We start from the raw sequence: 72089 nt of genomic DNA on the forward strand, positions 1-72089 counted from the left end.
GTTTAGGGAAAGTCTCAGTTAAGCATACCTCTTTTCAGTAAGACATCTTAGAGCCTTAATGATACTTAAGCATTCCAAGATGAGGCAATGCACATCGCAATTCCAAACAAGCCTGCACCTACATCTTTACTTCCAGATCATCCAGCATCTTCAAATGAACTTCAGTGAGTTATGCTTATTGGTGTAGAGCAGAGTTGCCCAACTGATTTGACTTACCTCCCCCTTATCAGAAAAAAAGATAATCCCTCAGCACCACACCCACCCTACTGGAAATCTAGTTCCTCTGAGAAAATAAACAGGAAGTGTACCTACTTTGATATGTATGATAGCACATAGTTAGGATAATTGCATGATTTCTAGAACCAAGTAGGCTTAACCTACTATTTCAATGATTAATATCCTAATGCCATGGTTTTATTTGACTATTTGAGTGCAGTCAATTATTCTTGCTCGTTATAAGACAGGTGAGAAGCCATTTCTAGCCATTGGACTTTAAAAAGTTTGCCAAAAGTACTTACTAACTGCTCTTGCAGAATTGATTCAGATCTCATTCTGAATTTTCAGTAAGTCACTTGACCTCATGATTTCCATCCACCTGCACATTGGAGATGTACCAGTTCCCTGAAACAGATTGTAATATGTACATTTAATCTAATTTATTTGGGATCTAGGGCTATACTCCTGATGGTGCTAGGGGAACGATATATGGTTCTATTAATTGAAATGGAGTTGGCTACATTGCAAGGTAAACACTGACCCTCTTACACTTGCATTTTAAACCTGATCCAAGCTGCTTTCTTCTGAGAAGATCCTTAGTCCTCCAAAATAAATTGAGAGGCTATCTGTATTTAAAAGCATTTAATTGTTCATGTCTATGAAATGTCAATGACTCTAATCATTGTCCCATGTTGGAGTACAAGAAGCTTAGGTTTATCTGGTTACACCCATTAATCTGGTTACACCCATCACAGTGCTCCTGAAGCACTTCCACTTCCATTGTGTTTATCAGTAAACAGTCTTCCCTATGCTCTCCTTCCCACCCAGTTAATCAACTTTCCCCTTAATCAGACTTTGTTAATTTGTAAGATCAGTTTCCCAGAAATCTATGATTTTATATGTATGAGTGAAATATTGCCTTTCTCCTCTCCTTATGCCTTATGAACAGTTTACTTTAAAGTAATATCCTTTTTGTATAGATACAGGAAGACCGTTAACATTATGCTTTGTAACTTAGGATTCGATTGGCTTTGAATATTATTCACTCCCGGGCATCTGCTTTCTCGACTTAAGCCTCAGTTGCCCTTAGTTCCCAACACCCCAAAAGCAGGGTCCCGACGAGGGACTGAATGGACCCAGGGCAAGCGGTGAGCTACCCTGGCAGCGAAATGGGCCAGGCCAAAGTGCCACGATTCTTAACTATAAGTTAAGAGTTTGATCATAGACAAATGCTGTCATGATCCAAAGGTAACGACAAGACTAGGATCCTGCTAGGGGTAGGAAAGACTATCTGGCCTGAGCACTGTAGTCTGAGATCGAGATGGCCCTAGGAGAGCAATTCTATAAGTTTAAGATATTTCTTACTCTATCCATTCAAAATGATCTATATTATATTCTTATATGCTTGTCGGACAAGGAAAGGAGAGGCACGCCCATGGGATTATGCTCTAGGGTGGGTCCTCCTGCTGAGGAAGGATCTGTCCTAGGAGCGGTCTTCATGAGGTTAAGATTTCTACCCCTATTGATTTCTACCCCTATTGATTGTGACCGCACCTATGTGTAATTGTTTCCCCAATTCTTCATGAGAAAGGATTTAACTGTACTGTAGGAGTGGGCTAGGGGCAGAAGGAAGAAGAGAGTTCAGAGAGGATCAGGAGGAAGAGGAGGATGAAGGGGGATGGAGAAGGAGAGTGGGGGAGCAGAGAGACAGAAGGAGAAGAGAGCAGAGACAAGAGCAGAGACAGAAGCAGAGACAGACAAGAGAGACTGGTGTAGATGGAGAGAGGAATGAAATAAACTGCTACTAATACCAACCAGCCTGGCCCTCATTCCTTCCTCTGCCTGATCATCGCCATTGACCTCTCCGGGGTGGGAGAAGGGTGAGACTACCGGACGCGGGCGGCGGGAGAGATAGAGCCACCGCCGTTGTGTGTGCTGTGCCCCCTTTGTGTGAGATTACACAGTCCCACATAGACATACCACAGTATTTACAATTAAATGCCAAGTAGCTGTGTCGGATTCGGTCTGTGTGCCTGCCCAGATTGCTCTAGTTCCCATGTCTTGGGTTATACTCAGTGAACAGCCCTATCACCAGAGGCAGTGACTCAGGGACCCTTACTGAATATCTTACTGGATTCAAGTTCTCTTCTTGGGGTAGGACTGAAACTTGAGAACTTGAAGATAGGGACTGGATCTATCCCTGAAGGGCAAAGGAACAGAGTCTGAAGAAGGAAGGTATGGGGAATTGATATCCGGCAAGAAGGCAACTGCAGACAAGAGGCAGTAGTCAAAAGAGAACCAATAGGAGAACACTGCTCCTGTGCATCTTAGAAGATCATACCGAGAAACTGTTGTTCCTCCCAACTTCCCTGCAGCCCTCAAGTAGTCTGCTGACATTTTTCTCAGAGACTATAAAATCCAGCTCCCGGAACCGCGCGGCCGCATTTGCGGCCATGCGACATCTTATGAGGACATCTTTTTATGACATCTTATTATCTCATTCCTACTTTGGACAAACTTGCAGGCTATCGAATGTAGCCTGCCCACAGGGCAGAGTCTGGCAAACTCCCCGTGGCGTACCAAATATGCCTAATACCAGTAACAATGATGGGTCTCATTCTCCTAAAGAGCCTTGAATATAATTTCAGGGCTAGGATGAAAGAGATGTTACTGGGGCCTGCTCGAGACAATTGACGAATAACAGGATGATGAATGAATGAATGAAATGAGGTCTACTCAGAAATCACTACCTTTACTTACCTTTCTGTTCCCTTGCTTCTTTTTCCATGGCCTCGAATTGTGTCCCTCAATGAAGTGTTGCATTTAAGCTGTAAGCTCCATTCTAGGGAACCCCTGAAGATATTTCCATCAATGTTCGAGTCTTCCCTATATTTAATACAATATATTCAAACACATAGCTCATGGATTTTGAAACTTCCTCTACAGAATCTTCTCATGCAATCATTCTCATTCCCATTGCCCATTCCATGAAAATAAATTTTGATAGGATACTTGTTTAAAATTCTTCACTTATTTATTTACCTATTTATTTATTTACTTTCTGGGTCATACCCAGCCAATCTCACAAGTTAGTCCTGGCTCAGCACTCAGGAATTATTCCAGGCACTGCTGGAGGGACCATATGGGAAGCCTGGGGTCAGGGTCGAACCTGGTCATGTGCAAGGCTAATGCCCTACTCACTATATTGTCACTCCAGCCCCTAATTCTTTGCTTGCTTTTAGTTTTTAAATTTTTTTTGGATTTTTGCCACTTAGTGTTTTAAAAAGTAAAATGTACTACCATTTGCACAGCTCTGCCTTTAGTTTATCTCCCACCCTGCCCTTCTTTTCTTTGTTTACTCTTAGGAGTCCCAAAGTAAATCTTTTCCAAAGTCTCTTCTCCAGAGGAGAGATGTAAGAGTTCATTAAGAAAATAATTATGCGCTGCAGAAGAAGGCTGTCAGGTTTCATCACTGTTGAAGCATGATTAGCTCATGATCTCACCCTAATCCTGTTCAAGGAATAAAATGCATTCAGATAGAGTGAAAACAGGATGGGTATGTTATACTTAGAGGCTGTAGGTTGCAGATTTGCCAAGGAATGTGAACAGATTCACATATTTATAAACTTTAACAAAGCAGTTGAAAAATAAAAGAATAATTCTTATCCTTCTATAGTAAGACCAAATATAACTAATTTTTAATGGAGGCTTGATTCTTTTGTTATATATAATTAGAACTTTTTGAAATCCTCATCTATCTATTATTAACTGCCATATAGAGACCTCTTATTGGCAGCTAGAAGTTCCTCTTTTCACAGAGGAGCATATAAGGATCAGAAAGAACAAGAGAAGCTCTGTGTCTTATAACAGCAAAGGCTATTTTTTGGTTGTTTTTATTAGTGGTGGGTTTGTTTGAAGACCAAGCCAAGCAGTGTTTAGGATAACTCCTGGCTCTGTGCTTGAGGATCACTCCTGGTGGTACTTGGGGGTCAGGCAGTTCCAGGAAATGAGTCTAGTCCTCTTGTGTACAAGGATGTTCTCCATCCTGTTGAGTTCTTTCAAACCCTACAATCAAAACTTCTTTCCTGTTCTCCCTCCACGTCTATCAGGATAGATGAGGAACTTCGCTTCAAAGTCATTCTCACTTTGGAAATAGCTCTCTCGACCATTTGCAGAGAACCTTGGCAAGTAAAAGAAGAGGTTGTGGATAATGCTGGAACTCATAACATTTCAGCTGACAGTGGTGCAGTTACTTTCATCCCCATTTTAGTGAGAAAAGCAAATCACTACTTCACAGCTCATTTCCAATGAGTAGGGGAAAATAGTTCTACCAAGAAAGAAAATTAAAATATTTGCTTTCAGCCCTAATGTCTGTATTCTTTTGCATTATTACCAAAGGTGGAAATTCACAGTGAAAAAGAAAGTTAGTAGGACTTTTTTTTCTATAAAGAAAGAAAATCAGAATATTTGCTTTCAGCCCTAATGTCTGTGAACTTCTGCATCGTCACCAAAGGAGGGAATTCACTGTGGAAATGGAAGGTTTTTAGAACATTTTGTTCCAAGAGCAGCTTGTGCTATCTGAGGTCATGGTATATATCCAGGTGCTTTCAGATATTAGAGGGTGGTGCTACCTCACAGGCACAATTACACACGCATACACACACTCCTCTTCAGACTGCCCAGGATAAACATTTATGTAAACACTCATTACAAGAGGAAGGAGAGTTAAATACCCTTTTCTTAGCTGAGCAGTGTGGAAAGGAGAGAAGTCGAAGCTTGCCCTCTGTGTAGGGGACAGAGTGGTATTCAGGAGCAAGGCCCCACTGGCTGCTGCTGTGCCACTGGCTTCCTTATCTTGTGACACTCATTCCCAGAAGTAGAGTGAAGTCCCTAGTGGTATATAGTCAGACTTCATTGCATCCAGATGCATCAGTTTGCTCTGCTGACTATCACAAACGGAATCCTAGGTCTTTTGCAGACAGCAGCTTGTCAACCTGGGAGTTGGCTTGTTTTTTTATAGTACTTTCTTAGCAAGAAGCCATTTTCCAAAGAATTTCTGACAGTAGTTCCTATACACCAGAGTTGAAATACACATAGCCAAAGACCTTTTAAAGAGCTTTCATGTCTTTCTACTAGAGACTTTTAAAAGACCACATCTTTGGAAGCCTTTTCTGTGCCTTTTGAGGGCTAAGTAGTGAATTCCACAGGGAAGGAACAGAAGAATTTTATTTAAGAGAATGAAGAAAGAAGGACAGAAAGCAAGAAAGAGAGAGAAGGAAGGAAGAAGAAAAGTAAAGAAAAGGAAAGGAATAAGGAGAGGAGAGAAAAAGAAAGAGAAAAAAGAAAAAGAGAGGAGAAAAGATGAAAAAGAACGAGAGAAAACGAAAGACAGAACAGATCATAAATAGTTTTTAGGTATAAGAACCTAGAAGCTTTGATATTTTTATCACTCTATAAAAATATTTTTGCTTCTTCTTCAACCCCATTAAATGGGGCAAAGGAGAAAAGCACATTTCTCATTTTCTCCTCTGAGATTGTTCCCCTTTATGATGCTGCCCATGGACCCAGAGGTTAGTGCATTAGCATCATCAAGGCCCCCAAAGGTCTTGCCTGTCTGCTCAACCACCTCTTAGATCCTCTCTGGCTGCTTGGAAAGCAGCAGCATTTAATGAGACAAGTCCCCCTTGGAGACTCCTCTTCCCTCTAGGAATTCAGTAAGTGCTTTATATAAAACAGTAATAGGATGGTTCAGCCAGACTTTCTGACTCACACACACTAACTGGTGTTCCCTTTGGGAAGAAGGAGCAGGTAGCCGAGTGATAAGACCATTAGGACTGACTGCTAGGAGCTGGTAGTCCCTGAAGCCACTTTTCTTACCTGTGGTAAGCATAAAAGGAAGTCAGGGAACAGCTGATTAGAACAGACTTCCTAGTGGGATATAAAGATGTCCATGGATGGACTGGAGAATAATGGACAGAAAGTGATTGAGTACCTCGATTATTGCTCAACAAAGGCTGGAAGAATTGAGCCCCACAACCTCAAAGGATTTGCCAAGGAGTGATGAGTAAGAAATCAGATTGTAGTGCCCACATAGGAGAATTGCCTGCTCCGGTTACTAGAAGAAACCTGGGGGATCCTTTGGGAGGCGTTGCTAAGGCCTCCCAGAACTCTAGTCACCACTGGATGGAAGAGGAAGACATTGTCATAATATAAGCATTATCACAATGCTTATATTATTCAGGAAAGTGTGGAACATTTCTTTCTTTTATACAGATTTCTTCACCTTTATCCTCTAAATCCATAGACTTTTGTCTCTTTTTCTGAATTCAGGCTTGGATATATATCTGGACCTCTGCTGTGTTGGTTTTTTCTTTGACTCAGATGTTTAGAATGCTGTTAGGATTCATAATTGGAGTTGGTGAAATTAGTTAGTAATAAGTAGGGCCAAGAAGAGATAAGTGATGTGAATGAGGCTTAGAATCAAAGTTAGTGGAGCTTGTTTTGAGTGACAACAGTGGAGTTTTGCTGCAGTTCTTTTTAAAAGATATGTTTAATGATATCTTCCTACCACTTGTATAAATTCAAATCCCTGTTTGGCCAGTGGGGTGATTTTAAGATATAGATTCAACCTTCTGATGTTTCATTTCAAAATGGAGATGAATTCTTTTTTTTTTGAGTGTGGTTGTGGTTGGTGTTAATGACTTGTTTCTTTCAACTGGCAGAGTGTGGGGGCTACTTCTGGCCAGATGCTTGGAATCAACCTGGGCCTTCTTCATGCAAAGCATATATATTAGCCCTTTTTGAGCTTTCTCCCATCCTTAATGACTTCTCAACCAATAAAATAAAGCACACAGTGTTTGACTGTCAACTGGATAATAAAAGGCCCTGTGACTTCTTTGGCTCTCAGGTAGAGCACTCAGTCTGGGAAAAGTCAACTATAAAGTGTTTAGGCAGCATAAGTAAGAAATAAGTTCTCCAGCCAATTGCCATGTAACCATGCCATCTTGGAAAGAATTCAAGTCTTTGTTGTCTATAGCACTATTGAAAACTTGTACTACAGCCTCACAAAAGATCACCTACCAACTTAGGGTTGGAATGGTAGGGTATTTGCATTGCATGCGGCTGACCTGAGTTTGATCTCTGGTACTTCATACGATTACCTGGGCCTGCCAAGAGTTATCTCTGAGCACTTGGGTTTCAAAGGAAAGGTGGAAGTGTGTAGGCACTTGTGGGACTCAAGCTTTAGGTGGCCGAGAACCATTCCCCTGGCTGGCCCATGGCGATGAATGAAGGAAGGACCAGGGGAATGGATAAACAGGAAGTGGGCCCCAGGCTGGTTGGTAGTCAGTTTATGTCTCTCTCCTTCCCAGCATAGTCCGATCTCTCTCCGTATAGCACAATTGTAGTCATAGTTTTGGTCCTAGTTCCAGTCGTCATAATTCCATCATCCTAGTCTCCTCATCAACCTCAAAGTCCTCTTAGTATTCATCATAGTCATTGTCTTGTCCCCTCTTGCCCCTTATAACATAGTTATATATAAATCACAAAGGGTTGGGGTATACATAGATGAGAATGAACATTATCGTAAAAACAAACAGAGGTAAAGCCACTCCTTCAGAGGAAGTTCTAGGGGATTAACTCAAGGACAAAATCTCATCTGAGGGTTCAGCACTCCAGATTACTAGGAGATATGCTCAAGGGCAGAATTCCATCTAGGGTGTCTTGCTTTATCCTTTCCTCAGCTAGTAACGCATTTAAAAAATAATAGTAAATTTACTTTTTATAATATTTCTAGTCATTTTTTTCTGAACACTGTAAGAGATATATTAAATTTAAAGGTTGGCTTTTCCTGGGAACATCTCACTCTATATCCCAGACTACAGTCCTCAGGCCAGGTTAGTCTTTACTAACCCCAGCAGGGTCCTTATTCAGTTACTTCTTTTTGAATCATCACAGAATTTGTTCCATGACCATGCTCTTAACTTAGTATACTTATGATACTTAGCTTGTCCCCTTTTGATGCCAGGGTAGCTTACAGCTTCCCTGGGTCCATCATTTCCCTTCTTCCACACCCTGCTTTTGGAGTGCTAGGAACTAAGGGCAACTGAGGCTTAAATCAAGTAAGTATGGATGCCCAGGAGTAAATATTATTTTGGAGTCAATGAATACCCATGTTACAATAGCATACCATGAACTGTCTTCCTCTGTCTATACAAAATGGACATTGCTAAGCCATGCAAATGACATAAAGGAAAGAGAAAAGCAATATAGAATTATTAGTGCTTGATGGAATTGGGTGTGCCTCAGGGGCAGTGTTGTGAGAGTAACTCAGTAAACCTAAGCTCTCTGTGGGCACAGCAAGGACAACCCAATGTATGGCAAAACAAAACAAAACAACCCAAAAACAACAAAAAGAAGAAATAGGCTCACAATTCCTAAGAGAGATAGTACAATAGGTCAAGTGCTAGGCTTGCATGTGTTCTACCCAGATTTGAACCCGGAAACTCCATGTGGTCCCCTGAGTCCCACCGAACAAACAAACAAAAAAGATCACCATCTCATTCTGCCACTCCCAAATTCCTGAACCACAAACATTGTGAGATAGTGTTTATTATTTTAAGCCTCTAAATTTTGGTGTGATTGTTATGTAGCAATAGGTAAATAACACGGCTGGGAATGTAGTCACTATGATACAGATAGTGGTCTAAGTAAACAGCTGACAAGTATAAAATATCCAGCAACAGTACCTGTAAGGCTATTAATTCATTAGCACCTCAAAATCTGAAGTGAATCCAAAACTTTTTCTTCAGGAATTAGCCTTAGTAAAATTGATTTTTTTCCTTAGATTTTTGGGCCATACTGGGCCTATGCAGTGTCATTCCTAACTGTGCTCAAGGGCCATTACTGGAAGTGCTTGGGGGAATAGATCCAATGTTGGAGATCAAAATAGGGTCAGCTACATGCTAAGCAAGTATCTTACCCTCTGTACTATCTTTTCAGTACTAAATGTTTTATTTTTAAGCATCTCAAGATTTGTCCTTGTACCTTTTCTCAAAGAGCTGGAGTTGTAGCACAGCGGGTAAGGCATTTGCCTTGCATGCAGCCAGCCTGGGTTTGATTTCTCCTCCCCTCTCAGAGAGCCCAGCAAGCTACTGAGAGTATCCTGGCCCAACGGCAAAGCCTGGCAAGCTATCTGTGACATATTCGATATGCTAAAAACAGTAACAAGTCTCACAATGGAGACGTTACTTGTGCCCACTCAAGCAAATTGATGAACAACAGGAGGACAGTGCTACAGTGCTACTTTTCCTAGAACTAAATGGAAAGATCTTTAAATTGAAGCTAATACCATGTTCATTTGTTCACGTGAATATTATTTTGAAGTTATTTAGAAGATAAATTTTCCTGTTCTGAGCTTTGTTGTTGTTTAGTTTTGTGACCACACCAAAGTGGTGCTTCAATGTTTATTCCTGGCTCTGCACTCAAGGATTATTTCTGGAGAACTCGGGTTGACCATGTGCAAAGCAAGAGCCTTACTGCTGAAGTATCACTTGGGGCCTACCTGTTCTGAATTTAGAGATATTTGGATTGGCAAAGCTGTAGTAGAAAGGAAAGAGGTATGGAAGAGAAAAACAAGGAAAGAAATGAATAAAACTGAAATCTGTCGTTTATATTAGCTTGTCTGTGAAGAATCCTCAAAAAAAAAAAAAACGAAATTTCATATTCTAGCTGTTAGAGAATAGGTGTCCTCCCGCAGTTAAAGTTTTTATAAATTTTGTCCCTAAGATTTTTATACCTACTTTGATTTATTAGTCATTCTCAGCATTATATCTTGTAGACCTGCCAGAAGAACACAGTGGAATGAAACATCTGGCAAATTTTCCCAGATCCTATTATGAAATATCTTCAATTTTCAATTCAGCAAAAAAGTAAACAAGTCATTGTCTCCCCCCCCCCCCCCCCCCAAAGAGATTCAGCTTGCTGTCAGATGCAAGGGCCTCAGGCAATGAATGTTCCTGGGTCTTTCCTCGGGCTGATGCACTCTTTTGTAGTCTGAGGTAGCTGAAAGGGTCAAGAAACTCTTGGATTCTTCACTGAAATGAATCTACTTGCTCAGTGAGGTGGATAGTTAGTTGTTAATTCCAAGTGGTGTGCTTGGATGCTGTTAAGGGGTCATTTATGAGTTGACATTAAATCAGAAAAGGATAATTGCTTCATATGTGCAGCAAATGTGTAATTTCATTTCAGTTCCAATTTTCAACACATACACACATGCACAGACACATGCATACATGCACACACACTAGTTGGCTTAGATCAAACCATGTCAATATCACGGCCACCTACAACTGCTTGAAGTATTATATAACCAATTTCATTTCAAAGGGAAGAATTTCAGCAGATCTAAAGCAATGCCAAATAGCTGGGAAAGAGACTATCGGGATGGTGAGCATTTCCAGGGACTATTTTTTGCTCAGTAAGACATATTTATAGATATAACATATAGAGATATTAAACAGACACACTCAGCTGACAGACATGGGGACTGAACTTAAGGACTTGAACTAAGCATACACTAGCTTTCAAGTATGCTGACCTCTGCCAAGAGATTCTAAATGACTTAGAACCAGATAAACACACACATATGGAGAAACTGAGGTTAAGTGTGGGAAAGAAGTTTGATTAGGTTTTCCTGTAAGTGATATCAGTGTGGTACAAACAATTCAAATCTAGGGGGTCAGGGGACCAAGGTCAAAGGAAAACAACTCTTAAATTCAAATGATGCTAAATTCATGGCAGTAACTTTGTGGCAGACTCTGTCATAACCCATGACATGTTACTTTTATTTTTCTTTTTTGGGTCATACCCAGCAATGCACAGGGGTTTCTCCTGGCTTTTGCACTCAGGAATTACTCCTGGCAGTGCTCAGGGGACCATATGAAATGCTGGGAATTGAACCAGGGTCGGCCATGTGCAAGGTAAATGCTCCACCCGCTGTACTATCCTTCCAGCCCCCATGACAGGTTACTTGCCAGTGTCTGATCTGTTTGCAGCATCTCAGGAAATCTAGAAAGTTAAACATCTTCCTTCACAAAGGATGAGTTCTGTCACATCTTTAGAGAGACTGAATTCAAATAGAGCTATGACCGAGTCTTTTTAATCCAAATTCAGCTGAGTAATGATCCAGAGCTGAGTAGATAATAAGCTTTCAATAAACAACTGTGAAATGATGAAATAGGCGCCCTCTCCTCTCTGGAAAGAAAGATGGCGGCCACATGGGAGCCTTGTGGACAGCAGGTATGAGCCGGGGGTGTGGGGGCGACTAAAACCTCATGGGAAGGGGGGCGTTCCAGTCCGTCCTTCACGCCCTACCAAGGTCACCAGTTGCCCCCCGCGAGCGGCTCTCCAGCACGGCCACAGCCCCAGAAGCACAAGGACTTAATGCAGAACCCGGCAGCTTGGAGCAGAAAAGTGAATGGACTATGCGTTAATCCAGGCCATCATGTCTGTCCAGAGGGGAAAGGGTGTTGCCCCAGTCGCCTTCTCCTCTCTGGAAAGAAAGATGGCGGCCGCATGGGAGCCTTGTGGACAGCAGGTAGAGCCGGGGGAGTGGGGGTGACTAAAACCTCATGGGAAGGGGGGCGTTTCGGTCCACCCTTCACGCCCTACCGAGGCCACCAGTTGCCCCCCACTAGCGGCTCTCCAGCACGGCCACGACTCCAGAGCACAGAAACCAATTTCTTAACTATCTGACTTTCAGTAGAAATACTTCCAGGGTCAATAAGTAAAATAGCAGAAATCCAAAACCAACATTTAATTCTTGAACCCAGCTGTAGAAAGCAAATCACTTCACAATGCTTTTTCAGCATGTCTGATTTGGGGGGGGGGGAACTCTGAATAATAGTGGTGAATCTTTTATTGAAACAATGAATCTAATCAAAGCAGATAGAGTGTTAACTAGAATTCATCTGCCCCACAGGGACTGGGAGGGGTGGGGGGTGGGGTTTTAATGGGGTTCTTCATGGTAAAAAATAAGTATTGGTAAAGGGAAATGTGTTTGATATTTGCATGACTGAGACCTAAACCTGAAAGCTTTGTAACCTTTCCCACGGTGATTCAATAAGTAAATAAATAAATAAAAAAGAAATGATGGAATAGGTTTGTGTCATTCTGGTTCGGGGGCTCCACCCACCAGTACTGGGGAGCTACTCCTTGCTTAATGCTTAGGGTCATTCCCAGTAATGCTGGCAGACCATGTGGTGCCAGGGATTGAACTCAGGCTTCCCACATGCAAAGCATGTGGGGTGTTTCTGTGGCCAGAGTGAGTCCTTCTTCATTGCACCTCCTTCATGAGCGATGTATTTCCTGTATTTCTTTTGCATTCCAAAACTGAATGAAGCAGAGGGGGATTCCTGCACTCCTCAGTTCTGCTCTTTTGAAGCAAACTAGCCAGCTGGAAAGCCTCAAAATTTAGATTGCTAGTATCATTGTTCATATAGTTTCTTCTTCTTCCTTTGTTTTGATTTCTCCTTCATAAGCACCAAGCCTATTAATGTCTCCACCTAGGGAAACAAAAAAGAGAGAGAAGACCCATGCCTTTGCCTTTTCTTTTCTCAGGGAGCCAAATTAAGTTACTTGTGTAAAAGCATTCCCCTATTTCCTGCTTCTCAGTACCAGCCTGCTGGGGGAGCCTCATAATGTAGGGGCTGCTTATCTTGGTTGAAATCTGATGGTGGGCTTTTAAAGTTGCCCCAAGAAGAACTGGATGTCTGCAATTCTTAATGGAGTGAGTGAGGAAAGGAAGAGGGAGAGGGGAGAGAGGGAGAGAGTATGAGAGAGAGGAATATAGAAAATGCAGTGAACGCTTTTATTCTTACCTCATTTCTTAGTTCTGTGTACTAGAAGACAGTAGATTAGAAAACCCAGTACATCACAGACCCATGATTATGCTTGCCTTTTGGGTGCCAAAATAGGGTCAAAGGTTTGAAGGACAAAGACTTGGGAGGATATCTGAGAAAAATCTGAGCATGCTCTAGTCCTAATCAGTTGTATTTTCTTTTAGCAATTACCTTCCAGGTCCAGCCTGTTGGAAAATTCTAATTCAGGGTGGTTTCTTTTTGACTCAGTTTGCAGATTCGCCATGCCAGGAAGACCCCTACTCCCACCCCCAATCCCTGAGGATAGTTACATCAGTGGCAAGAAGTCTTGAGGAGGTAGAGTTTGTACACTGTTGAGGGCAGAGGAGACTGAAGCTAAGAGCTGGTAGACTGGGTGTTTTCTTATTTCACAGTAGCACATCGGGTGAAGTTTAAGCCAGGACAGTGATCAGGAAGAATTTGAGGCAACAGAGCTGACCAGTGACAAGAACTTGGGTTCTTCCACTCACATGAGGTCAGGGAGGAGAGTCAGCATGAAAGCATAGCATATATATAAAGTGGAAACTTTCAAAGTCTGAAAAATAGTAAAGCAGAAATAGGGGGTACAGAAATGAGCATTATGTATATATGCATATATAATGTGTGTGTGTTCTGTTATATGTAGGAGAATAGAATAGGAAATCAGAGGTATGAGTTCTTCCTAGTCCATCTGATATTAGGTTGTCCTGGTTTCTGTGACAAGCTGAGTTTCCACACACATTTAGCTTAAGTGACATCAATGTTGAGAAAATGAGTCAGAAAATTTATAATAAATGAGTTATAGGCAAATACAACCATCTATGAAGTACAAGACCTGCTCAAGCTAATGGGTAGGGCTGCCTCTACATACAGCAGTTAAAGGGAGGATAGTCAGGTTCTATTCTTATTCAAAGGGACTTTGGTTAGGGAGGCCAGGAATAGGGTTGTCAAGACAAAAGAACCTAAATTACTGAGCATAATAAGGCAATCAGGAAGCTGAGAGCTTGCTCTCATGTGAAATGAGGTTTTCATTTCCTCTGTGCCAGCATATGTATCAGGAAAAAAGGGAGAGTGGTGAGAGGTTCAGGAAGGCAGGCAGAGGTCTAACAGAGAAGAGAGAAAGCCAGTGAAGGAAAGAGCTGTGCTCCACCCCAACTCCCACCGAAGGATTCCTGATGATGCAGAGGGCCATCAGGGAGAATTCTAACCTTCTGGTGATCCAGCACACAGTTGTGTCCAGTACTTGCTGCAGTCCTCCTCCATGTTCCTTGTGCCTTTAGGAGCAAGATCTAAGGCTCAGGACCCACCAGGAGCTATTGCTACTTTGTGCTCACATGGTAGGTTCCAGGAGCCCAAAGCTAAAGGGAACTAAATTATGAGCAGACCTGGAGAGGGGGCTCACAGGTGACAGTGCCAGGACACAGGAGGGTTGTTCTGGAGTGATTTTTAAAAAATATTTAGAGGGTCCTAAAAGTGTCAAAATGAGAAATAAGCTGAAGGTGTATTGGATGAATACTATTAACAGTAAGCCCAAAGCTAAAGTGTAAGTAGGTATAGGGAATAGTGTGGTTATACCAAGAACAATGCAACAGAGATGGAGAGTCAGATATCACTGAGTTGGGTAAGGACTGAGGGTGCTCAGGTGAATGGAAGAGTTCTGGTTTCAGCGATGCTCATTAACCTGCCTCTGATGCTCATACGTGTAAGTGCCTCTTAAAGAGGAAAGGATAATATGCGGAGTGCCAAGCTGGTGGGAAGGAGAAATTTAGGAGAAAGCCTGAACAGCTGGGAGGCCAACTCAGGCAGTAGAGTGATAGTTCCTTCCTGAGGTTTGGAACGGTGGGGCTGGGATGGGGTGTGAGTACGAGAGAAGAGGGAGTGAAGAGAGGGGAAGAGAAAGTGGGGAGTGGAGTTTCTTGGGGAAGGATCTGAAGAGGTGCCATGTTTGGAGGGACCTTGGTCATCGGATTAGGGCACACTGAAACTGATGTTGATATGAATGCTGGTGTGAGTGTTTTTTTTTTTTAATGAAACAATAAGACAAGGTTTCCCTATTTTGCAACTGGCAACTTTCAATTTGAGGTTGGCTCAAGGCTTGGAGGCTTCTTAGGGCTGAGCTTGGATACTTAGACTATAGACAGAGGAGCAGAATAGACACAGAGGAGTGACTCTTGAGACACCCAGTGTGTGGGAGCCATTGTTCCCTAGTGATTCACTTGCAGGAAAGGTTCAACGTGAAATTGCCAAAGCCAGCAAGATGGTAAATGAACACGTAGATGCTGTTGCCAGGTGCTGTTCTTGATAGTGTGACACAGGAAATGGCCATGGATTCCAGACCTTGTAGGTCTTAGAGTCTCACTGATTACTTTCTTTTCATCAGAAAGATAAGAAAATTTATAGCAACCTCCTACCATAGCCAAGACCAGAAGGAGGTATTTCATAGCAATTATTCTACAAAGAAGTTTCATATTAGCGTTGAAAGAACCTGGAGATTTGCAGCTGTGCATGGCTTTCTGTGGAAGCAAAAATACAGAACAAGGGAAATCCATTTTGAAATCTTTATTCTTTCAAAATTAAGTTTTGGCCAATTAGAAATTGAAATTTTGATGAATATCTGGCTTATATATATTAAACCAATATGTTCATTTTGTTAAACATATCATCTGTGCAAATATTTACATAGTCTAATAACAGTAAAATGATTTCACTTAGTCAAAAAATATTACATTTAATTTCAACTACTAAAACCAATGATTTTTAACTCTTTTTTTTTAACCTGTGGACCAGTGAAATTAGAAAATTATTTCATGAAACACTATGGGAAAAAAAAAACCAAAAATCTCAACACATGACTATTTTGTCTAGTAATTTCAAAACTTGATATTGTGCAATGAAAATTTTATTCAGATGTGTTAAATGGCAGTACCTATTTTTTGTGGAGCAGAAGAAAATTTCTAGGGACACAACTAATATGCAGACTGATATAGAAAACCATTGATTTAAATTTACAATAGAAAAACAATGGGGGGTAGACACATCCAGTGGTTCTTATGGCTTATTCCTGGCTTTGCACTCAGGGATCACTCTTGGTAGTACTCATGGAGAGGTAGAGGCATATGTAGTGCTGGGGATTGAACCCTAGTCAGCTGCGTGTGATGCAAGTGCCTAATCTGTACTATCTCCCCACCTTCAATACATAGAAATCTTAATGCCTAACAAAATATAAACATTGTTCTTTTGGAGGGAGAGTCTACACCAGGTTGGGTGGTGCTTAGGGCTTACTCCTGTCTCTGCATTCATTGATCTCTCCTGGAATGCTTGGGAGACCTTAAAAGGAGTGTCAAGGGTCAGATCCTGGTTGGCTGTGAGCAAGGCAACTGCTTTACCTTCTTTCTTCAGCCTCGTCATTATTCTACTTGGAGAGCTTTGAGAGTCTCTTTTTTTCTTTTTAGGCTTTGGGCCACTCAGAAGCCACTTCAGCTCTGGGCTGGAGGTTACTACTGTCAGTGCTTAAGGGACTATGAGGTGTTGGGATTCAAACCCAGGTTTCCTCATGTGCTTAGCTCAGTAGTAATAGTTTTTAGCTAAATATCCATTTATTAAGAATATATCTACTTGGAAAATTACTTCACTGTGAAAGCTAAGTGAGAATAGTGGAAACAGTAAAAAAATAAAAGCAAATATTACTATAAATATGTCAGAATCAAAAATGTTTGTTAAATTATTAGCATAACTTAGAAAATGTGGTAAATTGCTAGCAGACTTAGACACATAGAGAACTATATGCTTTTTGTCATACAGTGAAATAAACTAGCTACAATGAGTGTATCTTGCTTAAATATCCATTATTTATTTTACTTTACAAATCTACATGTTAGTACTATAATATTGCTTTTCTTCTATCATTGTATATGAGAAGAGACTGTTTATATAAGGAATCCAGTGAACTATGAATTCTGCTGCCTTTGAAAATAATTATTTTATTATGGTATCATGGTTTACAATAGTATTACTATTATTGTTTTGTACTTGCTGTGCTATGTATCTATTACTTTTATAATCAGTAAGATAAATAGTTGTTAGTATCTGCTGGAATATGGAATCCCCTGTCTTCCACAGCTTCCAGAAAGTCTCTGCCACTTACCAATGTTAATACCTACAGATAAAGGAAAAGAAGAAATGCAGGAGCAAATTGGGAGTAAAATGCAGAGCCACAGTGAGAGCACTGGCCTTGAAGTCCCTTATTCAAGAAATGATGAGAGTCAACAGAACTCTTCTCCAGCTATTTCATACTTTCCTCTTTGAGGACACAGGATCGGAATGTACTTCTTCACCTCCTGGAAAGTAGGCTGATGGAATGTGACCATGAATAATGTGTTTCAACTCCTAGTTGAAACTTCAGAAGTCAATGTTCAGGGACAAGGGAGATTATACATGAGATAAGATGTTTACCTTGCATGTCGATGCTTCAGTCAACTCTGGTTTGATCCCAGTTACTGAACATGGTCCTCTGAGTATTACCAGGAGTGACCCATGTGCACAGCACCAGGAATAAGCCTTGAGCACCACTGGATATCTCCCCTCCCACCCTACCACTCTCGCACACCCCCCCCAAAACTGTGAGTTTACCACCTCTGCATCTTTCTATAACTATCAAAATCATGGCAACACACTTAGAAGAAAAGCTCACTTTATCAAGTTACTTGAAATTCCTGTCTAGTTACCAGATTTGCCCATGGGCATTTAAACAAATTTGCTTTTCTTGTGCTAAACCATGGAGATTTGGGGATGGCTGTTTGTACAGTCCAACATAACTCATTTTGACCAAAACAGAAATTACTGTATTCACAGCACTAAGCTGTTCATCTCACTTTCCAATTATTTATTAAAGACATAGGGCTAGAGAGATAGCACAGTGGTAGGGCGTTTGCCTTGCAAGTGGCCAACATGGCCGACCTGAGTTCGATTCCTCTGCCCCTCTCTGAGAGCCCGGCAAGCTACCGAGAGTATCCCGCCCGCGATGTATTCAATATGCCAAATACAGTAACAACGGAGATGTTACTGGGCCTGCTTGAGAGTAATGATTGATTTTAGAAACTGCACACTGTCAATCAAATAAAGATATTAGAGAAAAAAGTATATATATATATATATATATATATATATATATATATATATATGTTGTTGTGGTTGTTTGGGCCACATCTGGAACTGACCAGGGCTTAGTCCTGGTTCTGTACTCAGGGATCACTCCTGGTTCTTGGGAGACCATATGGGGTACCAAGGATTGAACCCAGGTAGGTCAAGCACAAAGTAAGTGCCTTACCTACTGAACTATCTTTTCATCCCTTCAATGCATTATTTTTTAATAATCTAGAATCATTCTATACATGGTCAAGAATTAAGAGTCCACATCCACATAAGTGTTTCTACCCCTTCCAACTTTGTTTTCTCCTTTGGAGCCCCTGTCCTATTGGTTGACCCATAATCTCATACCATTGTTACGATGGAAGTGGAGACAAATGAGAAGGGTACCTGGTAATATAACTAATTCACTTGGTCATTTTAAATTTAGCCTACATAAGCCTCTCAAAGAGACAATTCCTAGGAACAGGGACAAGTAATACTTAAAACTGGGCAAGGAAACTGTTGCTTTGACTTTACACTGGATGGAGAGCAGTCTTTCTTTGTCTTATGCCAGGTCATGGAAGAAGGCAAAACAATAGCAGCTTTCATCCACATACATGTGGCAGGAGGGCAAAGGAAAGCCACTGGGACAAAGAGCAACAAGTGCCAACAGAGATGCAGACCATAGAGCATCAGCAATGACTGGTAAGCCACAGAGAGCATGGGTTTTGAGAGACATTGGAGCCATGGGCATGAGTCAAGATCAAGAGGGACAGACTAACAGAAGGCATAGGAAAATCAGAGCAACAGAAGTAGCAAGAAATCAACATAGAGCTGAACTTCATACACTGGATCAGAGACTTCAGTCAACAACAGAAGCACAACTGCTGAAAACAGCAAAAAGCAACAGATATCAAATGCCTGAAATTTGGCATTTGGTGCGAATTGTGAATTTACATAAAATATTCAAGGACCCACACACTTAGACACTAGCCTAGATTCACTCTACCTCACCATGGGCCCCATTTACCTGATTTTCAGTTGTGATCCCCAGTTGAGAGATACTGGTCTAAATTTAAAGAGATGCGGGAATAACAAGTTGATTTGGATAAAAACTCTAAGCCCTGGTCCTTTGTTGCTCTTCTCTATTTAAAAAAAAAAAAGTTTTCTTTCTTTATAAAAAAATTGATTAAATCAGACCTCGATTTGCTCGAGCGGGCCCAGTAACGTCTCCTTTAGAGACTTTGTTGTTACTGTGTTTGGCATATCGAATACTCTCGGTAGCTTGTCGGGCTCTCCGAGAGGGGCGGAAGAATCGAACTCAGGTCGGCCATGTTGGCCGCTTGTAAGGCGAACACCCTACCGCTGTGCTATGAGGAAGACCATACAGATAATGGACTCCACAAAGAATCTGGCAGTCAGGGTCTTCACTAGCAGGGGACATGGGACAGCTGGAATCAACTTTGGTGTCATATTCGAATGGGAAGGGTCAGCATACATGCAAGGATTTCAATATAAATAGAGAATTAATACCGTTTACACACACACGCACACACACATACACACATTAATACTAGCACTTACATTCATTCATAGAAATGACTGCCTTCTGGGAAGGTATAAGGTGAACCTGGAACACTTTTTTTTTTTTTTTTGGTGATTAGGCAAGGAAATGGTCAAGAAGGCATTGGGCGGTTAGAGGGACAGTACAGCAGGGAGGGCGCTTGCTTTACACATACTATATGGTTCCCCCGAGCAGTACCAAGAGTGGGCCTTAAGTGCAGGACCAGGAGTAAGCATTGAGCAGGTGTCACTAAAAAAGAAAATGATAAAGACATGGCAAAATTTCACCTAAATGGTTCATGCTCACATGAAACTCAAGCAAACTAAAGAGCAAAATAAGTAGTGATATGTGAGGGGACTCTAGCTTTCTGAGTAAAATAAGAGGACATGAGCCCACACTGATATTAATTAATCTGTGAAAAGAGGAGGTGTTTTTCTCAGGTTGAGAAATCAACCATTATTTGTAGAAGAAATGATGGTGTTAGGAAATCATTTCCATCACAGTAATAATTCAGGTGAGAAGCATCTAAATGATTCTAAAACCTGTGGGTAAAAACTGGATGAGGAATAAGATTTTACATGTCTCAGAATATCACTGTACAATGTATTTATTACTTAGAAAGAAAAGGGATTACTTTGCAGTGGAGAAAGCAAGCACACCTCATGTAATCAGACAATCAAAGTTAATAATACCAGTAATGCACATCAGACACCCTGGGTCACAGAGAGAGTGCACTGAAAAGAAGACAGTCTGTGCTCCTCCTGCTGCAGCATAGATAGATAACCTGGGTGTAATCACAAGGAAGCACTGAAAAACCCAAATTGAGAAACATGCCCCCAAATGATTGGGCTACAATTTTCAAAAATGTCAAGGTCACAGAGGTTAGAAAGGCTTAAGGAACTCTTCAAGTTGAAAGACCACGAGATTGACAACAGGCTTAATGATTGGTCTAGGTGTGGACCTTCTGCCTTAAGGGATATTGCTAAGACACTCAGCCCAACTTGAAGGGGAATGTGGGTCAAGAGTCCATGAGAATATACTCAGGGGTAAACGAATGCAATTTTTCTGTCTGCTTGGAACTGCTAACATAAAAAGGGAACAAATGGAAAGAAGGAAAGAAGGAAGGCAGGGAGGGAGGATGGGCGGGAGGAAGAAATCTCTTGACACGGCAAATAGCAGCACTCATTAAAGAGAAAGTTGGATGCAGTGCATGTAGAGGGTTCACTGAAGGAGGCCTTAAGGCATTGATGTTTTTCACAGTCTTCTGCCACCTGATTAGCCTTGTGTGAACCTCTGCTGTCCCACTGTTCTGTGCAATGATGGGGGCAGGTTGAAGAGAGGGGGGCAGGAATAAAGGCTTTCTAGATTCTTGAAATCCAGTTTTCCAAATTTTACAAGAGTAATCCAGTGAACACAGGTAAAACAAAGAGAAAATTCTAAAACACCATGTTCAGATATACAGTGAACAAACCAGGGAATGTCAGAGGCATGAGATTGGGACAAAATGAGTTAAGGAGATCAAAAGGTATAAACTTGTCATAATATGCTATCGCTCTGATAGCACAGCGGTAGGGCGTTCGCCTTACAAGCGGCCGACATGGCCGACCCGAGTTCGATTCCTCCACCCCTCTCGGAGAGCCCGGCAAGCTACCGAGAGTATTCGATATGCCAAACACAGTAACAACAAAGTCTCCTATGGAGACGTTACTGGGCCCGCTCGAGCAAATCGACGATCAATAGGAGGGCCTTTACCTTTACCTTTACCTTTATAAAATATTAGTCATAGGGGATGTAATGTCCAACTGTAGCTCATAGTATAGCACTATGAAAAAAAAATTAACATAGTATATCTTTAAATTCTTTATCACTGAAATAAAATGTAATTATGTATGAAATAAATGTTAACTAGATTTCTTGAAATCACTATAGAAATATCAAATCAGTAGGGTATACACCTGAAACCAATGTGTTATGTATCAGCTACACCTCAAAGAAAATTATTACTAGAATCAGATAAATGCTTAAAAAGCTAGATTACATTTTATACAGGAGACTGGGTTCAACCTCTGGCACTGCATGATCCCCCAAGTACCACCACCAGGAGAAGACTGAAGCACAGCTGGTGTGGGTGCAAAACAAAACCAAAATAAAAATACTGAATTAGGGGCTAGAGCGATAGCACAGTGCGGGTGTTTGCCTTGCACTCGGCCAACCTGGGTTCAATTCCCACATCCCATATGGTCCCCTGAGCACCGCCAGGAGTAATTCTTGAGTGCATGAGCCAGGAATAACCCCTGTGCATCGCCAGGTGTGACCCCAAAAGAAAAATAAATGAATTAGGTTTACATGAGTATTTTTGTGGGTACATGTGTGTGGGGGAGAGGGTTTTGAGGAAGGGGGAAGAGTGAAAGAGGGAAGGAGAGAGGGAAGAAAGGAGATGGGTCAAGACACGGAGGTTTTTGAACAAGTATACCATGGCCAGACAGTGAGTCCAAGAGCTGGACCCTCATAAGAAAGGCAGGAACAATCACCAGCCCCAAAGCTTGAGGGGACAGAACCTCTACAGAGGACAAGAAGAAAAGGGCTGGAGTTATAGTATAGTGGGTGGGACACTTGCCTTGTATGTGGCCAATCACAGTTTGATCTTGGTTCCACATATGTTCCTGCTTACCACCAGGAGTGATCCTGGGGCACAGCCAGGAAGCCAAAATTAGTTTTGTTTTTATTTTTGTTTGGGGCCACACCCGGTAGTTATTGGGGGTAATTATTGGCTCTGCACTCAGGAATTGCTCCTGGCAGTGCTTGAGGGACCATATGGGATGCTGGGTGTTGAACCTGGGTCAGCTGCATGCAAAGTAAGTGCCCTACCAGCTATACTATCTCTCCAGCTCCCCAAATTAGGTTTTGAGAATATAAAACCAAGCAAAAAGAAGACAGTTAAGAGGATAGAAAGTAAAACATGTCAAAACTAAGATGGAATATAAGAATCTGTCATTCTGATTAGTAGCAAAAGGTCAGGGGGACTTCAGAGAGATCAGTGGATTCTTTACTGGTGTTAGAAAAAGAGATTATGGGAAACTGAAGGAAGTTCTGTGTTGGAGAGTCCATAGGAAAGGCTGTCAGTGGAGAGACAGAAATGCCAATCGCAGGTGGGAAGAGACAGGGGCCTGCATAGCTGGGGATATCAAGATTGTGTACCTGGAATGTGAGGAAGCTTGCAGCCAGGAACAACCAGAGCCTCATGCTCAAAGTGGCAGAGAAAATAATGTTCTTTTTCTTTAAATTGATTCCTTAGGACAAGAAAGAAGCCTATTCAATTACTAAATGAGCATCCAGTTCTCTAATATTATTTTGAATTCAGACGGAGTGAGAAAATTACAGTGAATTGTTCATCTAGCAGCCCTGGTTGGGAAGTTGAGACTTAGGATGCAGGGAAGTGGCTGAGAGGAAGCAGGCAAGTGGTTGAGAAGAAGCCACGCTATGTCCTGCTCAGCTTGAGAATGCTGGCCTGGCTCCTCAGTACCTAATGCATGCATGGCTGCCTAGCAGCTGTTCCTTAAGTGTTGCTTTAGCTACCTGAGCATGATATCTTATTTCAGTGGTACTGGGCGTCCAACTCATGGCTTCATACGTACAAAGCAAATGCTCTCCAAATGAGCCACATCCCAAACCCTACCTGAATAATAAAGATCTCTTTCTAACTCTAAAGGCAAATGAAAACAATAGAAAGATATAGTATTAGGAGAAATCTCTGAGAAACTATCAGAAATGATTATCTACTATTAAACAGGATTATGTGATGCTACCCTTTAGATTAATGCTAAGACAAATTGCTATAAAAATTTCATTTTATATAGTTTTTTGTTTTTGGGTTACACCCAGTGATGCTCAAAGATTAATTCTGCTTCTGCCCTCAAGGAATTACTCCTGGAGGTGCTCAGGGGACCATATAGGATGCCTGAGCTCTGACATAGTTGCATGCAAGGTAAACACCCGACTGGCTGTACTATCACTCTGGCCCCACTACAAAAATTTTAGCTAGTAATTAGTCACTCAAAATTAAAGGTCTGGTCAAAATTTCTAGCCAATCTTAAAAGGGTATCATGTAAAATTTTAGATATATTCTAACTATAGAAATATAAATATTTTTGAGATGATCATTTTTTTCTCCTTTTTGTTTTGATTTGTTGCGGGGGTCACAACTGGCCATACTAGGCCAGTTTATGTGGGCCTGAAGGTTCAGTGCTTGACAAGCAATGTGCTGAGGTGCCTGGGACACAATTCAGGGACTCATACATGCATGCATGAGTCTAAGCCCTTTGTACACTCTTCTTCTCTATTTTTAAAATGCAATATGGAGGGACTGAAGCAATAGTAGAGCACATAGGGTGCTCACCTTTCATGCAGCTGATCTGTGTTCAATCTCCAGCATCTCATATGGTCTCCCCAGCACTGCCAAGAGTGATTCCTTAGTGCAGAACCAAGAGTAAGCCTTAAGCACTGCTGGGTGTGGCCCCCCCAAAAAACACAAAACAAAACAAAACAAAAGTCAACATGCAAACTATCCTTTTTAGACAGGAAAGACTAAGTCCTCTAAGACTCCAATTCATAGAGAGAGAATCTTGAAGTCAAAGAACAGCAGACCATCCCCACAGGAAAGAAAGCAGGCAGGGGCTTTAATTGAATCACTTCTGTTGGTGGAGCGATAGCACAGCGGGTAGGGTGTTTTTCTTGCTCATGGCTGACCTGGGTTCGACTCCTCCTACCTCTCTCAGAGCCCAGCAAGCTACCAAGAGCATCCTGCCTGCACCGCATAGTCTGGCAAGCTACCCGTGGTGTATTTGATATGCCAAAAAACAGTAACAAGTCTCACAATGGAGACGTTACTGGTATCTGCTTGAGCAAATCGATGAACAACGGGAGGACAGTGCTACAGTGCTACAGTGCTGTTGGTGGAGGCATGCTGGCAGTTCAGGATAAAAATGCGTTGAAAAGACCAGGCACCAGGTCGCCCTGATGCCCCAATGCTACAGTTAGATCATGATAAAGGATTGTATTAATCAGGAGTCTCCAGAGAGGAGAATGAATCGGATCTATAAAAAGAGATTTATTTTAAGAAACTAGCTCACACAAGCCTGAAGGCCGGGAAGTCCCACAGTCTGCTATCTGTAAGCTAGAGACTAAAAAACCAGGAGTGCCAATGCCAGCCTGAGCTCAAAGACTCCAGAGCCAAGAATCCCTGTGGTACAAGTTCTAGCCTGAGACCTCCAGTTCAGTTAACAGAAGGGAAGAGAGGAAGAAATGGTGAGAGGAGAGGGAGAGAGCCTTCTTCTTCTACATTTTTATTCTATTTATTCCCCCCCCCCACCTTCCCCTACCCAAATTGGATGATTCCACCTGCATCAAGAAAAGACATTTGCTTTGTTTAAGTTCACAGATTCAGATCTAATTTAATCTCATCTGGAAATAGGTGCCAAAACACATCCAGAAATCTTTTAACAAAATCTCTGAGTACCCTATTGTCCAGTTAGTTGACACATAAAATTAGCCATTACAGGGACTGATTCAAAGTCATTGATTTAAGGAGAATCTGAAGGAGATATTGGAGAATATACTGAGGTTAAGTTCATGTTAACCTCTCACAATAAAGAGCACAATGTGATAGATTAAATATGGGTTTCTTTAGGAACTATTCTACAAGTGAAAGAAAAAGAAGGCTCTTCCTTCTCCAGGAGTGACTGAAGAATTAAACTTAAACCAGAAGAACAATGAAGGCATGTTTTGATTATAAAAGACCTGCTTTAATGCTGAGTTCTATAAGTCTAGTACTCAAATGGTGACAGGAAAAGTAATGGTGAGAACAATTTCACTAAAAGCATGAACTATTGAGTTCCACTCTGCAGAGAGGAGTGAGCTCAGGATAATGACTCTCTGTAGTGCAGAATCAACCTGGCCTTTGTCTTCAGAGCAGCATTCACACTCACGGGGTCAGCTTTGTCTTCCCTAGTCCAGCTCCAGCCAAACACTGGATGCCAGGTTCAGATGGGAATTTCATGTGTTCAGAAGCTATGTAACAGACAGGCTCTATTAGGAGTTGTGTTCTGGGAAGGAAGGTGGCGAAGGCGTCAAGGAGCCAGAAGACACTGCAGGAGGAGGAAAGTCCTTAAAGAAAGTCTTCTATTGGGCAGACAGGAGGTAGGTAGGAGGAATCTCCCGCATCTCTGCATTAAACAAGCAATTTTAAGGCTTCAACAAGTAATTTTCAAGGACCCATTTCATGCCAAGAGAAGATTCTGTTTCTAACTTGGAACACTGGTTTGATGCTATTATCAACAATAAGTGTGTAACTGAACCACGTGAGCAGAGGAGGCCAGCAAGTGATGGAAGAGTAAGACGACCATGAGATGATGATGAAGTTATTCTCTGCTTCAAAGGAAAATTTAAACTAGGGAGTTAGAGTGCTTGGGGTAGGCCAGAGTTTGCTAGAGGCTGGGGATGGGTGGGGTTTAAGAGTTTCACTACATTTGGAGGCATCAGAGGGCTGGAGCCTTTTTACGTAGAGCTGCTTCTTATCTATCACTACAAGATTTGATGGTGGAACAAACATTGAGGTCATTTCAGATTTTAAGTCCTGTGCACTTCTGTGTCCTATCCTGTCTTACATGAAAATTATTTCTAGCTTTAAATATACCAGTTCCTAAGAGGGGCAAATTAGGGAATTAAGAAACTTGAATCCCAAAGGATGAAAGACAATGATTATCAAAGAAATGACCACTGACTTTAAGGAAGACATAAAGGGAAATGAAGTATGAACCCAAATAGTTTTATTTTGCTCCTTTCCCTTCCCTTTTAGTTGCTCATAATGCATTGTGTGATGGAAGTTTGAACTCTCCAGTTGAGGTGTTTGCACATGTGGTTGCTCATATGTTTGTGGTGCTCACACACATTATGGCTGTAGGTGGGTTGCTGTGGTTTCTCACACAACACATGCAATGCCAGGATTACACTCCTGGTTGCAGTGCTTGAATTGTAACTCCCAGGGGTTATTATTATTGGAGCTGGAGCGATAGCACAGCGATAGGGCGTTTGCCTTGCACGCAGCCAACATGGCCGACCCGAGTTCGATTCCTCCGCCCCTCTCGGAGAGCCCGGCAAGCTACCGAGAGTATCTCGCCCGCACGGCAGAGCCTGGCAAGCTCCCCGTGACGTATTCGATATGCCAGGCACAGTAACAACAAAGTCTCCAATGGAGACGTTACTGGGCCTGCTCGAGCAAATCGATGAACAAGGGAGGACAGTGCTACAGTGCTACAGTACACTTTCAGAGATCACATAATCTGTCACAATTCTTAGGATCCCAGACAAGAGAATTGTGTGGATTCTGTTGTTGCATGTGGGCAGCACCAGGAATCAAACTCAAGACCTCAAGCTTGTAAAGCAGGTGCTTTCTGCTTGAGCCAACAAAACCAGTCAAATAAACTACAATTATTAACTACTTTACACCAGGTAATGATAAAAGTTGTGGTAGAGCAATCACAAAAATGCCACCATGCCTGCTATTAATGATTTTACAATTTCTTAAAACATCCCACTCTGCCTTGCCTTGGCCAATGGAAAACTCGAGAAGTAATAGTGCATCGGTTCTAAGACTAAACCTCAAGGAGCTTTGCCCACTTGCTTATTCTCTCAGAACCTTGTCACCTCTGTGAGAACACATCCAAGCCCATTGCTGGAGGATGAGTGATTATGGGGAGGAAAGTGCATTTGTACCAGCAAGGCCATCAGAGACGACCTCACAGCCACCCACCACCCCACTAAGTGTGAGAGCCCAGCCAGCAGCAGTGGATTTTTCTACCATTATAGAAAAAGGCATCTGCAGAGAATAGAGAAATCAGATGAGGCCCTAAGAATCATGTGTTTCGGGAGCCTTGTGGAAAGCGGGTTTGAGCCGGGCTCGGGGGGGGGAGCAGCGGGGACCTCATGGGAAGGGGGGCTTTGTGGGCCGTCCCCCACGCCCCACCGGGGTCGCCAGCTGCCCACCACGAGCGGCTCTCCGGCACGGCCACGGCCCCGGAGGCACAAGGACTTAGCACAGAGAACCAGCCGCTTGGAGCAGAAAAGCAAATGGACTTGTGTTGATCCGCGCCACCAAGCCTGCCCGGAGGGGGAAGGGCGTTGACCAGCCCGCCCGCTCCTCTCTGGAAAGAAAGATGGCGGCCGCACGGGAGCCTTGTGGAAAGCGGGTTTGAGCCGGGCTCGGGGGGGGAGCAGCGGGGACCTCATGGGAAGGGGGGCTTTGTGGGCCGTCCCCCACGCCCCACCGGGGTCGCCAGCTGCCCCCCACGAGCGGCTCTCCGGCACGGCCACGGCCCCGGAGGCACAAGGACTTAGCACAGAGAACCAGCCGCTTGGAGCAGAAAAGCAAATGGACTTGTGTTGATCCGCGCCACCAAGCCTGCCCGGAGGGGGAAGGGCGTTGACCAGCCCGCCCGTTCCTCTCTGGAAAGAAAGATGGCGGCCGCACGGGAGCCTTGTGGAAAGCGGGTTTGAGCCGGGCTCGGGGGGGGGGAGCAGCGGGGACCTCATGGGAAGGGGGGCTTTGTGGGCCGTCCCCTACGCCCCACCGGGGTCGCCAGCTGCCCCCCACGAGCGGCTCTCCGGCACGGCCACGGCCCCGGAGGCACAAGGACTTAGCACAGAGAACCAGCCGCTTGGAGCAGAAAAGCAAATGGACTTGTGTTGATCCGCGCCACCAAGCCTGCCCGGAGGGGGAAGGGCGTTGACCAGCCCGCCCGCTCCTCTCTGGAAAGAAAGATGGCGGCCGCACGGGAGCCTTGTGGAAAGCGGGTTTGAGCCGGGCTCGGGGGGGGAGCAGCGGGGACCTCATGGGAAGGGGGGCTTTGTGGGCCGTCCCCCACGCCCCACCGGGGTCGCCAGCTGCCCCCCACGAGCGGCTCTCCGGCACGGCCACGGCCCCGGAGGCACAAGGACTTAGCACAGAGAACCAGCCGCTTGGAGCAGAAAAGCAAATGGACTTGTGTTGATCCGCGCCACCAAGCCTGCCCGGAGGGGGAAGGGCGTTGACCAGCCCGCCCGCTCCTCTCTGGAAAGAAAGATGGCGGCCGCACGGGAGCCTTGTGGAAAGCGGGTTTGAGCCGGGCTCGGGGGGGGAGCAGCGGGGACCTCATGGGAAGGGGGGCTTTGTGGGCCGTCCCCCACGCCCCACCGGGGTCGCCAGCTGCCCCCCACGAGCGGCTCTCCGGCACGGCCACGGCCCCGGAGGCACAAGGACTTAGCACAGAGAACCAGCCGCTTGGAGCAGAAAAGCAAATGGACTTGTGTTGATCCGCGCCACCAAGCCTGCCCGGAGGGGGAAGGGCGTTGACCAGCCCGCCCGTTCCTCTCTGGAAAGAAAGATGGCGGCCGCACGGGAGCCTTGTGGAAAGCGGGTTTGAGCCGGGCTCGGGGGGGGGAGCAGCGGGGACCTCATGGGAAGGGGGGCTTTGTGGGCCGTCCCCTACGCCCCACCGGGGTCGCCAGCTGCCCCCCACGAGCGGCTCTCCAGCACGGCCACGGCCCCGGAGGCACAAGGACTTAGCACAGAGAACCAGCCGCTTGGAGCAGAAAAGCAAATGGACTTGTGTTGATCCGCGCCACCAAGCCTGCCCGGAGGGGGAAGGGCGTTGACCAGCCCGCCCGCTCCTCTCTGGAAAGAAAGATGGCGGCCGCACGGGAGCCTTGTGGAAAGCGGGTTTGAGCCGGGCTCGGGGGGGGAGCAGCGGGGACCTCATGGGAAGGGGGGCTTTGTGGGCCGTCCCCCACGCCCCACCGGGGTCGCCAGCTGCCCCCCACGAGCGGCTCTCCGGCACGGCCACGGCCCCGGAGGCACAAGGACTTAGCACAGAGAACCAGCCGCTTGGAGCAGAAAAGCAAATGGACTTGTGTTGATCCGCGCCACCAAGCCTGCCCGGAGGGGGAAGGGCGTTGACCAGCCCGCCCGCTCCTCTCTGGAAAGAAAGATGGCGGCCGCACGGGAGCCTTGTGGAAAGCGGGTTTGAGCCGGGCTCGGGGGGGGGAGCAGCGGGGACCTCATGGGAAGGGGGGCTTTGTGGGCCGTCCCCCACGCCCCACCGGGGTCGCCAGCTGCCCCCCACGAGCGGCTCTCCGGCACGGCCACGGCCCCGGAGGCACAAGGACTTAGCACAGAGAACCAGCCGCTTGGAGCAGAAAAGCAAATGGACTTGTGTTGATCCGCGCCACCAAGCCTGCCCGGAGGGGGAAGGGCGTTGACCAGCCCGCCCGCTCCTCTCTGGAAAGAAAGATGGCGGCCGCACGGGAGCCTTGTGGAAAGCGGGTTTGAGCCGGGCTCGGGGGGGGGAGCAGCGGGGACCTCATGGGAAGGGGGGCTTTGTGGGCCGTCCCCCACGCCCCACCGGGGTCGCCAGCTGCCCCCCACGAGCGGCTCTCCGGCACGGCCACGGCCCCGGAGGCACAAGGACTTAGCACAGAGAACCAGCCGCTTGGAGCAGAAAAGCAAATGGACTTGTGTTGATCCGCGCCACCAAGCCTGCCCGGAGGGGGAAGGGCGTTGACCAGCCCGCCCGCTCCTCTCTGGAAAGAAAGATGGCGGCCGCACGGGAGCCTTGTGGAAAGCGGGTTTGAGCCGGGCTCGGGGGGGGGAGCAGCGGGGACCTCATGGGAAGGGGGGCTTTGTGGGCCGTCCCCCACGCCCCACCGGGGTCGCCAGCTGCCCCCCACGAGCGGCTCTCCGGCACGGCCACGGCCCCGGAGGCACAAGGACTTAGCACAGAGAACCAGCCGCTTGGAGCAGAAAAGCAAATGGACTTGTGTTGATCCGCGCCACCAAGCCTGCCCGGAGGGGGAAGGGCGTTGACCAGCCCGCCCGCTCCTCTCTGGAAAGAAAGATGGCGGCCGCACGGGAGCCTTGTGGAAAGCGGGTTTGAGCCGGGCTCGGGGGGGGGAGCAGCGGGGACCTCATGGGAAGGGGGGCTTTGTGGGCCGTCCCCCACGCCCCACCGGGGTCGCCAGCTGCCCCCCACGAGCGGCTCTCCGGCACGGCCACGGCCCCGGAGGCACAAGGACTTAGCACAGAGAACCAGCCGCTTGGAGCAGAAAAGCAAATGGACTTGTGTTGATCCGCGCCACCAAGCCTGCCCGGAGGGGGAAGGGCGTTGACCAGCCCGCCCGCTCCTCTCTGGAAAGAAAGATGGCGGCCGCACGGGAGCCTTGTGGAAAGCGGGTTTGAGCCGGGCTCGGGGGGGGGAGCAGCGGGGACCTCATGGGAAGGGGGGCTTTGTGGGCCGTCCCCCACGCCCCACCGGGGTCGCCAGCTGCCCCCCACGAGCGGCTCTCCGGCACGGCCACGGCCCCGGAGGCACAAGGACTTAGCACAGAGAACCAGCCGCTTGGAGCAGAAAAGCAAATGGACTTGTGTTGATCCGCGCCACCAAGCCTGCCCGGAGGGGGAAGGGCGTTGACCAGCCCGCCCGCTCCTCTCTGGAAAGAAAGATGGCGGCCGCACGGGAGCCTTGTGGAAAGCGGGTTTGAGCCGGGCTCGGGGGGGGGAGCAGCGGGGACCTCATGGGAAGGGGGGCTTTGTGGGCCGTCCCCCACGCCCCACCGGGGTCGCCAGCTGCCCCCCACGAGCGGCTCTCCGGCACGGCCACGGCCCCGGAGGCACAAGGACTTAGCACAGAGAACCAGCCGCTTGGAGCAGAAAAGCAAATGGACTTGTGTTGATCCGCGCCACCAAGCCTGCCCGGAGGGGGAAGGGCGTTGACCAGCCCGCCCGCTCCTCTCTGGAAAGAAAGATGGCGGCCGCACGGGAGCCTTGTGGAAAGCGGGTTTGAGCCGGGCTCGGGGGGGGGAGCAGCGGGGACCTCATGGGAAGGGGGGCTTTGTGGGCCGTCCCCCACGCCCCACCGGGGTCGCCAGCTGCCCCCCACGAGCGGCTCTCCGGCACGGCCACGGCCCCGGAGGCACAAGGACTTAGCACAGAGAACCAGCCGCTTGGAGCAGAAAAGCAAATGGACTTGTGTTGATCCGCGCCACCAAGCCTGCCCGGAGGGGGAAGGGCGTTGACCAGCCCGCCCGCTCCTCTCTGGAAAGAAAGATGGCGGCCGCACGGGAGCCTTGTGGAAAGCGGGTTTGAGCCGGGCTCGGGGGGGGGGAGCAGCGGGGACCTCATGGGAAGGGGGGCTTTGTGGGCCGTCCCCCACGCCCCACCGGGGTCGCCAGCTGCCCCCCACGAGCGGCTCTCCGGCACGGCCACGGCCCCGGAGGCACAAGGACTTAGCACAGAGAACCAGCCGCTTGGAGCAGAAAAGCAAATGGACTTGTGTTGATCCGCGCCACCAAGCCTGCCCGGAGGGGGAAGGGCGTTGACCAGCCCGCCCGCTCCTCTCTGGAAAGAAAGATGGCGGCCGCACGGGAGCCTTGTGGAAAGCGGGTTTGAGCCGGGCTCGGGGGGGGGAGCAGCGGGGACCTCATGGGAAGGGGGGCTTTGTGGGCCGTCCCCCACGCCCCACCGGGGTCGCCAGCTGCCCCCCACGAGCGGCTCTCCGGCACGGCCACGGTCCCGGAGGCACAAGGACTTAGCACAGAGAACCAGCCGCTTGGAGCAGAAAAGCAAATGGACTTGTGTTGATCCGCGCCACCAAGCCTGCCCGGAGGGGGAAGGGCGTTGACCAGCCCGCCCGCTCCTCTCTGGAAAGAAAGATGGCGGCCGCACGGGAGCCTTGTGGAAAGCGGGTTTGAGCCGGGCTCGGGGGGGGAGCAGCGGGGACCTCATGGGAAGGGGGGCTTTGTGGGCCGTCCCCCACGCCCCACCGGGGTCGCCAGCTGCCCCCCACGAGCGGCTCTCCGGCACGGCCACGGCCCCGGAGGCACAAGGACTTAGCACAGAGAACCAGCCGCTTGGAGCAGAAAAGCAAATGGACTTGTGTTGATCCGCGCCACCAAGCCTGCCCGGAGGGGGAAGGGCGTTGACCAGCCCGCCCGCTCCTCTCTGGAAAGAAAGATGGCGGCCGCACGGGAGCCTTGTGGAAAGCGGGTTTGAGCCGGGCTCGGGGGGGGAGCAGCGGGGACCTCATGGGAAGGGGGGCTTTGTGGGCCGTCCCCCACGCCCCACCGGGGTCGCCAGCTGCCCCCCACGAGCGGCTCTCCGGCACGGCCACGGCCCCGGAGGCACAAGGACTTAGCACAGAGAACCAGCCGCTTGGAGCAGAAAAGCAAATGGACTTGTGTTGATCCGCGCCACCAAGCCTGCCCGGAGGGGGAAGGGCGTTGACCAGCCCGCCCGCTCCTCTCTGGAAAGAAAGATGGCGGCCGCACGGGAGCCTTGTGGAAAGCGGGTTTGAGCCGGGCTCGGGGGGGGAGCAGCGGGGACCTCATGGGAAGGGGGGCTTTGTGGGCCGTCCCCCACGCCCCACCGGGGTCGCCAGCTGCCCCCCACGAGCGGCTCTCCGGCACGGCCACGACTCCAGGACACAGAAACCAATCTCTTAACTAGCTAACTTTTAATAGAAATTCTTCCAGGGTCAATAAGTAAAATAGCAGAAATTCAAAACCGCGCTGCCGCTATCGCGGCCGCGCGACATCATTTTATTCTTAAACCAAGTTGTAGAAAGCAAATCATTTCACAACGCTGTTTCAGCATGTCTGATTGGGGGGGGGGGTCGTAAACTCTTAACAATAATTGTGCATCTTCTATCGAAATAATCTATCTAGTCAAAGTAGATAGAGTATTAACTAGAACTCATCTACCTCACAAGAATTGGGAGGGGTGGGAGGTGGGGGTCTATTGGGGTTCGGGGTTAAAAATGAGTATTGGTAAAGGGAAATGTGTTCGGTATCTACATGACTGAGACCTAAACCCGAAAGCTCTGTAACTTTTCCCACAGTGATTCAATAAATAAATAAATTATTAAAAAAAAAAAAAAAAAAAGAATCATGTGTTTGTGGGCCAGATAAATGTCTGCAGCTATATGCCACTACATTTGCTTATTTGTTACCAGCTTTTTGGTGACCATTGATAACTGATATCAAAGCTTTATGAGACAGTAGCCTTTCAACAAAGCTACAAAGAATGGGGGTGAAAGTGACAGTGAAAATAGGGAGGATTTAGGCCAAAGGAGAAGCATGAACAAAAATCCCATGGAGATAATCTGAGGCTTGTTTGCAGAATAGTGACAACCCAATTTAACAAAAAGCATTTAAATTCTTTTGGTGTGGGGTTGGTAATGAGGAGGCAAACATCCCTAAACCTCCTTGGGTGCTTAGATGCCAAGATGCTTAGATTACTCCTGATAATTCTTGGCCAACCAGGCCTGCATTTCAATGGCTAGGACCTGAGAATGTGGTGTTGGGAGGTCACTGGGCCCTGATGGAGAAGTTGGTGGTGGTTCTGGGGACCTGTAGGGCCACACTGATTGGTGCTCAGGGAACCATGAAGTTCCAGGGATCTTACCCAGGTGACTACATAAAAGCCATATGTCTTGACCCAAGTATTATCTCTCTAGCTCCAAGGGTTCAGATTTTCAAAATGAGGATGATCAGGATATCAATAATGAGAATGGATGCAGCAGGTGAGCATCCTCTCTATCGCCCAGGTATAAGACTGAACATTCTGATAAAAGGCCCCTGAGATGAAGGAATATGGATTATAGTGTGTACTACTTACCAGGGTGACTGAAAGGGTCCCTCCAAATGGAGAGAATTAGATTTCATAGTTGCTTCTGTGTTAACACATGCATCTGAGTAAGTTGAATGAGCAATAGGGGAAGCGGGAAAGTTGGGTGGAGCTTTGGCCACAGCTGAACGTGCTTTCTCCCGGTTCTTGTCCTCAAACCCTGGGTCAGCTGCATGCAAGGCAAGTACTTTACCCCCTGTGCTATTTTTCTGGCCTGCATATACTTCTTGAAAAGTATATGTCTAGGTGGGAGAACAGAAAACAACAGCAGGTAATATAGGAGATTTTACAAAGATATTTCTCTCTCTCTCTCTCTCTCTCTCTATTCCTTTCTTTCTTAACTTTTTTTGGGGGGGCACACCCAGCAGTGCTCAGGGCTTACTCTGGCTCTGCATCCAGGACTCACTCCTGGCAGTGTTTAGGGAACCATATAAGGATTGAGCTGGGGTTGTTGCATGCAAGGCAAGTGCTCTACCTGTACTACTATCACTCCAGTCCCAGAGAGCTTTTTCTTTTTCTTTTCTTTTTTCAAACTTCTTTTTTTATTGAATCACTGAGACCATTACAAAGCTGTTCATGATTAGATTTCAGTCTCACAGTATTCCAACACCCACTCCTCCACCAGTGTACATTTTTTTAATACCAATGTTCCCAGGTTCCCTCCCATCACCCCCCATGCCCCCTCCACCTCCTGCCTCCCTCTATGGCAGGTGCTTTTCTTCTCTCTCTCTCTCTATATATATATATATTTTTTATATATATATCACTCTATCTATCTCTCACTCTCTTTCTCTCCCTCACCCCCCCGTTCTTTTGGGCATTGTGATTTGCAATATTGATACTGAAAGGTTATCAAGAATATCCCTTACCTACTTTTAACCCTCAGATCTTGTCCAGTGTGATCATTCCCAGTTATGATTGTCATACTGGTCTTTTCTCTATCTTACCTACCCTCAGATCTATGCACATTTGTGGTTAGTTTCAAACATTGACCAGTCCTCCTAATTCCTGTTTTCCCTGGCCATGGATGTTATTCTTCTACTGTATATATTTTTATATACCACAAATGAATGCACTCATTCTATATCTGTCCCTTTCCTTTTGACTCATGTCACTCAGCATGACACTCTCCATGTCCATCTATTTATAGGCAAATTTCATTATTTAATTTTTCCTGACAGCTGCATAGTATTCCATTGTGTAGATGTGCCATAGTTTCTTTATCCGTTCGTCTGTTCTTGGGCACTCAGGTTGCTTCCAGATTCTGGCTATGGTGAATAGTGCTGCAGTAAATGTAGGAGTGCAGATAGTGTTTCTGCTGTGTGTTTTTGGGCCCCCAGGGTGTATTCTCAGAAGTGGTATTGTTGGCCAGAGACCTTTTTTTTTTTTTTCCCCTTTATTTTATTTTATTTTATTTTTTTTTTTTGTAGGAGTACTGCTATTTATTCAGCCACTGATTAGCTGATTGAATTGTGCATGAACTCCACCTTACTTTTTTTTTTCTTTTTCCATTTTTTTATAATTTTATTTATTGAATCACCGTGAGAGCAGTTACAAAGCTTTTGGGTCTAAGTCTCAATCATACAATGAAACATCCGTACCTTCACCAGTGCCCATTCTCCACCACCAAAAATCCCAGTATACCCCCATCCCACACCCTCCCCCTGCCTGTGGAGCAGATGATTTCCACATTACACTCTCTCTACTTTGATCACATTCACTATTTCGACACCAGACCCACCATTATTTAAGATTTTACCCCAACACTCAGATCTGCTGAAAAGGCAACAATAGACAATTTGTGTTCTATTGCTGGTTATGAATAACATATGATGTCGTGTGGCTGCAGTAGGGTCATGTGGTTTTGAAGTTCTGAAATTTTAACACTTAAATCTGGAGGGATTTCTGCCAAAAGCCACTGGGTTTAGAGATCTGCTCCTGAGTCTCTGGGATCATGACCGTTGAGCAGCTTGATGAGGAGCCAAAGAGGCCATTCATGGGCGATGACTTGGGGTCTCATTGGGGTGGGGAAGACAGGCCCGGCTCTACCTCCCCCCCCCATCCCGTGAGACCCAACAAGTTTCGTCACTGCGGGCCCAAGCCTGACTGTCCAATGGCCTCTGGAGGATGACAGCCACCACGTCGCCAAGAGGGAGCAGGCGGAGGGACAGAACCCTTTCCTCCCTGGGGTGGCCCGGTGACAGTAACCTACTGCGGGGTCCGGACACATTTTTGACAAAAGCTGCTGGGCTTCGAGATTTGTTTCTGAGTCTCTGGGATCAAGGCCGTTGAGCAGCTTGATGAGGAGCCAGAGAGGCCGTTTGTGGGCGATGACTTGGGGTCTCGTTAGGGTGGGGAGGACAGGCCCGGCTCCACCTCCCCCCCCATCCCGTGAGACCCAACAAGTTTCGTCACTGCGGGCCCAAGCCTGACTGTCCAATGGCCTCTGGAGGATGACAGCCACCACGTCGCCAAGAGGGAGCAGGTGGAGGGACAGAACCCTTTCCTCCCTGGGGTGGCCCAGTGACAGTAACCTACTGCGGGGTCCGGACACACTTCTGACAAAAGCCACTGGGTTTCAAGATCTGTTTCTGAGTCTCTGGGATCAAAGCCGTTGATCAGCTTGATGAGGAGCCAGAGAGGCCATTTGTGGGCGATGACTTGGGGGTCTCGTTAGGGTGGGGAGGACAGGCCCGGTTCCACCTCCCCCCCATCCCGTGAGACCCAACAAGTTTCATCACTGCGGGCCCAAGCCTGACTGTCCAATGACCTCTGGAGGATGACAGCCACCAAGTCGCCAAGAGGGAGCAGGCGGAGGGACAGCACCCATTCCCCCCTGGGGTGGCCCAGTGACAGTAACCTACTGCGGGGTCCGGACACATTTTTGACAAAAGCTGCTGGGCTTCGAGATTTGTTTCTGAGTCTCTGGGATCAAGGCCGTTGAGCAGCTTGATGAGGAGCCAGAGAGGCCGTTTGTGGGCGATGACTTGGGGTCTCGTTATTGTGGGGAGGACAGGCCCGGTTCCACCTCCCCCCCCACATCCCGTGAGACCCAACAAGTTTCGTCACTGCGGGCCCAAGCCTGACTGTCCAATGGCCTTTGGAGGATGACAGCCACCAAGTCGCCAAGAGGGAGCAGGCGGAGGGACAGCACCCATTCCCCCCTGGGGTGGCCCGGTGACAGTAACCTACTGCGGGGTCCGGACACATTTCTGACAAAAGCTGCTGGGCTTCGAGATTTGTTTCTGAGTCTCTGGGATCAAGGCCGTTGAGCAGCTTGATGAGGAGCCAGAGAGGCCGTTTGTGGGCGATGACTTGGGGTCTCGTTAGGGTGGGGAGGACAGGCCCGGCTCCACCTCCCCCCCCATCCCGTGAGACCCAACAAGTTTCGTCACTGCGGGCCCAAGCCTGACTGTCCAATGGCCTCTGGAGGATGACAGCCACCAAGTCGCCAAGAGGGAGCAGGCGGAGGGACAACACCCTTTCCTCCCTGGGGTGGCCAGGCGACAGTAACGTACTGTGGAGTCCAGATGCATTTCTGCCAAACGCCACTGGGTTTTGAGATTTGTTTCTGAGTCTCTGGGATCATGGCCGTTAAGCAGCTTGATGAGGAGCCAGAGAGGCTGTTCGTGGGCGATGACTTGGGGTCTCGTTGGGGTGGGGAGGACAAGCCCGGCTCCACCCTCATCCCGTGAGGCCCTGTGTGTCTCGTCACTGGGGGCCCAAATGTGACTATCCAGTGGCCTCAGACGGATGGTGGCCACTGGGCCGCCAGGGGGAGTAGGCCAAGGCACGAAACCTATTCCCACCTGGATTGGCCCAGCACCGGTAGCCTACTGCAGAGACCAGACGCATTTCTACTAAAGCCACTGGGTTCCGAGATTCATCTCTGAGTCTCTGGGATCATGTCCATTAAGCAGTTCAATCAGGAACCAAAGAGGCCTTGCCTCCTATTATATAGCTGAGCCGGAGGTGGTTTGTGGGCGTGTTTCCCACATACCTAACTTTTGGCCGTTTACTTTCTTGGTAAACTTTGCCCCAAGTTTTGGGGGTCTGGCCAAAGGCACAGCAGCAATTTTGGGGTATCTGGAAGTCTGAAGGCGCCATGAGGCTGCTGATGCACTCGCCTCACAGGTACAGATTGACCTGCTGGCGGCACCATACCCCCTTATTTTATTTTTTTAAAGTTGTAGATTTACAATTTTTTGTGCTTTGGTTTCAATTATACAATGATCAGATACCCATCCCTCCACCAGTGCCCATTTTCCACTATCATGGATAATATCCCTCCCACCCCCATCCCCCCATCCCCCCTGTCTCTGTGGCAGGGCAATCCCCTGTGTTCTCTCTCTCCTTTTGGGTGTTGTGGTCTGCAAAAGAGGCATTGAGTGGCAAACATGTTCAGTCCATAGTCTACTTTCGACATGCATCTCCTCTCCTGGGAGGATCCTCCAAACATCCTTTATTTGGTGCTCCCTTCTCTATCTGAACTGCCCTTTCCTCTAGGATACCTGGCTGGCCTCTAAGTTATGGAGTAATCCTCCTGGTGCTGATCTCAGCCATTCTTGGGTATTAATCTCATACTTTGTTACTTTATATCCCCCAGATGAATGCAATCTTTCTATGTCTATCCCTCTCTTTCTGACTCATTTCGCTTAGCATGATACTTTCCATATTGTACCACTTGTATGTAAATTTCATGACTTCATCTTTTCTAAGAGCTACATAGTACTCCATTGTGTAGATGTACCAAAGTTTCTTTAACCAGTCATCTGTTCTTGGGCATTCAGGTTTCTTCCAGTTTCTGGCTATTGTAAAGAGCGCTGCAATGAACAAACAAGTGCAGATGTCACTTCGACTATACATTTTTGCCTCTCTGGGATATATTCCCAGGAGTGGTATTGCTGGGTCAAATGGGAGCTCAATTTCTAATTTTTTGAGAATCGTCCATACTGTTTTCCAGAAGGGCTGAACCAGTGGACATTCCCACCAACAGTGAAGGAGTGTCCCTTTCTCGCCACATCCACGCCAGCATCGGTTGCTTTTGTTCTTTTGGATGTGGGCCAGCAGAGACCTTTTTCTTTATCTTTTCACTGAAGCTTAGAAGTACTCAAATCACATTTATTGTTACTTTGCCAAGAAGTTAAATTTAGGATATGCAGGTGTTACCGAGATGCTCTCACATTGGATGGACTCAAAAATCTTTCGGGAAGTAGGTGGCATATGAAACATCAATAAATAGCTAATCCCTTTCTAGAAAATAGAAGAAAAATAAAAGCACAGTGTTGACTTCCTCTTATTAATTGTTTGCTTTCACCCCCTATTCCCACCTCCCATTTCCCACAATTGTCAGCATGCTAGGTGACCTTTCTCTCTAATTGCCCAAGGAATCATGTTAGAAATGAATTCAGTAGTAAAAATATGTGTGGTGGGAGGTCCCCATCCCCCAGTGCCTTGTGAAAATAACACTCTAAATTCTGTCCTCTTTCTGTGGGTTGTATGCTGCTTGTTTGAAGTGACTAGAACACGAGATGGAGAAAGTAAGGCTGTGAGGCCAGAGAACGTGGAATATGAAGGGGAGACTTAAGCAAATAATGCCTGCAAATAAGTGCTGGCCTTTGAGTCTATCTTCTTTGGAGTTGTTTGACTCCTGAAGTGCATATTCCTGTAAATTCTTTTTTTGTTGTCTGTTTTGTTTGGGGGAAACACTCAGCAAAACTCATGACTTACTCCTCCTGGCTCTGTGCTAAAGGGGGACCATTTGGGATGCTCAGGGGTCGAATCCAGGGTGACTTCATGTACGGCAAATGCATTACCTTCTGTACTATCTCTCTAGCTTTTATTCCTAGGAACTATTTTTTTGAAAAAAAATTCTTAAGCCAGATGCTTCTCCCAGGGAGCCCTTAGCAATTAGATCCAGTTCTCTTGTTGAACCACAGGACTGTTTCCCACCTGGCTGGTGCGCAGAGAGAGTCTTTCACATAAACAATGTTAAGGAGAATAAGGATGATGTTTCAGAGATATTGCTGCCCAGTCAAGTGTCACACGCCACTTTCTGCAATGAGCATGGAGAAAATAACATTAATTTCCTCTCTTATTACTTTATTTGCCTTCACCGCCTTAGGTGCCCAATAAAAAGCTACTTTACTGCCCTGGATTATTTCCTGACTTAGTGACTATTTTATTTCACTATTATGGGACTTGATAAGAGGTGCATGGAATGACACAGAAGCAGCTCAATTTTAATGATAAGATTTCTTATTTGCATTTGAGGCACCAGGATAGAACAGCTCAGCTCCATCTCACAGCCCTCCGGCCAGGGGCCACATGGGTGGGGAGATAGTTCAGAGTTCTTGAGGTAGAGTATGCCAGGGGCATTGTCATTGGCTAAAGATAAACAACTCTGGAATGAAGAACCTGTAGTGGGCATTGAGAGAACAAAGTGGTGCTGGGCGCACATGAGGGGAACTTAGAGAAGAATTATGCTGATATGAAAGAATTTGAGGCTTGTTTGTACAGGTTAGAGATGATCATTTCCCTTGGAGCCCCACCAAGAGTCCCAAAGTTCTATGGGTCCAGGAAACACAGGGAAAACTGAGGCCAATAACAAAGAAGATTCTTGCCCCACAAAGCACTCTTGCCTCCTACCCCAGGGTGTCACATGGGAGGAACTTTATTCATTATGGTTTAGTTTTAAGACGTTTAGAGCAATATTTTAGCCCCACTTCCTCACCAGCCCCTTGTACACACACACACACACACACACACACACACACACACACACACACACACCAAGCCCCACTAGTCCCAGATTTCTGAGCACTGAACCCATCACCCCAAAGCAGACCATCTCAGGGACAAATCCATATTATGTGCTCCTCCCAAAGGGATACCTGTCATGACCCCCAAGACCTAGGCCACATGCTGTTGAACTCAAACCCAAAGACCTGGTTGAACTGTTTCCAGTTCCATTCCCTTTTCCTCAGAAGATTATCTGCTGATGAGAAGAGAACGAGTGTCTTTATCCTTCCTGTGCAGGATATTTGGGCTACCAACTACAGGAGGATTTTGAGCGTAACTTTTTCATTGGACTTGGGATCCCAGTTCCTGGCTCCCAAAATCTAAAATCTCAGTCTTCATTTTATAGCTTTAAAAGAAAAATAAACAGAGTTCAGGGCCTCATAAATGAGACTCTTCTTCTCTTGCCCACAGAAGGGGCAGGTCTACAATACAGATTTCAAGATTTAATTGTTTTTGTTGGTTTGTTTTTTTATTAGTGACAAGGGAGCAACTACTTTCCTCACAGTTTTTAATTTTTTTTTTGCTTTTTTTGGGTCACACCCAGTGATGCTCAGGGGTTACTCCTGGTTCTGCTCTCAGGAATTACTCCTGGAGGTGCTCCGAGGACCATATGGGATGCGAATCGATGGGAATCAAACCCAGATTGGTCACGTGCAGGGCAAACGCCCTACCCACTGTGCTATCACTACAGCAACACCCACCCCCCCTTTTTAAAAGTAAGTGGTCAGCTGGTTTGGCCTGTGGAGGACAGATGCATCCGTGTTAAAACAAACTCGTTTGGGGTTTTTTACAAGTGGTGTCAGAAGTAGAGAGTCTCAGGAGTCTACCTCTCCACCATTGTCTCTGCCTCCTCACCGATGTCTCTTTGACAAATGCCTTGTCTCGGATTTCCCTGGGCAGGAATATTGGTTTTCATGTCTCAGCTTGCAATCCTGGATTTAAATTCTTGATTTATTTTTACTCCTGTCCACGGTGCCAGTGGGAGAGTTCAGGCATGTTTTCATATGCACTGAGATGTCAGAGAAATTAAAGAAGAGGCAGATTTTTCCTATCAGTCAGTTAAAGACTAATTACAACTGTGCTTTCCAGAAAATCAGTGATTGGAGGCTAATTTTCAGTTATGAAACAGAAACGGAGGTTAATGAGGCTAATTGTGTTTACCAGCATTTTTGAACAAAAGAGAAGAAGCCAACTCAATTTTGAAGAGAATCCTTTGTCAGGAACAAATTGGGGGAAATTGCTACAGTTGTATCAGTGGTTCCTAAAACTGCTTAGCACCATGCTTGGAAAGGAACAGTGTGGAATATAACGAGCTCACAGTCCAGAAAAACCAAGTCTTCAGAAAACTCATTCTTTCCTGATCCACAGAGTAGCTCAGTATGACAGTGATGACTGCTATCATGAAACCAAGGCAACAAGGAAACTCTGAAGTGACCAGTCTCTGTTCTATGCCCCTGTACAATGGGGAGAGGCAGGAGAAATTGTTTTCGATGATGTCTCGTAAATAAAAAGCTTACATTCCTAATTCCTTGATAGAAAAGGGAGTGACACAAGTAAAGGCACCTGTAAAACAACATCAAATCCAGTTAAAATATAATGTAGTTGTGAAGTTCTAATGAGTGGTGACTATGACCACTTCCTGTTTGGAATTATTCATGAGTGGGTTGGCATCTTTTCTAACAATTCCATGGAACAAGAATGTCAAAGGTGGGGCTGGAGTGATAGCATAGCGGGTAGGGTGTTTGCCTTGCATGCAGCTGACCCGAGTTCAATTCCCAGCATCCCATATGGTCCCCTGAGCATTGAAAAGAGTAACTCCTGAGTGTAGAACCAGGAGAAACCCCTGAGCATCACCAGGTGTGACCCAAAAAGAAAAAAAAGTCAAAGCTAGAACGGGTCCTAGACAAAAAGGTAAAGGTAAAGGCCCTCCCGTTGTTCGTCGATTTGCTCGAGCGGGCCCAGTAACATCTCCATTAGAGACTTTGTTGTTACTGTGTTTGGCATATAGAATACGTCACGGGGAGCTTGCCAGGCTCTGCCTAGACAAAAATAAATAAATAAATAAATAAATAAATAAATAAAATCATGACCAAGAAGTGGAGTATCCTGGGTCTGAACAACTTAGCATGTCATAGAACAAGCATTGACTGAATACCACACTCACAGACAAAAAGCAAAACGCTTCTGTGTTACTGTATTATTTCAATCTGGAACTGGGGGCAGCAGAGCCTGACTTTATTTCCCACAAGGCCTCTGTCCACCTGTTCTGCAGGCCCTTCCCCTCCATCAAACTAAACCATATGGCAGAGTTAGCTGTGCTCTGACCTTCGGATTGCTCTGCAGCTACCAACCTCAGATTACTTTTGTTCTAAATTTAGGTTTTGAGGTCCCAATATTTCTAAAAAGACCTCACAGAGAGTTCCTAGTGAAACCCTAGAAAGACAAGTGATGCAAGAGCTTTCACTTTCAAGAGGACATTTTGAAATGTGTCACGTTGCTTGCTTTATATGATTGTAAACAGTAGGACCCTTTTTCTTTTAATTTTTTTTCAAAGATAAGTACTTGATTTTTTTAAAAAAAGTTTGTTTTTTCTTTGGTTTTTAAATTTAGGCACTGTGCTCCTACCGAGGTCACGAGTTGCCACCCACGAGCGGCTCTCCGGCATGGTCATGGCTCCAGAGGCAAAAGGACTTAGTCCAGAGCCTGACAGCTTGCGGCAGAAAAGTGAATGGACCATGCGTTAAGGTGCCATGCCTCCCCGGGAGGGAAAGGGTGTTGCTCTCTTCCGCTTTTTCCACACCCCCCCACCCCCGGCAGCAAGGTGGCCGCCGCCTTAGAACTTATAGGAAAGCCAAGTATGAGCCGGCGGTGATGGGGCAACTGCAGACTCATGGGAAGGGGGGCACTGCAGACTCATGGGAAGGGTGGCAGTACCAGCTCATCCTTCACACCCTACTGAGGTCACAAGTTGCCCCCCACGAGTGGCTCTCCGGCACAGCCATAACACCAGATGCACAGAAACCAATCTCGTAATGATCTGGCTCTTTGCAGAAATCCAAAATCGTTATATGACATTATATGATTCTCATATCAGCTATAGAAAACAAAGTATTTCACAATGCCTTTTCAGCAATTCTGATTGTTGGGAGGGGGAAATTCTAAACAATAATGGTGCATCTTTTGTTGAAGTAATGAATGTAATCGATGTAGAGAAGAGTTAAGTAGAAATCATCTGCCTCACAGGCATTGGGAGGGGAGGTATATTGGGGGTTCTTGGTGGTAAAAAAATGAGTACTGGTGAAGGGAAAGGTGTTTGATCATTGTATGACCGAGACTTTAAACCTGAAATCTTTGTAACATTTCCCACAGTGAATCATAAATAAATAAAAGAAGAAAAAAATAAATAAAAAAGTAAGGTGGAGCTCATGCCCAATTCAATCAGCTAAATCAGTGGCTGAATAAATAGCAGTACTTCTTTTTTTTTTCCCTTTATTTTATTTTTTTTTTTTAAAGTTGTAGATTTACAATTTTTTGTGCTTTGGTTTCAATTATACAATGATCAGATACCCATCCCTCCACCAGTGCCCATTTTCCACCACCATGGATAATATCCCTCCCATCCCCATCCCCCCATCCCCCCTGTCTCTGTGGCAGGGCAATCCCCTGTGTTCTCTCTCTCCTTTTGGGTGTTGTGGTCTGCAAAAGAGGCATTGAGTGGCAAACATGTTCAGTCCATAGTCTACTTTCGACATGCATCTCCCCTCCTGGGAGGATCCTCCAAACATCCTTTATTTGGTGCTCCCTTCTCTATCAATAGCAGTACTTCTACATAAAAAAAAAAGATGTTAAAGATAAAGGAGCAATGAAAAAATAAATTAAGGCACTGTGCTTTACAAAACTGTCAATAGAACTTCAGGCATACAGTGTTCTATCTCCAATCCAACACCAATGTCAGCATGCCTCCACCAGTGTCCCCAGGTGCTATACACCTCTCCCCCATGTTACTTGCCCACATCCCTTGTTAGCTCACGTATTTTTTGCTTGTTTGTTTGTTTGTTTGTTTGTTTTGGGCCACATCGGCTGGTACTCAGGGCTTATTCTTTTAGCTCTGCACTCAGGAGTTACTGCTGGTGATGTTAAGGGGACTCTAGGGGATGCTGGAGATTGAACTCAGTTCAGCCATGTAAAAGGGAAACACCCTACACTGTATTATCATTCTGGTCCCTAGCTCACATATTTTAAGGCACATTTTAATGACTGGAAATTGTAGCTAGGTAGGCCCTCTTTTAAAGGATGTCTTGGGTTCTTCAGCCTTCAACTTAAGTAGCCATATATAATGACATTGATTATGATGATGATGATGATGTTGATGTGCCCTTGGTGAAGCAAGGTTAATGGAGTACATGTCATGTGCCTGAAGATAAGAGAATAAGATACAGGACATGTGCTAAAGGAACTCACTCTGTGCCAGGGCCATCAGATCCACCTAGCTCTGACAAAATTGGGAGGGAAATGACTTGTATTTTGAAAAAACCATTACATTGCATTTTATTAAATGTGGCAGAGTAGGATATAAAAAGTGCAGAAAATAACCAGAAATTGAAATTCTCCACCCTCATCAAGACTCAACTCAAAACTTTCATTTCTCATCAGCCTCATTTTCCTTGAAGTTCCCAAAACACAGGGCTTAACATTGACTTACTGCTTATTTCACCATGTTTTGTTGATAATTTGCCTGTGTCAGTAATTTCTCTCTTTAGCTGTAAGCTCTTAAAAACAGAGACCCTAACCTACGTTTATAATACTCAGAGCCCATAAAACCAACATAAACAATCTATTAAAAATATTTGCCAACATTAAAATGAAGGCATTTGTTTTTCCTACAGAGTATTGGGGAAATATAGATGTGAAAAATAAGCTAGACCAACCAAGAACCAGAAATATAAAGATTTATGTAAAAGAAAAATGCTGATTCTTCAGAGAAATAGTTTCTCAGTTTGAGCAAGTAGAAAGTAACATGTCGATGAATGGCAGGATGAGGATAGGGATGAAAATGGAAGATCTGATGATAGATCAAGAAAAGTTGGGACAGATCTTAGAGATTTTGGAAAAACTAGTTAAAGTATAAGAAGCTTAAGTTTGCCAAAATTCAATTAATTGATCTCCCAGATCTTTCTGAAATGCATGAAGGTGTTTCTGTGTTGGGCTTCTGTGAGCTCAGAAAAATGCTTGCTGTTGGGAACTAGCAAGTCTGGAGTTGGAACAAGTTGGAATAGAGTGCTTAGATCAGCGACCAAGATGTATAATTAACCCTTAGACAGGAAAGTTCTTTATCAAAATCAGGACAAGATACATTTAGTGTGGGGTTCTGGGGTTCTGGGGTGAGTCAGTATATACAAGAGAGCTTCACTACTCTCAGAATGAATATTAATGTGGACTTGGTTCTCAAGAGATGAGTAAAGGTTGGAGAGATGGTACAGTGGATAGGGTGCTTGCTTTGCATGTGGCTGACCTGGGTTAAATCCCCTGTATGGTCTCCTAAGCACACCAGGAGAGGTCCTTGAATACAGTCAGGAACAAGCCCTGAGCACCGCTAAGTGTGAGCCAAACCATTTCTTCCCCTTCCCCTCTACCTCCCTCCCTCAAAATAAAAGCATCCACTCACCAGAGTCAGTAGGACCAACATTTTCTATTATAGTGAATTTTCAGATAACCCAGCTCACTGATTTCACATTAAATTATTCCTGCTTTCCTGTAGGGTCTACAGTCTCTGTTCCTCAGAAAATAAAAAACCCATGACCTTTCTGGCTTGCAAAGACCACACAATCATTTCAGAATTGGAGGGTCAGGTCCTTTTACTGTGGCCACAGGCCTGAGTGTGAAATTCCCTATTCATGCCCAAGGGCCTTTGGTCACAATAGGGCTTTGAGGTCATTTGAATTCCAACATTTTACTCAGCCATCTCCAGAGCTCTCCAACTGGGACGTATCCAGTGGGCACAGAGGCTCTGCTCATTCACATTTTCTGTCCATGATATAAGGGCATCTTGTTTTTGAGTAGAAAACTAGTACAGAGTGGCACCCAGATTTCTCCATGTCCAGGCCTTCTATGCATGATTGTTTGCAAAATTATTACAAAAAAGATGCATTCTTGTTTTTTTCTGAACGAGGAGCAGGTGGGGGTGATGGAGGAGTAAGTTGTCTCAGTGGTTGATACCACAAACATTAGCCTATTGTTTCTTATACTTATCAGTCCAACATTCTAGAAGACTCTGCATCCTCCATCCATCTTTAGACTTGGACCTAAAAATAGTCTGAAGGTCAAAAGAGGAGGAATAGCGTTTCCAGACAGATCCAGCCCTTATGCTCGGGGCTTCTGCCGCCTTGACTCCAAGCTCCTGTCACTTCACACCACCTGTCACTCCCCACACATGCCGGGTGCTGCCTGCTTTGTTCACTCTGCCTGGCCGGCAGCCCCCCACCCTCTGCTAAGTGCCAGAAGTGCATGACATTCTCTTTTGCCTGGCTCAAATACCAGCTCTTTGGAGAGAGGGACAGTGGTAGATAGTCCGTCACCAGCTTGCCTACAGTGGGGCACCCAGTACACTTGGTCTTAACCTGTTTTGTCCTGTTGTAGTCAAATTAGTGTTTTTGATGAGTGGGATCCCTACCTAGTGAACATTATGTAAAGGCATGGGATTTGTCTAGCTCTTGTCACAGTGGCTCTGAAGCAGGTATTCAGAAATAATGTTTAGTAAATGAATGAATAAGCACGGAAGTTAAACAATAAGATTTTTATAAAAGAAAGAAGGTGCCAGAGGGATAGTACAGTGCGTAGAGACTTGCTTGCCTGAGACTGACACTGGTTCAATCCCTGAATCCCTATATGTTTCCCCAAGAACTGGCTGGAGTGGCTTCTGCCTGAGTGCAGAGCCAGGAGTAACCTCTGAGCATCACCAGGAGTGGCACAAAACAAAAACATCAGAAAACAGAAAAAAAAAAAAAGGAAAGAACATTTTATTTTCACTGGAGTTCAATCTTTCCTAAATAAGTTAGCATACCATTTTGCACTCTGAAGATGCCTAATTTACTCTGAGAATAAATGTTCTTAATTTAGTTTTGGAGGTTCTAGCACAGCGTTTGCCTTGCATGCAGCTGACCTGGTCGACCCAGGTTCATTTCTCCGCCCCTCTCGGAGAGTCTGGCAAGCTACCAACATGGCAAAGCCTGGCAAGCTTCCCGTGATGTATCAAATATGCCAAACACAGTAACAAGTCTCACAATAGAGACGTTACTGGGCCTGCTCAAGCAAATCGATGAACAATGCGAGGACAGTGTACAGTGCAGTGCTAATTTAGTTTTAGAGGAATCTGGTAACTGATAATACAGAGAGGGTCTAAGAAAAGATAAAGAGTTTCAAAGGATCTCTAGTAACCTCATAGGGGAACATAGGGAGAAAATTTGTTGCCTTAACAGAATCAGCTCCTCCCTTTCTTCTTCACATTTTTATTGAATCACCATGAAATACACACATAGTTACAAAGTTGTTCATGATGGGGTTTTGGTCATACAGTGTTCCAACACCCAAGCCTTCACCAGTGTACATTTCCCACCACTGATGTTCCAATTTCCCTTCCTGCCCCTGCCCAGTCTGCCTTCCATGGCAGGCACTTCTCTCTCTCTCTCTCTCTCTCTCTCTCTCTCTCTCTCTCTCTCTCTCTCTCTCTCTCTCCTTTCCTTTTGTTTCCTTTTGTCATTATGGTTTGATCTTCTTCAGAGTGATCTTTCTTATAATTGTCATAGTGGTCTCTTCTCTATTCTAATTGCCCTCCCCACCCATCAACACTTGTGGCACGCTTCCAATCATGAACCAGTATTCCTGGCCCTTGTTCTATTGGAGAATGAATTCCTCTTTTGCTTTATGTGTGTTTGTCCATACTTGTGTGAGGATAAAGTGTAGACATGACAGATGGGAAGGAAGACATGAATCAGGTATGTAGAGCACATAATGAATAAAAATATTTTTAAAAGCAGACTATTCACAAATAGAGGAAATAACTGCATATTGAAAATAAACACAAAAGTGACTAATTAAAGAAAATGTGCAGATTCCAATAAATAATCTTACATATAGTTTTTTTTGTAGGAGTACTGCTATTTATTCAGCCACTGATTAGCTGATTGAATTGTGCATGAACTCCACCTTACTTTTTTTTTCATTTTTTATAATTTTGTTTATTGAATCACCGTGAGAGCAGTTACAAAGCTTTCGGGTCTGAGTCTTGGTCATACAATGAAACACCTGTACCTTCACCAGTGCCCATTCTCCATCCCCATCACATACCCTCCCCTTACCTGTGGGGCAGATAATTTCCACATTACTCTCTCTCTACTTTGATCACATTCAATATTTTGACATCAGACCTAACATTATTATTTGAGATTTTACCCCAACACTCAGATCTGCTGAAAAGGCAACAGTAGACAATTTGTGTTCTATTGCTGGTTATGAATAATATATGATGTCACATGGCTGCAGTAGGGCCACGTGATTTTAAAATTCCAAAATTTTAACACTTAAATCTGGAGGGATTTCTGACAAAAGTCACTGGGTTTTGTGATTTGCTCCTGAGTCTCTGGGATCATGGACGTTGAGCAGCTTGATCAGGAGCCAGAGAGGCCGTTCATGGGCGATGACTTGGGGTCTAGTTGGGATGGAAGACCAGGACTGGCTCCACCCCCATCCTGTGAGGCCCAACAAGTTTCATTACTGCAGGCCCAGACCTGACTGACCAATGGCCTCTGGAGGATGACGGCCACCGAGCCGCCAAGGGGGAGTAGGCAGAGGGACAACACCTTTTCCTACCTGGGGTGGCCCGGTGACAGTAACCTACTGTGGGGTCCAGATGCATTTCTGCCAAAAGCCGCTGGGTTTCAAGATTTGTTTCTGAGTCTTTGGGATCATGGACGCTAAGCAGCTTGATCAGGAACGAGAGAGGCCGTTCGTGGGCGATGACTTGGGGTCTCGTTGGGGTGGGAAGTACAGGACTGGCTCCACTCCCATCCTGTGAGGCCCTGCATGTCTTGTAACTGGGGGCCCAAACCTGACTGTCCAGTGGCCTCTGAATGATGGCGGCCACTGGGCCACCAGGGGGAACAGGCCAAGGCACGAAACCAATCCCCACCTGGGTTGGCCCAGCACCGGTACTGCAGGGACTGCACACATTTCTGCCCAATGCCGCTGTGTTTCGAGATTTGTTTCTGAGTCTCTGGGATCATGTGTGTTTCGAGATTTGTTTCTGAGTCTCTGGGATCGCTGTGTTTTGAGATTTGTTTCTGAGGCTCTGGGATCATGGCCATTAAGCAGTTCAATCAGGAACCAGAGAGGCCATGCCTCCAATTATATAGCTGAGCTGGAGGTGGTTTGTGAGTATGTCTCCCACATACCTAATTTTTGCCCATTTACTTTCTTGGTAAACTTTGCCCTAAGTTTTTGGGATTTGGTCAAAGGCACAGCAGCAATTTCGGGATATCTGGAAGTCTGAAAGCGCCATCAGGCTGCTGATGCACTCGCCTCACAGGTACAGATTGACCTGCTGGCGGCACCATCACTTAATCACTTAATCACTTAATCCCCGTTATTCATCGATTTATTCGAGCGGGTGCCAGTAACGTCTCCATTCATCCCGGTTGCGTGCTAGCGTAGCCCAATGGTATCTGTTCGTTTTAGGAACATGTAGAGCCTCAAACCGATCATTTAGGGTCTTGACGAAGAAGTCTGACCATCTTATAGGTGGGCGTCCACGTGATCTTTTGATGTCTCGTGGAATCCAATCAGTAATGGCTCTAGTCCAGCGGTTGTCTGTAAACCTCATTACATGTCCAGCCCATCTGATTTTTGATGTCTTGGCAAATGAGACAGCGTCTCTGATTCTTGAGCGTTGACGAAGATCAGAACTCTGGATTCTATCTCTCATTTGAGTGAATCGTGATATTCCAAGCATAGTTCTTTCGATTCCTCTTTGAGAGACCCGAATAGTGTTCTCATCCTGTTTTCGTAGGGTCCAGGTCTCTGAGGCATATGTTAATGCAGGAAGAATAGTGGAATCAAAGAGATGTGCTCGTAGTTGGAGGTTCTTTGTCCTTTTAGTTATTTCTTCAATGCTCTTGAAGGCATTCCAAGCCGCTCTCTTCCTCCTGCGTAACTCAGGTGCCAGGTCATTCATCATGTTGATTTCTCGACCTAAGTATATATAACTGTTGCATTCGGAGATGGTGGTTCCGTTGAGAGCGAATGGAGCGTCAGGAACAAGGCTGTTTCTCATAAACATTGTCTTCGTAAGATTCAGCTGTAGTCCAACCTTTCCACACTCACGGTCAAAGTCCGCAAGCATTTGTGCCGCTTGGCTGATGTTTGGTGTTATTAGAACGATGTCATCAGCAAAGCGGAGGTGGTGTAGTTGCCGACCATCTATCTTCACTCCCATGTTTTCCCATTCTAGTCGTCGCATGATGTTCTCGAGGGTGGCACTGAAGAGTTTTGGTGAAATGGTATCACCCTGCCGAACCCCTCTCTTGATATGGATGATTACTTCTTTGTAGAATGGTGAGATCTTGGTAGTGAATCCGCAATAGAGCTCACGAAGGATCCTGATGTATTGAGTTTGTACGCCCTGATTGGCTAGGGCTTCCATGACCGCGGCACCATACCCCCTGAAATTTCAAAATTTTAACACTTAAATATGGAAGGATTTCTGCCAAAACCTGCTGAGTTCCGAGATTTGTTTCTGAGTCTCTGGGATCATGGCCGTTAAGCAGCTTTATCAGGAGCCAGAAAGGCAATTCATGGGTGGCGACTTGGGGTCTTGTTGGGATGGGGAGGAAAGGGCCGGCTCCACTCCCTTCCCGTGAGGCCCCTTGTGTCTCATTACTGAGGGCCCAAACCTGACTGCCCAATGACCTGTGGAGGATGGCAGCCACCGAGTCGCCTAGGGGGAGCAGGCGGAGGGACAACACCCTTTTCCCCCTGGGGTGGCCTAGAGAGAGTAACATACCACGGGGGCCGGATGCATTTCTGCCAAAAGCCACTGGGTTCTGAAATTTTTTTCTGAGTCTCTGGTATCATGGCCATTAAGCAGCTTGATCAGGAGCCAGAGAGGCTGTTTGTGGGTGGCAACTCGGGGTCTCCTTGGGGTGGGGAGATAAGGGCCGGCTCCACCCCCTTCCCGTGAGGCCCTGCATGTCTCATCACTGTGGGCCCAAACCTGACTGTCCAGAGGCCTCTGGAGGTTGGTGGCCACAGGGCCGCTGGGGGAACAGGCCAAGGCACAAAACCTATTCCCACCTGGGTTGGCCCAGCACCGTTAACCTACTGCAGGGACCAGATGCATTTCTGCCAAAAGCCACTGGGTTTTGAGCTTTATTTCTGAGTCTCTGGGAACATGGTCATTAAACTGCTTGATCAGGAGCCAGAAAGGCAATTCATGGCAGCGACTCAGGGTCTCATTGGGATGGGGAAGAAAGGGCTAGCTCCACCCCCATCCACATGTGGCCCATGCAGTGAGTGTGTCTCGTCACTGCAGGCCCAAACCTGACTGTCCAATGGCCTCTGGTGGGTGGCGGCCACTAAGCTGCCAAGGGAGAGCAGAAGGAGGGTTGGCACCCTTTCTCCCCTGGGATGGCCCCGCGACAGTAACCTACTGTCCGGATGCATTTCTGCCAAAAGTCGCTGGGTTTCGAGATTTGTTTCTGAGACTCTGGGATCATGGCCGTTAAGCAGTTCAGTCAGGAACCAGAGAGCCCATGCCTCCAATTATATAGCTGAGCCAGAGGTGGTTTGTGGGTGTGTCTCCAACATACCTAACTTTTGGCCATTTACTTTCTTGGTAAACTTTGCCCCAAGTTTTTGGGGTCTGGCCAAAGGCACAGCAGCAATTTTTGGGGTATATGGAAGTCTGAAGGCTCCATCAGGCTACTGATGCACTCACCTCACAGGTATAGATTGGCCTGCTGGCGGCACCATACCCCCTAGTTTTTATAAAATAAAGACAAGTGCTTATCATTGCAAAAGACTTTTTTTTTCCCACTCTACATTGTCATATTTCTTTAAGTTCTTCAATTTTCCAAGAAGTTAAGATTTATGACTGCTGGTTGGAATTGAGGAGGATCTGTAGCCTGGCTTGATTGAGTTTGCCTTTCCCAGTTATTAAGGAGATAAACTTGGTGAGCTGACCACAGTCAGACTTTTCAACAAACAGGAAACACAAGGGATTGGTCACCATATCAGAGAAAGTGAGTATAATGAGTCAGTATTTCCAGACCCGTTGCCTTTCATAGAAAATCTATTTTAAAATATTATAAAATCCCCGGTGCCATGTAATCCCATAAACGGCCAAGACCCAGAGACTATAAAACCCAGCTCCCGGAAGCACGCGGCCAGGTTTGCGGCCGCACAACATCTTATTATCTCATTCTTACCTTGGAAAACCTGGCAGGCTTTCAAATGTAACCTGCCCACATGGCAGAGTCTGGCAAATTCCCCGTGGTGTACCCAATATGCCAAATACCAGTAACAATGATGGGTCTCATTCTCCTAATCCTGAAAGAGCCTTGAATATGGCACTTTTTAAAATCTCAGGGCTAGGACCAAGGAGACGTTACTGGTGCCTGTTCGAGGCAATCGACGAACAACAGGATGATCGTGATCGTGATAAAATCTCAAATACAAATGTAAGTTAGAATTTTGTTTTAAAAATGAGCTGCCAGGAGCTGGAGCAATAAGGGTAGGATTCTTGCCCTTCCTGTAGCTGACCCAGGTTTGATCCCCAGCACCACATATGACCCACAGAGCCCTGTCAGGAATAATCCATGAGTGCAGAACCAGGAGTAAGGCCTGAACACCATTGAGTATAGTCCAACAGCACCCACCCCCCATCAAATAAAACTAAAATAAATTTAAAATGCCAGGTCAGGAGAGAGTACAAGAGTTAAGGTACTTGCCCTGCATGTGGCACCACAATTCAATACCTGGCATAAAATAGGGTTGGGGTCATTTTTAATCATATAGCCAGGAATAGCCCCTGAGAGCTGCTGGCTATGGCCCCAAATTAAAAACAAACAAACAAAAATTAGGTGCCCTCACTAAAATATATAATTTAGTCAAATTAGATTGTAGAAGAACCAGCATGACATTGAGGACAAAAACTCATTTAGTCCCAGGTTTTCCTAACAAAATCAATCAAGAAACAACGGGTTATAAAGATGATTTTTTTCTTTAAGCAAGCCCCAAATGTGATCATGATTTTTTTCCCTAAATTTTTTTGAATAGTTATTTGAAGTTTCAAATTCTCTTTGTATGTATTGCTGTAGATGAAAACATAAATAAAATATTTCTCTCAAAATAAAATGCTTTCAAAGGCATTTTCTAATGCTCTCTAAATGAAGGCACAAAAGGGGGAAAAACCATGTTTTGTTGGAAGAATGTTTCAAGTTTAATTCAATTACAGAATCTCATGATTCAAAGTAACTTGGAAGATCATCTGATAGAAGCTTGCACAGGATGATTGAATCTCAGCCCAAAAGGGCATCAGCCTCTACTTGGTTCTGCTAGAAATTCAAGACAGGGCATCTCATTTATTTGCTGAAAGTTCTCATTGTTGAAAATTCTGAGTATAGTCTGACTCCTTGAAATTCAGTTCTACTTCTGCATAGAGGAGCTACATAAAACTCTCCTCTACTACATGTCATATTTCTCTACTACCTTCAGCTTCTACTGGAATTAAAGCTCTCAGGAGTGTGCCAGTGAAGAAATCCTGTCCTACCTGAATGACAATATCCTATGTGAGAAAAATGGGGCAAATTAATGGGCAGTATCCATGAGTCTTTGAGCACTTCTTTTTTTTAATTAATTAATTAATTAATTAATTTTTTAATAGTGAGGCACCATGAGGTACAGTTGTAGACTTACACATTTTTGTGCTTGGGTTTCGATTATACAATGATCAAACACCCATCCCTCCACCAGTGCGCATTTCCCACCACCTCGGATCCCAGCATCCCCTCCTCCCCCCCAGCCCCTATCCCACCCTGCCTCTGTGTCAGGGCATTTCCCTCTCTCTCCTTTTTAGTGCCATGGTCAGCAAAAGAGGCATTGAGTGGCAATCATGCTTGGTCGACAGTCTACCCTCAGCATGCTCTCCCATCATGGGCGGATCCTCCCAACACCCTTTATTTGGTGTTCCCTTCTCTTTCTGAGCTCCCCCTTCCCCTAACATGTGTGGTTGTCCTCCGGGTCATTGAGTAAAATTCCTGGTACTAATCTCTGCCATACTTGGGTGTTAGTTTCCTATTTTGTTACTTTATGTTCCCCAGATGAATGCAATCTTTCTATGTCTATCCCTTTCTTTCTGAGTCATTTGGCTTAACATGATACTTTCCATGTAGTACCACTTGTATGTAAACTTCATGACTTCGTCTTTCCTAACAGCTACATAGTACTCCATTGTGTAAATGTGCCAGAGTTTCTTCAACCAGTCATCTGTTCTCTGAGCACTTCTAACGTTACTCTGTCCAATATGGAACCATTAGCCAATTGTGTTTACAAGTTAGTAAGAAGAGTAAATTTCTGCCTAGGTAGTCCTCTGATCTTTTCTAAACATTTCGCACTGTCATACCCATTCAGAACAGAATATGATATTCTAAAAATTTAGCGTGTTTATCCAGCATACAGTGTATTTTTTAGAGTCATAAGAAAGAGTTTCTGGGCAGAATGATGGAGGACAGGGACCCCGTGGGATGGGATCTGTGGATGTCCTTTGATGATTAAAAACTCAGCAAAATCTTATTACTTGTGACAACATGTATAGACCTTGAAGAGATCATGCTAAGTGAAATAAGTTAGAAAGAGAAAATCAAATGCCAGGGATTTCATTCATTTGTGGAGTTTAAAGAACCAAAGAAGTGAACAACAACAATAAAAAACATTACCAGACCCTTAGAGTCCAACAGCGGTGGTTATCAGAGGGAAGTGCAGTCAAGGTGGAGAGAGATAATGGGTTGTCAGTGGATGGTGATTGGATGCTGGTGGTCATGGTGTGATGGGGGCACTTTGCAGAGGAAAAAGTAATTTTTTTAATATCTGAAACCAATACAATATTGTAGATATATTGTTCCTTGTGCCAAGAAGGACAGATAAACACTGTATGCATTAGGGCTCCCCTTTTGTGGGCCTCTTACAATGGTATAAATTAGAAGTTCTTATTGTAAAGGAATTCCAACTCTTTGTTTCTTCTCTGCTTTTGTTATTCTCATTTTTAAAGGGCTTCTAATTCCAAAACCAAATTGCCTTATCTATTAGAGATAATACTCACTTCACCCTCACACTTTAAGCAAACTCGCTACCCTCACACCTTTTATACTAGCCATAAGTATTATTCCAAAATCTAAAAATACCTACTTTGTATTTCCTGTACCTGTATTAAAACATCAACTACGCAATCCATGTTTGCACATTTACATTTCTTGATTTTTTTTTAGTAAATGAATATTCCAAACTGCCTATGAACAATTACAAAACATGTCAAAGACACAATAAGGACTAGTCAAGCATGAAATAGGGCAGAGGAAAAGTATTTCAAAGCAGATAAAATGACCTAAAATCTTTGCCAATCTTCTGTATTGTTAAGTTTTACTAATGACTGTATTTGTTTCCTCTTGTCAAGGTTGATCTGCCATTTACACAATCCATTGATCTACAGACATAAATTAATTGCAGAACTCAACAATTTCTGTCAAGTAAGGTGCTTAGTTTGAAAACAGCTTTTTTATTGTTACAGATTTTTTTCAGTGTCATCTAAAATTGAAATTTGGAGAGTAAACACACCAAAAAATAAAAATATTAACTTTGCAAATGAATATATGATTGCCCTAGGAATTTGAAAACATATTTTTCTTTTTATTAAGCATTAATTTTTATTTATTTTTTATGCTTTTATAAAATAGTTCACAATATTTGATTACATTTAATATTCAAACACCAATCCCACCACCAGTATACTTTCCCACCACTATATTTTGGATGTTTCCATCCTGAACCCCAACTCGTGCCCCAAAGCAGAACCAAAATAATTTATTTTGTATTGTTTGTTATGAAAAAAGAGCTGAAAATGCTACAAAAAAGTTTCCTTACAGGAAAGGAGTGAAGATTGTTGTATTTCACCCAGGGGCCATTAAGCCCTTCTATAAGAGATCACTAACATATTGTTAAAGGTTGAGCCTTGTGTGCTTTTATATATATATATATATATATATCCATAAAAAATATTACCCTCTATAATTGGTTGCCTCCTACTTTAAACCCCATCTTGGAGTATGGTTGGTGTGAGGTATGAGTTGCAAATGCAGCCATAGTGTCCAGAATAAGTTTACTCAGCCTGTGTGCATGGAGAGCAGCTGTGAGCATTGTGGTAGTTGAGTTCTGGAGGTTTTCAGTTGCTGGGGCTGGGTCTCTCAGGGACGGAGAGGTCTCATCCACCCCCCTCTGGGGCACCCTGAATGAAACAGCCCCATGGCATGGTTATGGCATGTGTTGTGTTATGCTCCCTTCCAGGAGAGAAGGACATATAACTCTGGATCATGGCCCATGGCGAGATTATCTGGCACCAGCCAGAGGTGGCTTATGGACATGACTGCTGAGTTGCTGGAAGCAGGGGGGTATGAGCAAAGGATCCCTGTTCCCGGTTCCATTGAACCCAGAGTGAAAACATATTTTACATTCCACATTCAGATCAAATGTATTCCACATTTTTATGTGTGTGAGTAGATATTCATTATTGCACAATATTCATTGTCTTTGCTGCTATTTAGAAAACTAGGTCCAGAACTGAAAGATAAGAGTGTAGCTTTATATAAAACATGTCAACATTCCATAAGCAGAAAAATTCAAAAAGGGTATCGAATGTGAAATAATAAGTTAAAAAGTAGATAATATATTTGAGAACTGGGCAAGACAAACAAAATCACAGCTCTGTACACATGGAGTGACATCATACTTGCATACGTGGAACTATGTGCAGCTGGGAAAACCTCCCCTTACACATGGAGCAGAAACATTACTTGAGGATTTCAGTAGATTGTGGTGAAGTCTAATTGATATAGTATACAGACAACGAAGGTGATAGTGCCTTCTTGAAAATAATGATAAGCATTCCCAAATTATTTCATTAAAATGCACTCAAGGTCATATAAGAAAAGAGTCTTCTGGAAAGGGGCAGAGTATCTGGAGTGGGACTAGGGTTGGTGCGAGTGCATGAGCTGGCCCCTTTGACCTGAACATGGTGATAGAACTCTTTCAGAGCTTCACTTTCAGAGTTCAGAGAAAACTGACTCAGCCTACTCACCTAGGTGGATGTGCAGGCCACATTTTCTAGTGGCAATAACAGCACCTCATTTTTCTACCTGTTGTTTGGTAGTCATTGTGCTCTGAGTCCCTCAGTCATTGGAAAATCTTGGATTTTTGGTGACAGGTTTTGTCAACTCAAAAGTCAAGCCTATCTTGACTTGGGCGTGATTTCTAACCAGGAGATGAAGTGTGCACAGAGAAATATCAAATAAGTATGTATGAACTGTTTCCTACCCAATTCAGGCATTTTGAGGAAGTGGCCGATGGATGAGAAATACTGGCTTTCTGGATTTTTCTCTGAGGGTGATGATCCCAGCAGTGTTAGTGAACCTGCTTCTGGTCCAGAGCTTTGTAGGGTGAGCTCTGCTCCTCTTGTGATGAAGATGCATGTCCTTGCAAGGAGGCTGATTGGAAAGCAGATGTTTCTTGGACCATACTGCTCACCTGTGAGCCCAGTGTCTTGACCTCTCCTGTCTGTGGGATTCTGGGTCTGGCCAGTTGTCTATCTATGGCCAATAGGAGATAGCTGTCTGACACCATCTCTTCCTACCAAGACCCAAGGCCTATTTCCAGCTTTCTATGTATATTCCAGATCTTGCACAGAGGATGCTGCCCAAACATGTGTGTCTTTTTGTTTCTGTATATCAAGAGTGAGATCAGTTATGTTTCTGCTTCATGGGTTATGAGAATGAAGTCTCAAAGGGCTTATTCTGCTTCTGTCTATTCTTAGAATAGGCAATCCCAGTCTTCAGCCTTCAACCCAGAGCCTCATTGTGGAGGCTCCCTAGACCAACTGTGAACAACTTCTCTCCAAAATCTTGTTTAGCTGATAGACCTTACAGTTGATTCTTTACAGCATCAAAAAGAATGTGAGTAAAATGGAGTACCTGAAACTTCTTGTTTCCTGGGAAAAGTGCACATTTTCTTGGCTTGGGGAAGTTCTCAGAGCTTCAACTTTCATCTCTGGTTTCTCCCAGTGGGCCTCCCCAGGAAGTGCTTGTCCAGACAAATGTTTGGAGGACAGCTGCAGAGGGGTGTCCCTGTTGGCAGCAAGCCTAGAAGACCTACCTTAGCAATCTGTAGGCTGAAATGCTCTGGTTTGAGTTTTCTTCTACAATCCATGGTTCTAGTCCTTGCTCCAAGTTGAAGATTGCCTTGAATTTGGTTATTGAATGCCCTGTGAGTCTCCTGCCTTTGTTCTGAAATATTAGCGCTGAGCTTCAGGTCACATAAATGCCTTTTAGGCCAGATTTCTATTTACAGGAAGCCTCCCTTTCTTTCTTCATAAGAACCACCTTCAGCAATACAGACCAGGGAGTCAACTGAGAAGAGATTTTCCAGAAAGTAGGTATTGCGTTTTTAATGTCTCTTAAACATTTTATTGGATTAACTTGCAAAAATTAAAAGAAATCATTTCCCTTTAGTTGGCTATATGAGCCAGATAAGGACATGCAATGTACTATCTTAAAAATAATTCTGGCTTCTAATCTGTTTTTAAAATCACAAATTCACTTTTGCTTTTACTCTTGGAACAAGGGAAGTAAGTACCATTCTGGTTATCTTCATTTTGGTAACTTTATTTTTTTAAGAATTTCCCTTTGGGGTATTATTGATGAACATCATAGTATAAAATGATTAATATTTTTTGGGAGACTTCTCTCTTCCTTTCTCTCTCTCTCTCACTCTCTCTCTCTCTCATTATTTAGCTACTTATTCCTCACTAGTTTTTAGTCCCATAGTTTAACCATGCTAGTCCTGTAGACCAATAGAGAGCTCCATTTTCTGAGAACTTAATTTGTGTCTGAGGGATTCTATTCTATCGCTTGCCCTGAATGAACATAAAATACTAAATAGGATATTTTCCTCAAAAACTTGAAGTTGCTTGCCTAATTTTTAGCATCCACCATTGTTTCAGAGATAGTCTGAGTATTTTGGGGTAGTTTTAGAGGATTAATATCTGAAGGGTTTTGGGGTTTTTTTTTTCTTCATCCCTTTTGTTCTGAATTTATAAGACTCTCTAATTAAGGATCTATCTTCAGTAGTTAGTGTCATCACTTGGTGAGTCTTTTCGATTAGAAAATTCTAGTATTTTGCTCTGGAAAATTATCTTTTCTCACTATTGTTCTACTTAATTTTGGTGTTTTGGTTCTTTCTAAAACAACTTATTAATCCAAAAGAAGTTCTTGAATCTTTTGTTCTTCTACCACGCTTCTCTAGTCTTATACTTTCTTCTATCTTTGCCTTTCTTTCCTACTTTATCAGACATGGCTTAAATTAATCACTATCCTCCCTTTGTTCATCGATTTGCTCAAGCAGGCCCAGTAACATTGTGAAATTTGTTACTGTGTTTGGCATATCGTATACGTCACGGGTAGCTTGCCAGGCTTTACCGTGAGGACGAGATACTCTCGGTAGCTTGCCGGGCTCTCTGAGAGGGGTGGAGGACTCAAACTCGGGTCAGCTATGTTGGCTGCGTGCAAGGCAAATACCCTACCCGCTGTGCTATTGCTCCAGCTTAAATTAATACATTAATTTTTTTCACTTACTTTGAAAATTGTTGCCTTTTTATTTTTGGTTTTCAGGTCCTGGAGGTTCCCAGATGAAATATACCAAGCTCTGTGCTCAGGGGCCATGTGGTATTAACAATCTAACTCAGGCCTCCTGCAGTCTAAGTATGTACTCCAGAGCTCTGATGTATAACAAGCATAAACAAATGGAACTACATCAAACCAAGAAGCTAATGCATTTCAAAAGAAACAGTGACCAAAATACAGAGAGAGCCCACAGAATGGGCAAGAATATTTACCCAATACCCATCTGATAAGGGATTGATATCCAGGATATACAAGACACTAGTAGAATTATATAAGAGAAAACCTCCAACCCCATCAAAAAATGGGGAGAGGAAATGAACAGAAGCTTCCTCAAAACAGAAATACAAATGGCCAAAAGGCACATGAAAAATGCTCCACATCGCTAATCATCAGGGAGATGCAAATCAAAACAACAATGAGATATCATCTCACACCATAGAGACTGGCACACATTCAAAAGAACAAAGGCAACCAGTGCTGGCGTGCATGTGGGGAAAAAGGGACGCTCTTTCACTGTTGGTGGGAATGCCGACTGGTCCAGCCTTTCTGGAAAACAATATGGACAGTCCTTCAAAAACTAGAAATTGAGCTTCCATATGACCCTGCAATACTACCTCTGGGAATATATCCTAAGGGTACAAAAAAGCACAGTAGAAACAACATCTGTACCTATAAGTTCATTGCAGCATTGTTCACAATAGCCAAAATCTGGAAACAACCCAAGTGTCCTACAACAGATCACTGGTTAAAGAAACTTTGGTCCATATACACAATGGAATACTATGAAACTCTTAGGAAATATGAAGTTATGAAATTTGCTTATAAGTGGATAGACATGGAGAGTATCATGTTATGTGAAATGAGTCAGAAAGAGAGGGACAGATATAGAAGGACTGCACTCGTGGAGTATAAAATAACATAACATGAGACCGACACCCAAGGACAGTAGATAGACAGTCAGGAAGATTGCTCCATAGTTGGAAGCCTGCCTCATGAGCAGGTGGGGAGAGAACAGCCGGAATAGAGAAGAGATCACTAAGAAAATGATGGTTGGAGGAATTGGGCGGGATGGGAAATGTTTGCTGAAAGTAGATAAAGGACCAAACATGATAATCTCTCAGTATCTGCATTGCAAACCGCAATGTCCAAAAGTAGAGACAGAGTATGGGGAATATTGTCTGCCATGGAGGCAGTGGGATGGTGGGAAAGGTGGGGGTATACTGGGGATATTAAAGGTAAAGGTAAAGGCCCTCCCGTTGATCGTCGATTTGCTCGAGCGGGCCCAGTAACGTCTCCATTGGAGACTTGGTTGTTACTGTGTCTGGCATATCGAATACTCTCGGTAGCTTGCCGGGCTCTCCGAGAGGGGCAGACGAATCGAACTCGGGTCGGCCATGTTGGCCGCTTGTAAGGGGAACGCCCTACCCGCTGTGCTATCGCTCCAGCTGGGGATTGCTCCAACTGGGGATATTGGTGGTGAAAAATGTGCACTGGTGAAGGGATGGGTGTTTGATAATTGTGTAATTGTAACTCAAACATGAAAGTTTGTAACTATATCTCATGGTGAATCAGTAAAATTTAAAAAAAGAAAGGAAAATTAGAGCAGATCTAAAAAAATAAACAGACTATATCTCTTGATTGATAATTATATTTTAATTTTAAAAGGGGATTTATTTTTTGTTTTTCTTTTCTCTGAGTCTTCTTTTTTCAAATTTTCATACAGCATTCAAATTCTTGTTTGGATTTATAAGTATACATTTTTATCTTTTTCAGTTAATTCCTTGGAAAAATTTTAACAGTGCTCTTTTATTTTCATGAATTGCTTTATTTTTGCCCTTTTTCAATTTTTGATTAGTTGGCTTCTCATAGATAACCTTATTTGTTTTCTGCTTTCTGGGTGCCCCATCAACTAGTTGTATGAAAGATTAGGTAATAGAAATAGTTTCTGAGAGAGAGTGAGAGTAAAACCATGACTTTTCAGAAAATTACACAGTTCAAATTTGTAAGGATTCCTATTCATTGGCCATGAGAAGTCTATACAATTGCAGTTTATGTGTAATTGAAATAAGATTCCTTTATGAACAAATATTTTGTCCAAGAAACTCAACACAGTAGTGGTGATGTCTTATATCCACACAGAACACAAGTACAAAAACATTTATATTTCATTTAAATCAGAACCAGTTCCATAATGATAACACTTGTACTCTGACAAGTCCAGGCACCACTTCTTTTTGTAGCTCTTTTTCCAACTGGTGAGCTGCTACTTTCTCTGCTACTGGGGATCTCTAATCTCTATCAATCAACCATCAACTACTGAGTTTAAGGAAACAGTCTAGATCAGCAGATTTTGTTTATTTTTGTTTGTTTGTCTTTTTGTTTTGGCCCACATTTGCTGTGCTCAGGTCTAGCTCCTGACTATGTGGTCTGGAATCACTCCTAGAAGGCTCAGGGACCATACGGGATATCAAGGATTGAACCTGAACTGGCCATGTGAAAGACAAGCACCCTGCCCACTGTACTATTGCTTCATCCCCATAGGCCAGTGGTTTTTAAATAAGTTCTAAGTCACTGACTTCTTTGAAACTCTAAAAATAGTCTCAGTTCTTCTCATTAGAAAAAAGAAATACATATCCAAAAATTACTTGTGTATAATTAAAATGATTCTAACTCATCCATGGACTTTGTGACCTACAAGTTAAAAGCTTTTTTCTATATTTTGTAATATTCAAGTTTTATGAATTAGAAGACCGAGAGGCAACACAAATAATTAACTTTTTAAACTTTACCATCAGAAAGAGATCTTCTGGCAGCATGACTTGAAGAAATGAGCAAAGAAGTTTGATCATAGCACTTTCTCTAAAGATCTCCTGCTAATAACTAATACTTAAAAAATAAGCCACATGTCTAAGGCACCAGAGTTAGAAATTCTATCTCCCTCCCTGGCAAAGAAATCTTAGTGACATGAAAATTGCCTTAAAATTAGTTCTTAGCCTGAATTTATTCTCAGACTTCTGTGCTATGAAAATGAACCTGTTTTCTTGTCTGATGACACATAGATAGGGTGTATCTCTAGGAGTGGCATGAATGTGAGGCTGGATTTGATTTTCAGAAAATTGAGGCAGGTGGGAAGATGATTCTGTAAAACCTCAGGAAGTTCTGACTCAGTCTGCTGTTTTTGAGGAATTATTGTTCTCCACCTTAACCCTCTGAAGAGAACAGCCAACTTACTTTGTCTAGGTTTGGGTGTGGAGAGCTGGATTCCCCAAAGATTTAGCTTCAAGACAGAGAATTGCATCCATTTCAAGAGTCACTGTTATCCTTACAGATATTGTCAAGGAGTAGAACTTCTTTTCTTTGAATTTTTGCCCACATGGCAAGATGAAAAGACTGAAACTGGGGCTGGAGCCATAGTACAGCAGGCAGGGTGCTTGCCTTGCCATAACTGATCCTGGTTTAATCCCTGGCATCCCATATGGTCCCCTGAGAACCACCAGGAGGTAGTCCTGAGTGCAGAGCCAAGAGTAAGCCCTGGGAACTACTGAGTAAAAGCCAAAATAAATAAAAAAGAAAAAACAAAATTTGGTACAGGATGTCTTTGGCCACCTTCCCTCCCACCTGGGAGAATTAAGTTCTCTAATAGCTACCGTTTTTTGTTGCACAGTACATGACCCTGGGAAGTGAGTCATTTAGGAGTAACTGCTAACCAGCTATGAATATACATTATGAGTTGGCAATTAAAAATAAAGCCCACCCAATTAACATCTATGAAGATGTGAGTGCTCATTTCCAGCCCACCTCTTGCACATCAGAGCAATTTAACCTCTCTGTTACAAAGGTGTCTGACTGCTGCAGGTCACTTAGAATGGTGGAGACCAGGACCTTCACAGGGGATTCCGCTATATTTTACCACCTGGCAGAGAATGTGCTTGTGCCAGAACCAGAACACATTGACCTTTTATAATTGAGGCAATCTCCTCAAAGGTCAGTGCTGACAGAAAACTCAGTAATTGGTGTGGTTGTAATCGCTGGATCCCAGGGTGACGACTACTCTAGGAGCACTTACTGTTTCCTCTCCCACTCTCTGGACAGCAAGTTCACTCAGGCCACCTGGTTTTTACCTCTCACCAGCTAGTGAGGAAGTAATCCAGCCACAATGCCCTCCCTTGCCACCAATTCTGTAGGGATGGGCCAAGTGAATTTTCCACCCTGGTATCTAGAGTGCTGAGCTCAGCACACACAGTTTATTAAATAGTTTATTCACGCAGTGACTGAATTGTCACTGTCACCATTACTGTCCTCCCCTTGTTCATTGACTTGCTCGAGCAGGCACAGTACCATTGTGAGACTTGTTACTGTGTTGGGCATATCAAATACGTCACGGGTAGCTTGCCAGGCTTTACTGTGCAGGCAAGATACTCTTGGTAACTTGCTGGGCTCTCCGAGCGGGGTGGAGGAATCGAACTCAGGTCAACCAGGTCGGTTGCTTGCAAGGCAAATATCCTACTCACTGTGCTATTGCTCCAATTGAAAGAAATTTTATTATAATAATAAATACTTCTTAAATTTCAGGATGTTTTTTGAATCTTTTAAAAAAGATATGCCCAATTTAACTTTTATGGGCGGGGATGACACCAAAGTTTCCAAGTCACCAGCACCTCAAAGCAAATGAGATAAAGGTTCCAATAGACTTCTTCTGCTGGAACATTCATGTATTGTGTGTCTACTCAACATGTGAATCTCATTTTGTAGGCAGAGGAACTGATATTTAGAGGGTGGAAGAACTTTCCAGAAACCTATGATGAGCAAGTCCCCCCTGTTCCTATGGGATTCACTTCAATCTTCTGGAATCTGAGCTAAGGCTTGTTCCATCACCCAATACTCAGGCAGCCTCTGAGTGCTCCTATATGTCCTACAAGCTCTCATTTCATCTTCAGTTTCCAGCACTTGCCAAGATGAGAATGGTTCCTCTATGAGGCTCCAGTGTAGATTCAGCACAACATATAACAAAACAAACAGAAAAGCCCTGTAGCCCTTTAGAGCTTATTTTGGGGTCACACCTGGCAGTGTTCAGGGCTAACTCCTGGCTCTGTGCTCAGGGATCACTCCTAGAAATGCTTGGGGACTTGTGATGCTGGGGACAGAACCTGGGTCAGCCATAGGCAAGGCAGGCACCCTATGCATTTAACTATTGCTTCAGCCCAGCAGAGTTTTTAAGTCAAATTTTGATTAGGGAAACTCAGGTGTGCTGGGTTTGAACTCACAATGAGCATGTAGAGTACAAAACAAAAAGCTGGGTTTGTAGCCCGCGTTGTAGATGGGCCCTACAGCACAGAATTTATCACTATCAGTGGAGTGGCCTAGCCCAGTCCAGCACATCATCCACAGACAATTGTCAGTAGCTGCTATTTTCAGGGGCAAGATTGTATGTGATGAGAGTGTTGCTGATCTTGTTCAAAGTGCCCACGAAGAAAGGTCAAAAGTGAAAATCAGAAAATTCTGAAGGAGTGGCTAGAGAGATAGCTACAGCAACAGCAGCGCATGCTTTGTCTACAGAAAGCCTGGTTCAATCCCTGGCACCACACGCTCTTCTAAGCACTGCGAGGAGGCACCCTTGAGCACCTGCCTCTGAATACTACCTTGTGTGGCCTTAAACCCATAACAAAATAAAGCAAAAATCCCATGGAGGAGGCACTAAGTTAAGCCTCTTAGTCAGGAGGCTGCCCAGATCAGCGGGAAAGTCGGTCTCCAGGTCATCTAGGGTGCCAAAGGCTGCTGAGCGGGTCTCTCCTTCCTGCTCCTGAGGTGAAGATTGTAGCTATCTTACTTACTTAGGAGCACTCCCATCCTATGGCATCAGCGGCGTGTGATGGGAAATCAGGGGCTAAGGAATATGATTAATTTGCTCTCCTCCTACCAGACTGGGGTGATTTGGTCTGATTCCAGTTCAACCCAAACGCACTTCAGTCAAGTGTGTTTTTCCCAAAGATTGCCTTTTGCTGTCTTTTACCTCTCTTGCATGTGGCAAGGAGAAATAAGATAATATATGTACAATGCTTTGAGCTCCTTGGGAAAGCAGCACTCTCTAAGTGCATGATATTAATAATAGCAATATTTCTGTTAACACCATGACAGGCTGAGTCCATCTTTCACATGTCCTTTTAAGTCATTTTCCCTGTGGCTGCCTTTCCTAGTAAATGGTTCTGAATGAGCCATACAAATCTCTAGTTTTAAAACACTCATTGGGGAAAATGCTAGTTAGACTCCATATTCTCTGGAAGGGGAATTTTCCAATCTTTTGTTTCTTGAAATGCTATGGGTCTGGTAAGCCAGGAATAGGAGAGGAGTCAACCCTCACCCCCACCCCCACTTCCAACCCTCTTCCCCATCTGTGGGAGAGGGAATTGGTGTGGAATTAGAATTTCATAAATTCTCACCACCAAATCAGAATTTCTGGCTTGCCTCCAACAGAAGCATGTCAATGTGTGTAAATTAAACTTTGCCAGCCAGAATGATAGTACATCAAGTAGGGTGCTTGCTTTGCTCATGGCTGACTCGGGTTTATTTCCTGGCACTATATATAGTCCTACAAGCACCTCCAGGAGTGAGCTCTGAGCACAGAGCCAGGAGTAACCCCCGAGCACCACTGGTATGGCCCCCAAACAAACAAACAAAATGAAGATAAGCTTTGTTTCTGAGTCATGAAGCACAACTGTTCTCACCTTACCAAAACACACCAAGATTCTTGTCAGCAGGCACCAAACTTCATTCTCTTGGAAACAACCTGGCATGATCATTCCTGACATGGGCAAAATGCCACGAAGATGATGAGGGTAACTACCACAGAGCAAAGCTTGCTCTCACCAGAGACAGACTAAGTGCTTTCTAGTTCCTTGTCTCATTTTATTTAATCCTCCTAAATATTGACTGATGATTACATAATTGTGATTATATTCTTTAAAATCCAAAGATGTTTAACATCTTATCAGAGAGCACACAGCCAGTATTTAAAGTTTCAGGGACAAGCTAAGTATTATATATTGTGGCTATTTAGAAAAGAAAAGGAAAAGAAGTATAACGTGCACTTTGGCTGTGGAGACCCATCCATCTATACAAATGCGCTTGACAGAAGTGAGGTGTGTGAGAAGCTTTGGTTTGTTGCTGGGACAGCTGATTGTCTAGACAAGCTTCTGTGTCAAGGCTCTGCACTCTTTCTATTGCCTAACTTTCTTTCTTTCTTTCCTTTTCTTTTCTTTCTTTTTTTTTTTTTTTTGCTTTTTGGGTTTTGGGTCACACCTGGCAATGCACAGGGGTTACTCCTGGTTCATGAATTCAGGAATTATTACTGGCAGTGCTTGGGGTACCATAGGGGAGACTGAGAATCAAACCTGGTTCGGCCACGGGCCAGGCAAACACCCTACCCGCTGTGCTATCACTCCAACCCTATTGCCTGACTTTCTGAGAGGCTACACACACAATCCAAAGAACTGAGTGGGACCGTGGTAGCACTATAGCACTGTCCTCCCATTGTTCATCAATTTTCTTGAGCGGGTACCAGTAAGTCTCCATTGTGAGACTTTTTACTGTTTTTAGCATATCAAATATGTCAGGGGTAGCATGCCAGGCTATGCCTTGAGGGCAGAGCACTGTTGGTAGCTTGCCGGGTTCTCCAAGAGGGGTGGAGGAATCGAACCTAGGTCGGCTGCATGCAAGGCAAACGCCTTACCCTCTATGCTATAGTTGTGGCCCAGGACCTCGGTAAATAAATAAAATAAAACCCACAGGCATCAGTATAAATTAAAGCAGGACCTTAACTCAGCATCTCCCACTTAGTTGCATTGTGACTATGATCCACAAGTGCACCTTTTTCTCTGAGCCTCTGCTGCTCGAATTTGAGGTAGAGCGAAAGCTACATATTCCCAAGGTGGTAGAAAGCAGCAAGGGATGGATTGTATTTAGAGGACCCCACTATTAGGCTTGGCAAGCATCAGATCCTCAACGTTGCTTTATTCAAAGGTACAAGAAGAAAACTTCAAAACAAGCAGATTTTAGAAATAAAACCTAAGGAGGTCAGTGAGGTGTGCCAGCAGAATCACTCTGCAATGTGTGGTGCACTGGATCCTTCCAGATCCTCGTTGGCCTGAAATGTCAGAGGGAGAAGGTGAATAAATAAAATGGAAACAAATGGAACTGTTAGGAAACCATTTATTCAGTAACAAAATACAGCCAATGCAAACTACCCACTGTCCCAACTACAACATTCCAGGTTGGCAGAGTACAAGCAAGAGGTGCGGAACTGTGGGGGGCTGGGGGGCGGGGAGGGAGCAGCTATTCACATGCTAGAACAGTACCCTCCACCCCCCATCTTGGGCAGGAGATTGTCCACCCTTTCCTGACAAGCACCCCAACAAAAGATTAACGCAACTTTCTAAATTAATTACCCCTGTCCCGAGTCTTTAGGAAACTGAGGCTAAATTTGGCATTTAGCGTTGATGAAGGAAAGCAAATCCAAGTGTTAAAATCCTTTTGATTTTCTTGGGTGAGTGGCCAGTGTATCTGGTTCACTCTTCTGTGCAGACACCTACTCTATTTTTCTTCCCTTGCTGAAGAACGCCATTGTGAGGCAGACCAAATATGACAATGTAAATGTGTACCCCTGGGCTTAAGTAGTGCAATGCCAGAAACTCAAGAGATGCTGCTCAGTGGGGACAGTCTGACCCCCAGCTGCAAGCCTTGGAAAAAGACACTGGACAGCTCAGACACAAAACAAATAAGACCTATTTTCCTCCCATAAAGTCTTCTGTCAAGTATCTTTTTTAGAAATTCATTTTGCCTTTTGTCACACTCAATCAGAAGTCTGAATGTGAAAAGTCTTTTCTGCTGCTCTTGGTTTATTTTCCTTTTCTTACAGAAAACTTACCCTGCCTCATTTGAAAATCAGGATATATAAACAAATTATTTTTAAGGTAGCACTGTAGCTCTGTCCTCCTGTTGTTCATCGATTTGCTCAAGCAGGGACCAGTAACATCTCCATTGCAAGACTTGTTACTGTTTTTGGCATATTGAATACACCACGGGGAGATTGCCAGGCTCTGCCGTGCGGGTGAGATACTCTTGGTAGCTTGCAGGGCTCTCCAAGAGGGACAGAGGAATAGAACTTGGATGGCCCGCATCCAAGGCAAATGCCCTACCCACTGTGCTATCATTCCAGCCCAATTCTCTACTGTAATTTTTTTTTATCTAGGAGTACCACTATTTATTCAGCCACTGATTAGCTGATTGACTTGGGCATGAACTCTACCTTACTTTTTTCATGTTTTATTTATTTTTCTTCTTTATTTATTGAATCACTGTGGGAAAAATTACTAAGCTTTCAGGTTTAATTCTCGGTCACACAATGCTCAAACACCTCTCCCTTCACCAGTACTCATTTTTCACCACCAAGAACCCCAATATACCCCCCTCTCACCCCTCCCAATGCCTGTGAGGCAGATGATTCCCACTTAACTCTTCTCTACATTGATTACATTCATTATTTCGACAAAAGATGCACCATTATTGTTTAAAATCCCCTCCCCCCCCAACAATCAGAATTGCTGAAAAGGCATTGTGGAATACTTTGTTTTCTATAGCTGGTTATGAGAATCATATAAGGTCGTGCAGCCACAATAGTGGTCGCGCGATTTTGGATTTCTGCAAAGATCTAGATAATTACGAGATCGCTTTCTGTACATCTGGTGTTATGGCTGTGCCTGAAAGTTGCTCATGGGGGACAACTCGTGACCTCAGTAGGGAGTGAAGGACGAGCCAGTACTGCCCCCCTTCCCATGAGACTGCAGTTGCCCCGTCACCACCGGCTCATACCTTGCTTTCCTATAAGCTCTGAGGCAGCAGCCACCTTGCTGTCGGGGGCGGGGGGGGGGGGGAGGTGGAAGGGAGCAACACCCTTTCCCTCCTGGGGAGGCATGGTGCCGTAGTTTAACACATGGTCCATTCACTTTTATGCTGCAAGCTGCCAGGCTCTGGAATAAGTCCTTTTCCCTCCAGAGCCATGGCCATGCCAGAGAGCCGCTCGTGGGGGGCAACTCATGATCTCGGTAGGGTGTGAAGGACGAGTCGGTACCATCCCCCTTCCCATGAGACTGCAATTGCCCCATAACTGCTGGCTGATACCTGGCTTTCCAATAAGCTCTGAGGCGGTGGCCACCTTGTATGCGGTCCAGATGCATTTCTGACAAAAGCCCATGGGTTTCGAGATTTGTTTCTGAGTCTCTAGGATCATGGCCATTAATCAGCTTGATCAGGAGCCAGAGAGACCATTTGTAGGTGGCGACTCAGAGTCTCGGTTGATGGGGAGGAAAGGGCCAGTTCCACCTCCATCTGGTAAGGCCCCACGTGTCTTGTCATTGCAGGCCCAAACCTGACTGTCCAGTGGCCTCTGGAGGATGGCAGACACCTGGCGGCCAGGTGTAACAGGCCAAGGCACGAAACCTATTTCCACGTGGAGTGGCCCAGTGCCACTAACCAACTGCAGGAACAGGACACATTTCTGCCAAAAGCCTTTGGGTTCTGAGATTCATTTCTGAGTCTCTGGGATCATAGCCATTAAGCAGTTCGATCAGGAACCAGAGAGGCCATCCCTCCAATTATATAGCTGAGCCAGAGGTGGTTTGTGGGTATGTCTCCCACATACCTAACTTTTGGCCATTTACTTTCCTGGTAAACCTTGCCCCAAGTTTTTGGGGTCTGGCCAAAGGCACAGCAGCAATTTTGGGGTATCTGGA

This window comes from Sorex fumeus, unplaced genomic scaffold (assembly GCF_029834395.1).
Source record: "Sorex fumeus unplaced genomic scaffold, SorFum_2.1 ptg000111l, whole genome shotgun sequence".
Lineage (NCBI taxonomy): Eukaryota > Metazoa > Chordata > Mammalia > Eulipotyphla > Soricidae > Sorex > Sorex fumeus.